The sequence below is a fragment of the Schistocerca serialis genome, chromosome 2 (genome assembly GCF_023864345.2).
Source record: "Schistocerca serialis cubense isolate TAMUIC-IGC-003099 chromosome 2, iqSchSeri2.2, whole genome shotgun sequence".
Taxonomy (NCBI): Eukaryota; Metazoa; Arthropoda; class Insecta; order Orthoptera; family Acrididae; genus Schistocerca; species Schistocerca serialis.
In genome coordinates, this window is record NC_064639.1 from 1,074,965,435 (window position 1) to 1,075,037,523 (window position 72,089).

A 72,089-nucleotide genomic window follows, 5' to 3' on the forward strand; every position below is an offset into this window, starting at 1 on the left:
CCCGCCACCACGTCAGTGCCCGTGGTTAAACGTTCCAATCAGCAACTCGAAAACCGGCGGAAAATTCCACTCTATTGCTGAAGCACTACGATTCCACCAATGGAGATTCTTGGCGCCAATTTCTGCGCCGATTTTGCTACGTCCCGGAGCTATGCCCTGAGCAAGCCAATCACAGATACGATTTTGCAGAAAACGCGGCAATTTGCCCGCCAAGACTGCTTGGGAACACAAGTCATTCCCACGCGTCGCTGGTAGCCCGCCAGAAAGTGTTTTCGCAAAGTTTCAGCGAAGTAACGGAATCTCTATCCCAGCCGCTCCTTCAGGCCCCTGCAGGCGTGTCTCCGCCGCTATTATGACAATGTCAGCGTCCGGAAAGCATTCACTCGACTCTCTCACACCCGTTGGCTTAACTCTTTCAAGATCAGCATTGCCCGCCTATCGCTGGACCACCCGGGTGACGAGAGACGCTGCATGCGAAGTCCGCATGTGGAGGAATAGCAACATTTCACCGCATGCAATTAGAGAGGAAAATCGAATTACTCAGAGTAAGATAGAAATATGAGAGGGTGCTTCTGCCACCTCTCAGAGATATAATTGATTTCGATATATTTTTCGTTAATTTCACCGTAAAAATGACGTGAAAACTCAATAATTTGCTGTATATACGTTGGCTGCCTCCATTTACAAAATCCTGTGGAGATGTCTGATGTAATGTGTGCAGTGTGACAACATATTCCTTCCACCATAGAGAGATAGAGCCCTGCAGTAACACCGCCTGCCACCAGGGGCGTCAACATGGGTTAAATTGCACATGTGCTTCCTACATGTTGCACAACATTCAACTCGATTGTGGCTTGGATACTACCTGAACTGTGTCACCGGTAAATTGTGACATGACTACAGAGTGAGTGGGACTCAGTGAGCATTTCTCAACACTTATGTGGTCAGCTGTCATCCGCTGATGTTGTGGTGACTACTGGCTGATGGTGTGCTGGACATGTGTCTTTGCTGCAGGCTGTGAGGCAGTAGTGGATGCTAAGTGGACTGAAACTTACTGTAAGTCAGCTCTGAACTTAGTTGTTTGAACTATGTTATCAGAGAGATGAGGGGTTAACAGTTTAAAGTATTGTGCCAGAGGGGAAGAGAGGGGATGGGGAATGATTTTAAACTTTGTATAAGTTTACATTCGGCAACGGCGTTGTCGCAGTGGATACACCGGTTCCTGTGAGATCACCGAAGTTAAGCGCTGTTGGGCGTGGCTGGCACTTGGATGGGCATCATACGCTGTGGCCATTTTTCAGTTTGCACTCAGCCTCGTGATGCTAATTGAGGAGCTACTCGACCGAATAGTAGCTTTGGTCAAGAATACCATCGTAACGACTGGGAGAGTGGTGTGCTGACCCCATGCCCCTCCCATACGCAACCTCCGCTGAGGATGACACGGCGGTCGGATGGTCCCGGTAGGTCACTAGTGGCCTTAAGACAGAGTGCTTTATAAGTGGACATTCACTTGGCACAGATGGTGGCTAACATCTAAGGGGGGGGGGGGGGGGGACAACCTGGTGATCATCTTGAGTTCTCTACTCAGAACAAGTTCTCTGACAACTATGACTGTAGCTCCATATGTGGCTGAGTGAACAAGAGCTTGGGGAAAACATTTCAAGTGGTTTTTCACATCGCTGAATGCAGATCAGCAGACTAGTCACTACCTATGGGGTGAAAATATCTTCGGACTTAGACTTGTCTCTTTTGTCTGACAGGCTTGGATCTGCAGTAGAAACAAACATCCTTTGTCTCAGGTGAGTGACATTAGAGGAAATCTAGGAAATCTGACAACAATGCAGTTTGTCTCAGAACCCCTGGTCAGTCATCTTAAATTCCAGCATGGCTATGCATCATCATGGGTTTTTGTATTTGCTGTGAATTTATACTGAGGAAAACAACCCAACTTCCACCGTGGCGTCATTGGCCGGGAGCCCCCTTACAGGGCAGGTCCGCCCACCTTGGTGCAGGTCTTATTACATTCGACGCCACAATGGGCGACCTGCGCGACGGATGGGGATGTAATGATGATGAAGACAACACAACAGCCGGCCGAAGTGGCCGAGCGGCTCTAGGCGCTACAGTCTGGAACAGCGCGACCGCTACAGTCGCAGGTTCGAATCCTGCCCTGGGCATGGATGTGTGTGATGTCCTTGGGTTAGTTAGGTTTAAGTAGTTCTTAGTTCTATGGGACTGATGACCTCAGCAGTTAAGTCCGATAAAGCTCAGAGCCATTTTTTGAACAACACAACACCCAATCCCTGAGCAGAGAAAATCTCCGACCCAGCTGGGAATCGAACCCAGGCCCCTAAGGATGGCGGTCCATCACGTTGACCATTCAGCTATCGGGACGGACACTTCCACAATGATATCACGCGAGTGAGAGGGCCGGGAACCCACTAGCACAATTGGATAGTTTTTGAATTTCCCGCAAAATTTTGAATTTACCATTGTTTTATACATAGAGCAATCATTCTATGATAGAGAGGTGACCTTGGGAGACAATACCATTTGTTCGAGATATGAGAATCACTGGGGGAAGGGGTTGACATGAAAAGCCACTTAAGAGATTGACGGATTAGAGGACAATAGATCTCGGTTGCAGAAAAATAGAGGGAGAAGACATGAAAAACCACTGAACAACAGAGGGGAAGTGGGAGGGGCATGGGGTGGCATCCTTTGTTTTCCCAGACACCGCACTGTGTACCTGGTTACGTGTGTCCTATTAGAATGTAAATCATAGACCTCTCCTTTATAGCCGTGACGGGCTAGACAGAATGGCGTCAGCCGACCGACGGGACGGCAGAGTCATTACTGTGGAGATGAGAGCGTTCTGGAAAGCACTTTATCGACAGCGTTCGCTCGCGCATGCTGCTGGAAACGAGGCGCCGTTAAGCATTCAGCGTGGGACGGCCGCCGCGGCGGCCAGCGCCAAGTGTTTCCGCGGAATTTAATCTGCCGGAACACGGCCGCCCGTAATTACGCCGCCGGCGCCATTTTTGCGGGCGCTCGGGCGGGGTCGCGGCCCCACCTGGGACTGTGCGTGCGTCACACAGATAAGCGTGGCACGCGCAGACGGAGCGCACGCTGGCCGAGGATAAGCGGGAACCGCCATTTCGCTTTTCATCCGTATTTTTGCGAGGGCTGTCTCAGCCAAAACCCAAACGGCCACTTCGTAGCCGTCGTTAATTCGAAATTCTGGCACTAGAAGGTGTCAGCTTTGTGCGCAATACGGGGCTACTACGAGGACGTGCGGAAAAAGTAAAGACTCCGAATTTCTAATGTTGTTCTCGGTATCGTTTGAGGTATGCCATGTCGTGCATATTACTGGTCGGCTTTCCCACTTCGCTGAAATAAGCTGCAACGCCTCTGACACTAGAGGGCTCCGAATTGTAGTGTGTAACGTTACTATCTCGGTGCTTGATAGACGCTCACAAAACTGAGAGGACGAATTCGAACAGTCCGTCCACACATGGAGCAGTCTCTCCTTTAGCACGACAACGCCAGATCACACACGAACGAACCGACAATTACAACAATCCGACGCCTTGCGTTCACTCTCTTCTAGCACCCTCCATGCAGTCCTGAATTGACCCCATCCGATTTTCATCTGTTTCTTAAACTTAAAGAACATCTTCAACGACTGCACTTAAATAGAGGGTCGGTGTGGCCGAGCGGTTCTAGGCGCTTCAGTCGAGCCCCGCGACCGCTACGGACGTAGGTTCGAATCCTGCCTCGGGCATGGATGTGTGTGATGTCCTTAGGTTAGTTGGGTTTAAGTACTTCTACACTACTGGCCATTAAAATTGCTACACCAAGAAAATATATTATACTAATGTGATTACATTTTCACGCAATTTGGGTGCATAGATCCTGAGAAATCTGTACCCAGATCAACGAGCTCTGGCCGTAATAATGGCCTTGAAACGCCTGGGCATTGAGTCAAACAGAGGTTGGATGGCGTGTACAGGTACAGCTGCCCGTGCAGCTTCAACACGATACCACAGTTCATGAAGAGTAGTGACTGGCGTATTGTGACGACCCAGTTGCTCGGCCACCATTGACCAGACGTTTTCAATTGGTGAGAGAGCTGGAGAATGTGCTGGCCAGGGCAACAGTTGAACATTTTCTGCATCTAGAAAAGCTCGTACAGGACCTGCAACATGCGGTCGTGCATTATCCTGCTGAAATGTAGGGTTTCGCAGGGATCGAATAGAGGGTAGAGATACGGGTCGTAACACATCTTAAATGTAACGTCCACTGTTCAAAGTGCCCTCAAAGCGAACAAGAGGTGACATAGACGTGTAACCAATAGCACCCCGTACCATCACGCCGGGTGATATGCCATTATGGCGATGACGAATACACTCTTCCAAAGTGCGTTCGCCGCTATGTCGCTAAACACGGATGCAACCATCGTGATGCTGTAAACAGAGCCTGGATTCATCCAAAAAATGATGTTTTGCCATTCGTGCATCCAGGTTCGTCGTTGAGCCATGGTCTCCGAGCTGATAGTCCATGCTGCTGCAATCGTCGTCGAACTGTTCGTGCAGATGGTTGTTGTCTTGCAAACGTCCACATCTGTTGACTCAGTAATCGAGACGTGGCTGCACGATACGTTACAGCCATGCGGATAAGATGCCCGTCATCTCGACTGCTGGTGATACGAGGCCGTTGGGAACCAGCACAGCGTTCCGTGTTACCCTCCTGAACCCACCGATACCATATTCTGGAAACACAGGACGCAGGAGAAAACACAGGTGGTGGAATATAATATGTGACCAAGCAATAGAAGGCAGGACCAATGCCTGGAAAAACTTCAATAGTCACAAAACATCAGAAAAATGGCAACAATTTCTAGTAAACCGCAAACAAACATCGAAAACAATTCGGTTGGAAAAAAGAAATTATGACAAACGGCGAATAGATAAAATTGAACAAGACTTTAAGAAGAACAACACAAGCAATTTTTATAAGACGTTTAAAGAAAATATTGCAGGATACCAGCCACCCAATCTTTGCTTCAAGAAACCGGATGGTTCACTAGAAACTAACACGAAGAATAACTGCCAAATCCTCGCAGACTATTTTAACAAACTTCTCAACTGCGAAAGACCTACAGACGATATTCACTACCAGACGTCTACACCAAAACCCGAAGCTAAACCACTAACCATCAACGAAATAGTAGAAATTATCGAGACGCTGAAAAACAATAGAGCCCCAGGTGAAAGTTGGTATTTTTGGAGGACTATGGAAACTAAATGATGAAAGATAACAGGAAAAATCCACCAAATCATTTTAAATATTTGGGAAACAGAACAGATCCCTTCTGAATGGAAATGCGCACTTATCCATCCCTCCACAAAAAGGGGGACAAAACTGAGCCAAATAATTACAGGGATATCTCACTCGTGCCGGTCACATATAAAATCCTATCAAAAGTTCTCATGAATAGATTAGAAGAACAAGCTGACCCACAAATAGGAGAATACCAGGCTGGTTTTCGCAAGGGACGATCATGCGTAGAACAGATCTGGAATCTGAAAATGATTCTCCAGATGAGAAACACCCGAAACACAGGGGTCACTTTTGTAGATTTTAAAAAGCCCTACGACTCAATAGACAGAGTAGCGCTCTGCAAGACGCTGGAAGAATTCAGCATTGACAGAAAGACAAGAGCAATCATTCGGCAAACATTAACTGACACAGTCTCCAAGGTTAAATTTATGGGGGATATATCTGAACCATTTGAAATCCAAACGGGAGTGCGACAAGGTGACGGACTTTCACCATTACTCCTTAACATCATTCTTTTGAAAAAATTACCAGGACATGGGAAAAAGAAGTCAAAGGAATCCATAATGACATTAGAAAAGATAATAGATTCAATGTGAAGTGTTTAGCTTTTGCAGATGACCTTGCAATCCTCACAAATAATAGAAAAGAAGCCACTAACGCCATAGAGAAGTTACACGAAATTGCACAGAGAACTGGCCTGCAAATTTCGTATGAGAAAACCCAGTACATAGAAAGAATGCCACAAGACAAATTGCCTATTGTGACAACCAATGGGAAAATCGTACAAGTACCACATTTTAAGTACCTAGGAGGAATCATCCAGCCATCAGGGATCAACCTAATGGCCAATGAGGAAAGAATAAAAAAACTACAGAAAGCATATAAACTCACGTGGAACTATTATAACAAAAAGTCCATATGCATTAACGCAAAACTGAGGCACTACAACACTGTCGTACTTCCGGAGGCACTGTATGCATCTGAAACAACACAAATAGGTGGGCAAACTAAAATCAAAGAAATAGAGAAACAAAAAAGGAGAATTCTCAGGAAAATTTTTGGCACGATACAAGAGCAAGGAATCTGGAAGAAGAGTCCAACATCAGAATTATATAAATACACAGACATGATTACGGATACAATAAGGAAAAGAAGAATGCATTTCTACGGACATATCCACAGGATGAATGAAAACAGAATTTCAAAGCGAATTCTTAAAGTCATCAACTCAGGCAGGGGAAAAATAAAATGGATAAAAGAAGTTGAAGAGGACCTCACACAAGCACACATAACAGTAAATGATGCATAAAATAGAACTGAATCCAGGAACATCATCAAAAAACATAAATTTGACACCAAAAAACACCAGAGCCCGGGATGCAAATGGACAGCTGAGCGAAAGAAACAACACAGTGAACACATGAAGAAAATTTGGGCTCAGAAAAAACATAAACAATCATCATAAAGGAATTCAAGTGCAAACTCTCTCTTTAAATGGGAATAATCGAAAATAATAATAATAACGATAATGATAAGAGTGATAACAATATTAATAATAATAATACAACCAAATGCTTAACGTAGCAAGGGCAAGGAAAATGGAGGTGGCTTTTCGACTAACAAAAAACCTGTCTAACAAGAAATCTTTTTCCATAAATGCAAAACTATGGCTGTGTAACACTGTCGTTAAACCAGAATGCCTTCACGCATCAGAATGCCTTTCGTTACATACAGCCAAACAATCAGCTGAGGTACAAAAGGAGGAAAGGAAAATAATCAGGAAAATCTTGGGACCGAAATATGAGAATGGGAAATGGCAATTGAGATGTAATAAAGAAATTTATGAAAAAATGCCAAAAACGATGAGAAAGAGAAGGGTTCCATTCTATGGACACCTAGAATGTCTAGGTGAAAACAGGATAACAAAAAGAGGATTTAACTTCTTTGACATAAACCCCAAAACATAAATGCCATAGATAAAAGAAGCTAAAGCGGACCTGAGGGAATGGAAATAATGGAAGAAGAAATTGGAGAAAGAGAAAGGTTCAGAGCAAAAGTAAAAGGTTTCAAGGGCTTCCACGAGAAAACAAAGAAAAAGACAGGTTCAATATTGACTGAAGAAAGGAGAGAAAAACATAGTGAATGAATGAAAAATTAATGAACAGAGAGAAAGTAGGAAAGAATGAGTACGTAAACTATTTCATGTGGTTCTTAGAGTACCAAACCAATTAAAATAATAATACTAATACTACTATTGCTAATAATAATTGTGTGCATGACTGGTCTGAAGAAAAGAAACAATAGTTTTTGAATTTTGTTGTTCTGTACATAATGAAGTACAGTTTAGGGGGCAAGAACGAAATAATATTTAAACATTCGCAACTCTAATTTCCCATTTTTGTATATGTGGGAGTTTTCGTGACCTTTTTTTCGGACAAATGTACAGGATTCCTAACACATGTATTAGTTAATGAATTAACTTTTGAACTGATAATGAGATATTCTTATGTTATGCCCACACAACAGTTTGCGCTTACTATACACTCCTTTGTTAAATGTTAGATTGTAATAACGCTTATTTGATTTCGTCAGTTTTGTAGTCAGCAGATATAATATGGACGGCCCTAATTCCTTTGTGGCCAACTTTTTCTGGTAATTTTCTTTTCTGTTAGCACGCAGAACAGATTCATCAGAGTTCATGTTGACACTGCATACGGAAGCCGATTCCTAAACAGTAAACAACCAACTCAAAACACAACCTGAAGCCTGCCAGAGTGGCCGAGCGGTTCTAGGCGCTTACAGTCTGGAACCGCGCGACCGCTACGGTCGCAGGTTCGAATCCTGCCTCGGGCATGGATGTGTGTGATGTCCTTAGGTTAGTTAGGTTTAAGTAGTTCTAAGTTCTAGGGGATTGTTGACCTCAGCAGTTAAGTCCCGTAGTGCTCAGAGCCATTTGAACCACAACCTGAAGTTTTAGGACATGATGAAATTCAAATAGTACAGTCTACCAATACGTTCTCTTGACTAGAACACAAATAAGGCACTGAGAACCACAAGGCCCTAAAGCATACCATCTTCGATCCCACAATAAATTGAATATAAGAGAAACCAATCAGACATCTTTTCGCGAATGTTCATGTATATAATATGGTCCTACAGCACAGCGAAATCTGAACCATCATATAATCGACAGATGTCAGGAGCATGAATAAATGCTACATTCCCACAATCGAAGGTGATGTGTTATGGTTCCCAGCCTCTCAAATTATTTACTATGTGATAAAATCCAAGACTTAGCATATTGCTCCTGCTTCAGAATCCCACAAAATAGATTTTCGGTTCAGTATAACATAAGCTGCTGTCCAATCTAATTTTACTGTATTATGAGCGAATTGGCATATCTGAGGAGTGTGCTGCCATATAGCAGGATTTATGCAAAGCGATTGGGGATAAATGTCTGCTGCAATGTGCTACCACCTGGTGGCATTGACGTTAACTTGTAGTAGAGTGATAAAGGCTAGCTGTGCACGCCGTGAACCGTGCACGTTTTCTTATCGAATCCGTATGTATGTGGCCTGCAAGACAATTACCTCACTCCAGTTGAGCATTCTCAAAAGCTTCTTAAAATGTGCCCAACTGAAGGTGTGCTCGGGACCGTGATGCCACTTTTCACAGAGTCTAGAGGAGTAACAACGTAGAAGAGCCCAGGAATTCAGTGCCGTGCCCTTCACATTACCACATCTACATTACGTTTAACGACATTCAAAGAAAAATAACCAACAAATTCGCAAGGTGTCAAAAGTTAGGACGGTGACGTGATCTTACACAACAGCCACTACTGTGTAGGAATTAATGAATGAAAACAGTCGACGCACTCTGGTTCTTTCAGTTCAGTGGAAAACAAATGATCGCTTTGGCATTGTTCAATGAATATCGTTGACTGCACTCGATTATCCCTTTCATCACTATTGTTGCCATCCTGATACTTGCGCTCTACTGAGTGCATGTTTAAGACCAGACGTTTTCTTCTTAGTAAACTTTGTGTCTGGACTAGAATGCCGAAACCCTCAGTGGTGTAGCACTGTAAGAAATCACATAACCACATAAAAATGATCTGTAAGATAAATTCAATGCAATATACAGTATCTGGAAGGCTGTTTCATATTATGGAACTAAATTAATTAAAGAAATTCAAAGAAAATTAGCGAATAATGACACGCATTTCTTGCAAAAGAAAACTTCCGGCAGCGCACGGTACATGCTTAGAAGACAAGTGATTAAGTCACAAAGCAATTTTTAGGAAAATGTATCTTTATGTACAATTTATGGATGTCCATCTTATTGCATGGACGAGAGACTTCAACTGATAATATATATGAAAAAAAGTACCGCCACAGCTGTATCATGTGAATGTTTTTATTCTATTACACACATTACATTGGAGACAACCTGGTGTCGAATAAAGACTCCTGATGAAAGGTAGCCCACGTGTGCTAGTAATAAGAATCCGACAGTAAATGCGCCACGGAAATCGAATACTCTTTTGGCAATGGTGAGGCCTGAGAATGGCCGTAATGTGCCGCCTAAACCAGTCGTGTAATAGAACAAAGACATTCTCAATATTCAGCTGTGGAAGTACTTTTAATCATATGTGTCTTACATCCTTTCTGCTCACGTCGCCTCTGCGTTTACCGAAATCGACTGCCCATTCGGTTGTTAAAACTAGTCGGATGTTCCAATTCTATGATTTCGGTGTGTACCAGGACTGGAGAAACCTTCCTGCGAACAAATAAAAACTTGAGTAAGTTTATTTTTCCTAGGTGATAGTTAAAACTTTGTAACTGTCCCTCCTGATTACGTCGTTTTGTCGTACATACTTGTGTATGCTCTGTCTGGCATTGTACCGAATAAGATGGGTATGAGTAACCTGTTCACAAACAAGTACATCGCTTGAAATCAAACTGTTGTACCTCTGCACGAATGTGTCGACTGCATCAGAAGTTAGTAGGAAGCATGAGCTCAGCGTTAAATACTGTAGCAGCATCAAAACTTGGAAGCTATCGGTTCAGTTGAACAGCAATAATTGACCTAAAGTGTTTGGCCAGGACGTTCATCGATCAGTATTGAGACCATTCAGCGTACAAGGCCACAGCAAATGATTCATTCGTTTTCAGTGTTCTGTCACATGTGCAGATATGACTTATACATGAATAGAACTGTAAACTCACCGATTTGCGTTGTATCCACAAGTTAGAGTTACGAGTGCAGTACTTTGACAAAATGGTGCCCATGGAAGTGATGTCTTTTGGTGTATAGGAATAAGCGGGTCGTTTACAACAGTGCTGTGTGCATTCAGAAGGAATTATAGAAAAGAACCGCCATATAAAAAAGGCGTTGTCCGTCAGTGTAGACAATTTAGGGGCACTGGCTGTCTCTCTAAATAGAAAAATATCGGTCGACGAAGTGCCCCAGACGCAACTGCGGACAGCTTGAGGAAAGTTTCGTACGCAGTCCAAAAACTCAACGGTCCGCGCAAGTCACAAACTTGGAACACTGCAGCAAACTGTGCAAGATTTTGCGACGGCGGTTACATTTCAAATAGTACCGTCTACAGGTCGTGCAACAATTAGAACCAGAAGGTTATAGCCGGCACCTTCAGCGTTGCATCACAATCCAGGAACCACATCAGAATAAACTCATAATCCGCTACGAATGAACGTTCTATTTATCTGAAAGATTAATCGCTACAACTTGAATATGTGGAGCACTGGAAATCCTCATTAAATTGTGGCGCATGTGCGAGATTCGCCGAGTTTAATGTTTACTGTGCAGTGTCACAGAAGAGTTTGTATTCACTGTTTTTCTTCCGCGAGAAGACTGATGGGTACGTCTTGCCTTCATATGTTGCTGTGTTTGTTTCCATAGTTCCCAGCTGATTTTGAGAATTTAGCCTTCCAACAATACAGAACCCCATCACAGGAGCGCGGGTGTTGGTCGCCACGGTTGCCAAAATTCACGCGAGCGTGGGCGCGCTGCGTGGGGGCCAGGACTTGGCCTTTCTCGGCATTGTTCGGTCCTTCCCGGAAGTACTTGGTACAGTGTGACATTTAATTTAGTATTGTAGTGTTGTCAGTTCGGCAGAATCGTGGTATCAGTGCTGATTACTCTTCGCTGTTTGTTCGTGATATAATGGATGTTCACTGGTCCAGTGGCTATTTACACAAAATGAGGCAATCCAGTGATCTATCGTCGCAAACCTTTAAAAATTAATGGGAACGACCGAAGGATGAGAATTCTCAATATATATTATGCAGTCATCTAAGCAACAGGTACTGAAAGTTTGATATGAAACGGTGTTACAATACCATGCAGAAAGAATTTGAAGATTTAGTTGACAGTGAAAGACAAAAAAGAGAAAAAAACGAACATCGATAACAGAATTCATTGTTCTGTACATCAAGACGCACTTTGTGAGAAATTTGCGGGCATGCAGCTCGTGAACAAATTAATGGTAAGAATGGTAAAATTTCTCAAGTCGCACGCATTATTTCAAAGTCAGTCGCTACAGTTTTCGATGGAACTGGACGAAGGTCATGAAAACATTGTATATAGTGTTGCGAAGTACGTTGGTTAATTCAAGGGGTACGCCTGGAACGGTTATCAATTTAACACTCGATTCTCTTTTATTTATGGAGGAAAAAGAAGTGCAGGAACGAAAATTATAAAATCCAGAATGTGTTGTGGACCTCGTATTTTAAGTAGGCTTGACTGTGCGCTGCCCACATTGAGACACTGCAAGGTGGGATACAACTTACGAGGGCAGTTCAATAAGTAATGCAACACATTTTTTTTCTTAAACAGCGGTTGTTTTATTCAGCATTCAAATACACCAGGTTATTCCCCAATCTTTTAGCCACACAACACTATTTTTCAACGTAATCTCCATTCAATGCTACGGCCTTACGCCACCTTGAAATGAGGGCCTGTATGCCTGCACGGTACCATTCCACTGGTCGATGTCGGAGCCAACGTCGTACTGCATCAATAACTTCTTCATCATCCGCGTAGTGCGTCCCACGGATTGCGTCCTTCATTGGGCCAAACATATGGAAATCCGACGGTGCGAGATCGGGGCTGTAGGGTGCATGAGGAAGAACAGTCCACTGAAGTTTTGTGAGCTCCTCTCGGGTGCAAAGACTTGTGTGAGGTCTTGCGTTGTCATGAAGAAGGAGAAGTTCGTTCTGATTTTTGTGCCTACGAACACGCTGAAGTCGTTTCTTCAATTTCTGAAGAGTAGCACAATACACTTCAGAGTTGATCGTTTGACCATGGGGAAGGACATCGAACAGAATAACCCCTTCAGCGTCCCAGAAGACTGTAACCATGACTTTACCGGCTGAGGGTATGGCTTTAAGCTTTTTCTTGGTAGGGGAGTGGGTGTGGCGCCACTCCACTGATTGCCGTTTTGTTTCAGGTTCGAAGTGATGAACCCATGTTTCATCGCCTGTAACAATCTTTGACAAGAAATTGTCACCCTCAGCCGCATGACGAGCAAGCAATTCCGCACAGATGGTTCTCCTTTGCTCTTTATGGTGTTCGGTTAGACAACGAGGGACCCAGCGGGAACAAACCTTTGAATATCCCAACTGGTGAACAATTGTGACAGCACTACCAACAGAGATGACAAGTTGAGCACTGAGTTGTTTGATGGTGATCCGTCGATCATCTCGAATGAGTGTGTTCGCACGCTCCGCCATTGCAGGAGTCACAGCTGTGCACGGCCGGCCCGCACGTGGGAGGTCAGACAGTCGTGCTTGACCTTGCGGCGATGATGACACACGCTTTGCCCAACGACTCACCGTGCTTTTGTCCACTGCCAGATCACCGTAGACATTCTGCAAGCGCCTATGAATATCCGAGATGCCCTGGTTTTCCGCCAAAAGAAACTCGATCACTGCCCGTTGTTTGCAACGCACATCCGTTACAGACGCCATTTTAACAGCTCCGTACAACGCTGCTATACGAGACGAAGCGGGAATGTTTGAAAATATTCCACAAGAAATTTCCGGTTTTTTCAACCAAAATTGGCCGAGAAAAAAATGTGTTGCATTACTTATTGAACTGCCCTCGTACTTCTGAATTGATGGGGATGCATTTAAAAAGAAAATCGTGTTGTAGGACACATTCTGACAAGCGTAGTTCAGTTCCCCACGCTCACTGTCATCTGAAGAATTCACTGTGGCCTTGAAAGAATTAGAAGGTTAGTTTCTTAAGCGTTTTGAGGACACTATTAATCTTTCATATGTTTCCGAGCTGATTTCGAGCTCGTTTGCTGTTTCAGTTAAAAGGTCTCTGAGTCCATGCAGATGTAACCGATTGACGTGAAGGAATTCCTGTTTTAGTGACAAATTCTTTTGGCTTAAAACTGACCAGGACGTCTACGTTACTTTCATAAGGTAGAGATTCTACATCTCCGCAGTGAGGTTGCAGTAGAGCTACAATATTTCGATTAAAATATTATGTGAAAGATCTTTTCCCCATTATGAAACTAGATACCGTAAACTGGGGTTACTTTGGGACAGGTTTTGTAGTTTTTCACATGCCCTTCCAAAGTGAGCGAAGATATTGATGTCTTCCCAGTCTCAATTGATTCCTTTAACCTTCCTCTATCCAAAGAGGACTATAAGACATCTGAAAAATGACTAGGTCTTTTAAGGAAGACATCTAAATTTGTCCTAATTTTACCCCGTCAAGGTGTGTTACTTTGGGACGGCTACGTTTTTGCTATATTTCAAACAGGAAAGTAGGGTTTGTCCTAATGTTACCCAAATAGATGTTGTTTCACAGCTTTTATTGTTACATAAAACTAGAAATACAGGTATAAAAAAAATTGCTGATACAATTAAAGATGAAAAATACAGATACAATGACACATTTGTAAAAACACATGCAAATCTTAATGAATCACTGTTTCAAAACCCTGTATAGTCGTCAACATAAAACATTTAAAGGACAGTCGCTTACAATTTCAGTTATTTATCCTGGATGGAGCCCCCCCCCCCCCCCCCCTCAAAATTCCCAATTACAAACTGTCCTTCATTTAAATCTTCGATTCCTAGGTGACACACCTCAGGTACCGGTATCCTGCTTCCTTCGTGGATAGCGATGGTATCGGTGAGTACATCACTGAAATCTTCTGATCCTAGGCTGTCATCTGTATCTTGGAAGGACATCACATCTTCTCCATCAGAGTCGGAGTTATCTGTCACTTCTTCTTGCCTACTTCGTCCTCTCAGTTTGGGCTGGCTTGCCTTCGATGTAGATGGTACAGATTCTTCTACCTCTTCTGCAGAGATACTTTTGCCTGGTGGAACGGTCAGTTTCTTTCGCCTTTTTGTCTGTAGGGGTTTGGTAAGCTCTTCTCTGCGCTTCTCACTTTTCTCCAAGAAAGTGTCTTCTAGAGCTGCAGTTTCTTCAACTGACGTGCCTTGTGATGGCAGTCTCTTGAGGACTTGTTCCCTGTTGGCAGGATACAATCCAGACTTACGAAAACCACTCTGCAAGTTGACGTGAGAGCCAGAGCTAAGAAGGTCGTTCCACAAATTTTTTAGAAGGCGAGGAAACTGATCCTTTTGCACCGATGTGCAGCGACTTCCAGCAAAGGATGCTTTCCAGTTGGAAAGAATCTTCTCCAGCGGACCTTCATTGGCCGAAAATAGGCCACATCGAGAGACTGCCGGAGATGAGCTGCATTTGGGGACAAAGCAATGAACTTTCTATTATGTTGTTCACAAAGATGCAGCACTTGTATATTGATATGGGAGCTTAAGCTGTCTCCAAATAGCACCTTCACGCCATTTTGGCGCCACAAAATGGGCAACAAGAGGTACATAAACCAATCTTCAAAAGTATGGCCGTCGAACCATCCAGATTTGGACCTATTGTTTGATCTTCTGGCGGTCCATTCTCGGTCCATGTCGTCCATAATTTTTTTGCCTTATAATTGAGGTACAGGGGCGCCAAGTTTCCGGCAGCTTTCCTGCAAACCATAATCGAGGTACATGCTGTAGAAGAGTTTCGAACTCTTTCAGGATACTTCGTCCCCCTTTTTGTAGTGATCTTGTCCTTGCCCGGGTCGTCTAACAAATTTGTTTCGTCATAATTCCAAATCCTGTCTGCCGAAACACCAGCAAGTTCTTCTTCTAAGTGATCGAAAAAATGGTTAATGACGTCTTCATCAATGGCAGCGCTAGTATAGGAGACGTTCTTTGCAGTTCTTTGAGATAAAGCCTGCTTGTTTCTGAGTAGGAAGCCCTGTGCCCATTCTTTAAATGGAAGATTGACTTTGAATCTCGGTTCTTGTCTTCCGATCCGCTCAAGATACGACTTTACGATGCATCTCAAGTCGAATACAGCGACTGGAAAGCCGAAATTTGACATCGCCTCCTCTTTTGAGAATACAGTCCTACGACCAACAAATCCGCTGTGCTTATGCTGACTTTTTAGGTAAAGTGTATTCTTTGGAATGCCATATTTCTGAGATGCCTTCCGAATTGACAGGGTTTTAGATGTGATGGCATAGAGAGCTTTCTTCAAAGTGTCTTCCGTATAATTCCTGTATGCTCGTGCCCCAATGGGACATTTATATGTTCCCCCATTCTGGAAACCTGAAAGAGAATTTATCATCAGGCTAACTTAGGGACATCTGCAGTGTCATAAGTGAAATGCACTACTAATGATTGGGGGGCTACTTTGGGACAGTGAGAACTGCTGTATTTTTTGTTTTTATTTTAATGTCAATGAGAATGGGTTTTGCAATATTAATTAAAATAGTAAAGCAGTTCATTTCGTGTACTGAGTCTCCTTATATGCAACTTTGGGACAGTCCCGAAGTAACACCACTAATGTATGATTTTTCACAACTTTGCGAGCCATGAAGAAGCATTCGTAAACAATCATGATTTGACTGCTCTAAAACTGTACTATGACATGAACAAAGAAATGTACGTACCTGACAACACTCTTCAAACGACAGTTTTTGTCCCACAATAGAAAGTTAGCACAACACCACAGATCGTAGAAAAAGGCGCCAAGAAAACAGCAATGCCCTGTGCCATCGGTGGCGGGGAGAAGGCCGCAAGATGGCAGCACACGCTAACGTTCCAGTCGGCCATGAAAAATACGACGGTCAGCCTCTTACGTGGCGGAGGGAAATTTAAAACTGAAAAATAGCCGTCAGTCCCAATTTTACCCCTGCAGTCCCAAAGTAACCCCAGTCACGATTACGAGGCAATCGGAGTGCGAAAATCTTTGAAACTGGCTGTCGCTGTCCGTATGCCGACAGGTTGTGCCAGATAAAAATTATATTACGTCCTCAGCGCTCCAAAAATAGTTAATTACTACTGAAAATTTGTTTTTTTTTTGTGATCTACATCGCTGGGAAATGTGAAATATAAAATCAAGTTGCATGCAGTGCGACTGCATTACCATTTAAAGTGGCACGTTAGCAGTTCCCCCTCCTCAAGCTCAGAGAGCGTGGCATGGTGGTGGGTAACGTGCATATGGCTGACCGTTATGGCACTCTTGAAAGGCTATAGCTCATACGACTATTTCTTAGCTGCCTCTGCCGTATACGGTCAGGCATTGTCGTGCAACAAAAGAAAACCAGTTGATAGCAGGCTAAAATTCATATAGTCAGCTAAAATAAGAAAAAGGTAATCGATGTATATAGCAACACTGGAGCTAGACCGTTTCATGGACAGTGAAATTATATGTCAGCTCTTATAAAAACCTACGTAGGGATATGAAATGGAATGAACACATAGGTGCAATAGTAGGTGAAGCAGAGGGAAGACTCATTCATTCGTAGGATACCTATCTGGGCAGGTGCATAGTGTCGACAGAGAGGAATATCTCTACAACACTCGTGCGACTCATCCCAGAATACTGGTGAAGTGTTCATTAGCAGGTAGGAGCAACAGGGGATATTAAACCTACACAAACAAGGGAATTATAATTTGTCGTAGGTGTTTTGACTCAGAGGAGAGCGCTGCAGAAATGTTTCAAAACCATTTTAAGACTGTCGCTATGTGTTCTGCGAAAACTTACAACGTTTCGAGAATCAGTTTCATGTGAAGAAAGTAGATATATACTACAACCTCCTACGTATCATTCAGTTACGGACGGCGAAGACAAAATTCAACTCACCATCGTTCTGGTTTTGAAACATCAAGCTGAAGCTTGTGAGTGTGTTTGAAAATACATAACTTGTTTCTTTGTGTGTTTCTTCAACAGATGAATATTTGTATGGAAACAGATACCACAAAAATAATTTTGTCAAGTTATATATTAACGTGAATGAAATTCTATAAAATATAACACTCTAGAGAATTACACTTGGATGAAAGTACCCACTCTGGGTAGCACAAAATTGCAGAAACCTATTTGGACATTAAAAGAAATAGTTGTTTGCATAATGGAGGGGATAAATAATAAAGATTGGACTAATGGCATTACGCACCGATGCCCGCACTCCATAGGCGAATGGAACAGGAAGAAACCCAAATATGTGCAAAAATAGGAAGTAGCCTCTTTGTAAAGCACTTCACAGTAGTTTCCAGTGTACAGATGCAGATCATAAATGCGTGTCAGTGGGCCGTGGAAAGTTAAGCTGGAAAAGAGAGAGAGAAATAGAGGTAGGCAGATAGACAGAGAGACAGAGAGAGACCATAAGTAAACCGGACAGTGTCCATATTCAATATAAATTTGACTAAAAATCCTAAGGTGTGTTGGTCTTACTTAAAATAAGTAAGCGATCACAGCCATCTACCCAGGCACTCAGTGGCCATACTGGCACCGAAACGGATGACAGAAAAGTCCTAAATGCTGAATTCGGTCTTCCGAAATTATTTCAGCGCGGTAGATAACAATACAGTCTCTCCTTTTAACCGTCGTACGGTCGTCGAAATGGCAGATGCTGAAATTACCAGTCGCGAAATAGAAAAGCAATTACAATCGCTACGTAATGTCTTATCTGGACGAGTAAGATATCAGTACGAAACTACAAAGATTATTCCAGAGAAGTTGCTTTCCTTCTAGCAGCTGTTTATCATTAAGTCGCTGGTGCAGGAAGGGTACCTGGAGACTGGAAAAAGCGCGGGTCATTCCCGTTTTCAAGAAACACCTTAACACAGATGTATATAATTATAGGCATGTATCGCTGATGTCAGTCTTTAATAGAACTACGGAAAATGTTTTTTGGTGACCTGATGCGGCGTTTTTGGAGAAGGAAAATATCCTAGACGACGGCGACCATGTTGATGCCGTGTTGCTTTCATTAACGCATTTGGCACCGTCCCTCACTCCCGCGAAGTGAAAAGAAATACGAGCTTATCGACTATCCGACCAAATTTTCGAATGGATTCGAGGCTTCCTTGCGGAAAGAACTGAACATATCGCACTTAATGGAACAAATTCGACAGGTGTAAAGGTAATTTCAGGAGTGCCCTAAGGAAGTGTAATAGGAACGTTACTATTTCAACATATGTAAATGATCTGGCAGAAAATGTCACAAGTTCCATAAGGCTGTTGGCAGATGATGCGGTTGTCTGTAAGAAGATTTCGGTGCCAAACGTTCCCAGGACTTGCAAGGACATGGTGGTTGATCTCAAACGTAAATAAATGTAAATACTGCGCACATGCAAAAAAAGAAAGCCACTAATGTAAAACTCTACAAGTGATGAACAATTGCTGGAAATAGTAGCTACCGCAAAATACCTAGCAGTAACCATCTGGAGCGACCGTAAGTGGAACGACTGCAGAAAACAAATAGTAAAAGCAGAAGGCAGACAGAGACGCACAGCAAGAATCTTAAGGAAATGTAACACAATCACATCCATGAGAGAAGTGACTTATAAGAAACTTATTCCACCGAAACCCGACAATGGGACACTTGGGACTACTACTGTAGAGAGAGAGAGAGAGAGAGAGAGAGAGAGAGAGAGAGAGAGAGAATATCCAATGAAGTGTGGTTCGTTTCATCATGGGATTGCTTAGCCGACGCGAGAGTGCTACAGAGATTCTCAACGACTCCACCGGTAGGTGCTGAAGGAGATGTGTCGTGCAGTCACGGGCTCAGAGTTTGTTCCAGGCAGAGTGAAACAATACACACTGAAGAGCAAAAGAAACTGGTTCACCTCCCTAACGCCATGTAGGGCCGCCGTGAGCACGCAGAAGTGCCGCAACACGAGTGGCATGGACTCGACTAATGTCTGAAGTAGTGCTGGAGGGAATAGATACCATGAATCCTGCAGGGCTGTCCATAAATCCGTAAGAGTACGAGGGGGGAGGGGATCTATTCTGAACAACACTTTGCAAGGCATCCCAGATATGTTCAATAGTGTTCATGTCTAAAGAGTTTGGTGGCCAGCGGAACTGTAAACTCAGAAGAGTTCTCCTGTGGCCACTCTATGGCAATTCTGGTCGTGTGGGGTGTCGCATTGCTCTGCTGAAATTGCCGAAGTCAGTCGGAATACACAATCGACATGAATTGCAGGTGATTAAACAGGATGCTTATGTACGTGTCACCTCTCAGAGTCGTATCTAGATGTATCAGGGGTCCTATATCACTCCAATTGCACACGGCCCACACCATTGCAGACTCTCCACCAGCTTAAACAGTCTGCTGACATGCAGGGTCCATCGATTCATGAGGTTACCTCCATACAAGTACATGTCCATCCGCTCGATACAATTTGCAGCGAGACTCGTCCCACCAGGCAACATGTTTCCAGTTATCAACAGCCCAGTGTCAGCGTTCACGGGCCAATGCGAGGCGTGATGTCATCAAGGGTACACGAATGGGCCTTCGGCTCCGAAAGCCCATACTGATAATGTTTTGTTGAACGGTTCGTACGCTGACACTTGTTGATGGCCAAGCATTGAAATCTGCAGTAGTTTGCGGAAGGTTTGCACTTCTGTCAAGTTAAACGAGTCTCTCCAGTCGCCGATGGTCTCGTTCTTGCAGGATCTTTTTCCAGCCGCAGCGATGATTTGATGTTTTACCGGATTCGTGATATTCAAGTTACAGTCAAGAAATGGTTGTACGGCAAAACCCCCACTTCATCGCTACCTCGGAGATGCTGTGTCCCATCGCTCGAGCGCCAACTATAACATCACGTTCAAACTCACTTAAATCTTGATAACGTGCCATTGTAGCAGCAGTAACCGATCTGACAACTGGGCCAGACACTTGTTGTCTTATACAGGCTGATCCTTTGATTGTGACCGGGCCAAATATCTCACGAAATAAGCGTCAAAAGAAAAAACTACAAACAACGAAACTTGTCCAGCTTGAAGGGGGAAACCAGATGGCGCTATGGTTGACCCGCTAGATGACGCTGCCATAGGTCAAACGAATATCAACTGCGTTTTTTTAAACAGGAACCGCCATTTTTATTACATATTCGTGTAGTATGTAAAGAAATTTGAATGTTTTAGTTCGACCACTTTTTTCGCTTTGTGATAGATGGCGCTGTAATAGTCACAAACATATGGCTCACAATTTTAGACGAACAGTTGGTAACAGGTAGGTTTTTTAAATTAAAACACAGAACGTAGGTACGTTTGAACATTTTATTTCGGTTGTTCCAATGTGATACATGTACCTTTGTGAACTTCTCATTTCTGAGAACGCATGCTGTTACAGCGTGATACCTGTAAATAGCACATAAATGGAATAACCGCTCAAAATGATGTCCGTCAACCTCAATCCATTTGGCAATATGTGTAACGACAGTCCTCTCAACAGCGAGTAATTCGCCTTCCGTAATGTTCGCACATGCCTGACGCATATTGTCAGGCGATGTCGGTGGATCACGATAGCAAATATCCTTCAACTTTCCCCAGAGAAAGAAATCCGGGGACGTCAGATCCGGTGAACGTGCGGGCCATGGTATGGTGCTTCGACGACCAATCCACCTGTCATGAAATATGCTATTCAATACCGCTTCAATCGCACGCGAGCTATGTGGCGGACATCCATCATGTTGGAAGTACATCGCCATTCTGTCATGCAGTGAAACATTTTGTAGTAACATCGGTAGAACATTACGTAGGAAATCAGCATACATTGCACCATTTAGATTGCCATTGATAAAATGGGGGCCAATTATCCTTCCTCCCATAATGCCGCACAATATATTAACCCGCCAAGGTCGTTGATGTTCCACTTGTCGCAGCCATCGTGGATTTTCCGTTGTCCAATAGTGCATATTATGCGGGTTTACGTTACCGCTGTTGGTGAATGATGCGTCGTCCCTAAATAGAACGCGTGCAAAAAATATGTCATCGTCCCGTAATTTCTCTTGCGCCCAGTGGCAGAACTGTATACTACGTTCAAAGTCGTCGCCATGCAATTCTTGTTGTATAGAAATATGGTACGGGTGCATTCGATGTTGATGTAGCATTCTCAACACCGACGTTTTTGAGATTCCCGATTCTCGCGCAATGTGTCTGCTACTGATGTGCGGATCAGCCGTGACAGCAGCTAAAACAGCTACTTGGGCATCATCATTTGTTGCAGGTCGTGGTTGACGTTTCACATGTGGCTGAACATTTCCTGTTTCCTTAAATAACGTAACTATCCGGCGAACGGTCCGAACACTTGGATGATGTCGTCCAGGACACCGAGCAGCATACATAGCACATCTGGTTTTCCCCTTCAAGCTAGACAAGGTTCATTGTTTGTAGTTTTTTCGTTTGACCCTTATTTCGTGAGATATTTGGCTCGGTCACTATCAATGGACCACCCTATACAGGTGTTGCCGACCGCAGCGCCGTATGCTTCCCGTTTTACATATCTCTGTATTTGAATACGCATGCCTACACAAGTTTCTTTGGCACTTTAGTGTCTTACTTCCTTCTACGTGCGTCTCGTGAAATGATTACAACGAGAAAATTTTGAGAAATCGAAGCTAATGCAGAGGTTCCCATGCGCAATTCGGGAATGGATCAAGGAAGAGGAGGGATCAGATACTGGTAACAAAAGTATATCTACATCTACATGTACACTCCGCAAGCCACCCAAGGGTGTGTGGCGGAGGGCACTTTACGTTCCACTGTCATTCTGCTCCAGTCGCGTATGGTTCGCGGGAAGAACGACTGTCGGAAAGCCTCCGTGCGCGCTCGAATCTCTCTAATTTTACATTCGTGATCTCCTCGGGAGGTATAAGTAGGGGAAGGAATATATTCCATACCTCATCCAGAAACGCATGCTCTCGAAACCTGGACAGCAAGCTACACCGCGATGCAGAGCGCCTCTCTTGCAGAGTCTGCCACTTGAGTTTGCTAAACATCTCCGTAACGCTATCACGCTTACCAAATAACCCTGCGACGAAACGCGCCGCTCTTCTTTGGATCTTTACCTCCTCCGTCAACCCGACCTGGTACGGATTCCAAACTGATGAGCAATACTCAAGTATAGGCCAAATGAGTGTTTTGTAAGCCACCTCCTCTGTTGATGGACTACATTTCTAAGGAATCTCCCAATGAATCTCAACCTGGTACCCGCGTTACCAACAATTAATTTTATATGATCATTCCACTTCAAATCGTTCCGCACGCATACTCCCAGATATTTTATTGAAGCAACTGCTGGCAGTGTTTGTTCCGCTATCATATAATCATACAATAAAGGATGTATTCGCAATACATTACATTTATCGTTACGGGTCAGTTGCCACTCCCTGCACCAAGTGCTTATCCGCTGCAGATCGTCGTGCATTTCGCTGCAGTTTTCTAATGCTACAACTTCTCTGTATACTACAGCATCATCCACGAAAAACCGCATGGAACTTCCGACACTATCTACTAGGTCATTTATATGTATTGTGAAAAGCAAAAGTCCCATAACTCTCCCCTGTAGCGCGCCAGAGGTTACTTTAACGTCTGTAGACGTCTCTCCTCTGATAACAACATGCTGTGTACCCCCGCTACACGCTGTCAGATGACTTGTGGAGCATCGATCAGACGTAGATGTAGTTACAGAGGCACATGCAGAGAGTGGCAACAAGATGAGTCAATTTTAGGAGGTGCAGAGCCTGAAGGAAAGGATATGAGTGTAAACGAGAAGGCTGCAAAGTGCTCCTGGTTGCTGACAAGCTGGAGCGGACGTGTGACCTCAGCCGAGCGAGCTCCGGCAGGCGGTTCGCCGTGATCCGCGCTGCGCCAGCTGGCTGGTGGCGCAACTCGGCAGCTGCGTGGGCGGCGCTCGGCGCGGCCTTTCGCCACAGGTGCTCCGCGGGAGCGGCTTTACGCGCCCAGCGCCTCGCCTCGCCGCATAATGCGAACACCTGTTCTGCGCTGACGCAGCGCCGGACTCCGCCAACCGGGCCGTAATCAGCTTAGAGCTACCGCACCGTGCAGAGAGCAACAGCACGCGTTCAAACGACGCACTGTAGCCGCCAGAGGGCGCAGAGCGGACACAATGGGCATCCCTCGAAGGAAAGAAGATCGTCCCAAAAAGTCTGCCGCTGAGGCGATAACACGATAGCACTAGGAAGACATGGTGCAGAACAACTAGAGGAAAAAAAAGCAAAATACTGAGGAAAATCCTGAGACCTAAAAGAGGAAGTGAGAGATGGATGCGAAACCTACAGAAGCACGAGGACATTGTCAGCATCTTTATAAAGTAACGTACTTCCTGACTTTGTAAACCACCTTGACTGTGGAATCTTTGGTGACTGGAAAATTTTACTACTGACAGAGGTACAAAAGTGGACGACAGGTAAAAAAGGTTACAGCTGCTCTGCAACTTGGAATTAGCAGCTGTGAGGACGAACCGACATTTTTGGAGTACTGTCTGTATAGAAGACGTTTCAAAACAACGCACACTCTGCTGCAGAGTAAAATAATGATTCACCTAAGAGGGTCACTCCAAAAGAAATGCACACTATTTTTGTAAAAATACAGTTTTCATTCTGCATGTGTGAAAGTTTTACAGTATTTAGATACATCCTTCCCCGGTGTTTTCAAACTTAGTTTAACCTCTTCCCGTAAGTGGCGCCGTCACAGCATGTCTTCAAGATGGCTGCTACTCTTGACGTTCGTCAGAAGCAACGTGCTGTCATAGAATTCCTGTGCTGTGAAAACGAGACAGTGGGAAACATCTACAAGAGGTTGAAAGAGGTGTATGGAGATGCTGCTGTCGATCGCAGTACAGTTAGTCGGTGGGCAAGTAGGTTACGTGATGAAAGCGGGCACGGCAATATTCAGGACTGTTCTCGCAGCGGCAAGCCTCGTACTGCACACACTCCAGACAATGTGCAGAGAGTTAACGAATTGGTGACTGCTGACAGACGCATTACAGTAAACGAATTGTTACGCTGCGTTGAGATAGGGGAAGGAAGTGTTTGCAGTATACTGAAAGTGTTGGGGTTCAAAAAGGTTTGTACCAGTTGGGTTCCCAGGATATTGACAGTGCCTGACAAAGGAACAAGAAAAAAGGTATGCAGCGAACTTTTGGAACAGTACAACAATGGTGGAGATAAATTTCTTGGAAGAACTGAGACAGGTGATGAAATATGGCTCCATCATTTTTCACCAGAGACGAAGAGGTAATCAATGGAGTGGCATCATGTAAATTCACCCAAGAAAAAAAATTTAAAACCACACCTTCTGCTGGAAAAGTTATGCCTACGGTGTTTTTCGATTCCGAAGGACTCTTGCTTGTGGACGTCATGCCAAGTGGAACCACCATAAATTCAGATGCATATGTGACGACACTGAAGAAACTTCAAGCTCGACTGAGTCGTGTTCGACCACATCGGCAAAAGTAGGATTTTTTGCTGTTGCACCACAGTGCACGGCCAAATGTCAGTCAAAAAACCGTGGAAGCGATCACAAAACTCGGATGGACAACACTGAAACACCCCCATTACAGTCCTGACCTGGCTCCATGTGACTATCATCTCTTTGGGAAACTGAAAGACTCTCTTCGTGGAACAAGGTTTGAAGATGATGACTTATTTGTGCACGCTGCCAAACAGTGGCTCCGACAGGTTTGCCCACAATTTTACCGTGCGGGTATACAGGCGCTGGTTCCAAGATGGCGTAAGGCAGTTGAGAGGGATGGAAATTACGTGGAGAAAGGAAAATATTGTTCCTAAAGGATGAATCTACACACTATGAAACTTTCAAACATGTACAATAAAAGATGGATTTAAAAAAAAATAGTGTGCATTTGTTTTGGAGTGACCCTCGTAGATTCTGTATTACGAAATTTCAGAGCAAACTTCAACACTGATAACAAAGATACATTGGATATGCGACGGTGGGTACTCGGCGTATCTCTATCATAGCTCCGTCCTTATTCCATTACGCGTAATGTGCAGGAAGAACGTTTGTCAGTAAACTTTCTTTGTTGTTGTTGTTGCTGTACTTGTTGTGGTATTCAGCCCAGAGACTGGTTTGATGCAGCTCTCCTTGTTACTCTATCCTGTGCAAGCCTCTTCATCTCGGGGTGACTAGTGCAGCCTACATCCTTGTGAATCTGCTTACTGTATTCTTCTCTTGGACTCCCTCTGCGATTTTCACCTGCAATCCCTTCCCTCCAGCACTAAATTGGTGATTCCTTAATGTCTCAGATTGTGCCCTTCCAAGCGAATCCTTCTTCTAGTCAAGCTGTGCCACAAATTCCTCTTCTCCCCGATTCTAGTCAGTACCTCCTCATTAGTTACATGATCTACCTATCCAATCTTTAGCATTCTTCTGTAGCACCACGTTTCGAAAGCTTCTACTTGCCTAAACTATTTATCGTCCGCGTTTCATTTTCATACGTGGCTACACACAATACAAATACTTTCAGAATGAACTTCCTGGCACTTAAGTCTATACTCGATGTTAACATGTTTCTCTTTTTCAGAAACGCTTTCCTTGCCAAAGCCAGTCTACATTTTATATCCTCTCTTCTTCGACCATCATCAGTTATTTTGCTTCCCAAATAGCAAAACTTATCTATTACTTTAAGTGTCACATTTCCTAATCTAATTCTTTCAGTATCAACTGATTTAATTCGACTACATTCCATTATGCTCATCTTACATCCTCCTTTCAAGACAGTTCATCCCGTTCAACTGCTCTTCCAGGTCCTTTGCAGTCGCTGACAGAATTAAAATGACGTCGGGAAACCTCAAAGTTTTTTATTTCTTCTCCATGGATTTTAATTCCTACTAAAGTTTTTTTTGTTTCCTTTACTGCTTGCTCAATACACAGATTGAATAACATCGGGGATAGGCTACAACCCTATCTCATTCCCTTATCAATCACTCCTTCCCTTTCGTGACCCTCGAGTGTTATAACTGCCATTTGGTTTCTGTGAACATTGTAAATAGCCTTTCGCTCCCTTTATTTTACTCCTGCCATCTTCAGAATTTGAAAGAGAGTGTTTCATTCAACATTGTCAAAAGCTTCCTCTAAGTCTACAAATGCTAGAAACGTAGGTTTGCCTTTCCTTAATTTATCATCTAAGATAAGTCTAAGGGTCGGTACTGCCTCGCGTGTTCCAGCATTTCTACGGAATCCAAACTGATGTTCCCCAAGGTCGCCATCTACAACTTTTTCCATTCGTCTGTAAAGAAGGTCAGTATTTTGCAACAGTGCCTTATTAAACTGATAGTTCTGTAATTTTCACACCAATCAACATCTGCTTTCTGTGGGTTTGAAATTACTATACTGCCGCAGAAGCTGAGTAGTATAGTCACCGTAGTGTAGTGGGTACCATGCTAGACTGTTGCATGGAGGGTCGTGAGTACAGAACTCACCTGAACTATGAAACTTTAATTTCTATTTTCGCTTCGAGTACGTTCTAGAAGTATCCACAATTATCAAGAATTTCTGTAATGGAATGTTCTGTAACTGTATATATGCCGTCTGTTATCTGGCCGGAGGCAGTTCGCTTCTCGCTCTTGAATGTTCAAGTGCTGAATAAACCTTCGTTAAGTGAAGTTAGTGTTCGTCATTCATCTAATTACACCTTCTTCTACGTGACAATATTCTTCTTGAAGTCTGAGGGTATTTCGTCTGTCGCATACATCTTGCACACCAAATGGAAGAGTTTTGTCACGGCTGGTTCACGCAAGGCTATCAGTAGTTCTTAGGAATGTTATCTACTCCAGGGGCGTTGTTTCGACTTAGGTCTTTCATAGCTCTACCAAATTCTTCACGCAGTATCATGTCTCCCATTTCATCTTCATCTACGTCCCCTTCCATTTCCACAATATTGGCTTCAAGTACATCGCCCTTGTATAGACCCTGTATATACTCCTTCCACCTTTCTGCTTTCCCTTCTTTGCTTAGGTCTGGTTTTCCACCTGAGCTCTTGACATTCTCTATTCTCCAGAGGTACCTATCGTACCCCCAGTGATAGTATGAAAAAAGATTCACCCAATATCGTAAGACTATGTGAAGTACGAGGGGGTGCTTAAAAGTAATGCCTCCGAATTTTTTATGTGCAAGCTCTTAAAGCTTTCCAGATAAAGAAAGTTACTAACATTCTAAATCCTTATTCTTAATGTCTTCATATCTGCGGCGCTCTGCCGCTAGAGGGATACAGACTGTAGCGTATAATACGTCGGTGTATAACATGAGTATACCGATGCGTGAGAAACAGCGTGCTGTAATCAAATTTCGAACTGGATGAGTTCGTCCACACATGAAGCACACTTTCTTTCTGCGCAACAGTACCAGACCTCACATGAGTGCTGCGACATCCGAAACAAATCGACGCCTGTGGTTCTCCGACATCTGTCATTCTCCATTCGGTCCCGACTTCGCCCCATCCGATTTTCCTCTGCTTCCGAAATTTAAAGAACACGTCTGAGGATCGCTCTGATAGTGATGAAGCGCTACAAGTAGAAGTGAGGTCGTGGCTGCGTCATCCAACAGTGACAACATCAACGAACTGGACTGTCGTTGGGAGAAATCTGTTCGTTGAAAGGGTGACTATGTTGAGAAAAAATGTGCAGAAAAGAAGAATAATGATGCAGAATGTTAATAAATGGAAATGAAATCCCATGCTTCTTGACAGAAGCGTAGGGAAACGGTGCTGGAGACCCGTACCACCGTACTAGGCAAGGTTCTAATGGAGGTGGTTTGCCGTTGCCTTCCTCCTACCGTAGTTTGGATGAATGATGATGATGAAGACGACACAACAACACCCAGTCATTTCGGGCAGGTGAAAATCCCTGATGCAGCTGGGAATCGAACCTGGGACCTCGTGCTCGGGAAGCAAGAACGCTACCGCGAGAGCACGAACATTGGACGAATCTTAGTAAAATTTGGTTTATTTAATAAATTTTACGATATTTCCATAAAATATTCGGAGGCATTACTTTTCAACACACCCTCATACACGAACACAGACAAAAGCTGGGACTGGATTTCAGCTTCCGCGTCGAAAAGAGTTTATGACTGTTGTGTGAAGTAACACCTGTGTGGCTGTGGAATGTGTCGACATTTAATTCACACTCAAACTGTCACAATCCACCATAACCTAGACCTCGGGCTCCGTTACAGTATAATCTGTATTCACAAGCAGGATTTTTGCTTTCACATTCGTCGGCTTCGCAAACTCACAAACAAGTAATCAGCTTTCAGTGTAACCTAGACACCTTATTAAGCTAAGGAATAGTCTGCCACCACAACCAGGTGTTTGCTTTCACATTCGTCGGCTTCGCCAAAGCACAGACTAGCTGCGAAAAGCCGCTTATCCCAGCCAGAGCCTCACGCTCCATAGAAGTGTCTCTGTGCAGAAGTCTCACTCCACTCTAGTGTCCCAGCTTTTCGAAACAAAGCTTATCTCTGCGCCAGCTATAAGTCGCCGGTTTACGTGGTTGCCGCGAGGGATCTTCCCGATGCAGCTGGCACGCTCGTCCGCCCGTTCATTACCCAATGTGCGTCGGTTTGCGATGACGATGACATGTCAAAATACGTCTTACGTTCTGTGTTTCAACAGGTGCAACTCATTTTCGTCCGGCATTTCTGCAGCGATGAGCTGCGTCGTCGAACGGTCAATCATACGACTCTTGCTTTTCGCCATTGGCCTCCCAGGTCGCATCGTCTCACCATAAACGATTCTGCGTGAGAGTTTGTGAAGCATTCTGTGTACCTATCCTCCAAACAACTTGGGTGAAGTAGAAAGCCGGCCGTTGTGGCCGAGCGGTTCTAGGAGCTTCAATCCGGAACCGAGCTGCTGATACAGTAGCAGGTCCGAATCCTGCCTCGGGCATGGATGTGTGGGATGTCCTTAGGTTAGTTAGGTTTAAGTAGTTCTAAGTCTAGGGGACTGATGACCTCAGAGGTTAAGTCCCATAATGCTTGGAGCCATTGTTTTTTAGTAGAAATTGTAAATATCGGTTCAGTTGTAAACTTTGCTGTTATTTTGCAATGCTGTGGTCCAGCCATTGGAAAACAAAACCACATTACAACTGAAGCGGTATTTTCAATCTCTACTTTAATCCTCAGTTGCAGATGATCCTCCGGCAGGATTGTTTGTAACTTGGATGCACTTGGACACCGCATAGCTAGCTCTGTACACTCTCGCGAAAGTATGAGACGAGTTTATCTTCTGGATGTTTATTGTGTGTCCAGTGGGACAGGGACAGAAAATTTTTGGAAGGTAATTGAAAAATTTTCAAAAATAGACATAATGTCTGATAGCATAGCCGCAATCATTGATTTTACAATGTTACTTATAATCCCCGTCTTGATTCCAAAATGTTCAGATCTGAAGATGGTTTTAGATGAACCGAAGCCGGTCATATTGAAAGGGTACAGTACCGCCCGACATTGAAAATAGGTACAACATACTTCATTATTTTTGTCAGAACAACACATATTTTTGTAAAATAACTCAATTTCAATTAATACAGCGAAGCCGGATACCAATGTGGGAAAGAATGACAATTTATTTATTTAATTGATCACATGTGCACACCCACAAAGTAAATCCCTACATCCAGTTTGGTGAGATCTGTGAAATGAAATGAATGTATGGTCGTCTGCTAACCGCAGATAGTGAATGTGAATATATGATCATCTTTGAGACGATCCTTTGGCCACCTTTGGTGGGACCAAAGAGATGAAATTTATCTGAGCTTTGAGCGACTGAAATGTGGCTGACCAATACGGTAGCAAGGTGCTCCCCCCACTTCAGCAAAGGTGCGAGAGGACCTGGAGAACGGCCATGTTTCAGCACTCTGCCGCTGGATCTTGTGCTGTTAAGACCTGTTTTAGTTGTGCTCCGTAAAGACAAAAGAGTGGAGACATGGTATGCATGTGGAATATTTAAGAGTAGTTTGAAATAATAATTTCTCTATTTCAGGAACTTTTGTGGGGAGAATTAAATGTCAGGCAGGTAATATTAATGGGATTGTAGTAATCTTCGGAAGTGACCAACGGTCACAATGAAACCACGTGTAGCAATAAGTTGAAATACTTCCGTGTGCTTAAGTTAAGCTGAATTACTAGCGTGTGTACAACAAGTTGAAATATTTAAGAAATAGCGTGTGTACCATAAGTTGAAATATTTAAGAAATGGCGTGTGCAGGACTTGAAATTAGAGACGAGTACTTCCACGTGGTGAGTACTGTGTGAGTCTCAATCTGTGTATGAGACAAAGGATAAAGAGAAGTACTCGTCCATGGTATCAGTTGAGGACTCACGTGTGTGATGAATATGTTCTTAATATTACTTTGCGTGATATGATTCCGTGTGACGCTAGATTCAAACTCTGAGAGAGGAGCAAGGTGAGTCGGACGTCTATCCAGCAACGCCACTTGGCTTGCATGGCACAGGAAGACGTGCATATATCTCCAGAGTTCATAGTAGGAAAGTAGAATCACGAAGTGGGGCCGTGTCGTGTGAAACTGGGATAAATATTAATTGAAGTGGGAAAGCTAAAAGTGATAGTGTTGTGACTATTTATTGTATTGTATTCCATGTTGTAGTGTGGTGTATTTCATGTAATTTGGGTATGTGTGGTTTGCATGGGAGAGTAGCAAGGTACTTTCAAAAGATTAGTGGGTTATGCCTGTTCCTTCGGTACCGCTCCGTCTGGAGGAAAGTTTCGTGATGATGATTGTGAGAGTCGAAGTGTGAGGTATAATAAAAGATCCACCATCCTATCCAGAAAGTGCACTGTAGCGTTAAATAATTACGAGACCATAAGGTAGAGAATCACTAATGTAAAGCCATCCCCACTGGGCGGAATTTCTCAAGTGTTATTGTTGTAGGATATAGAATTTGTGTGTTTAGGTTACAGAATTTATCGAATAAATAAGTTAGTGAAAAGAAAAAGATTGGTGGACTTTTCCTTCGAATTGTATGTTGTCATGATGTCCCGAATTTATAATGTGTGCACCATTCATATTCAGTGCGGTGGACAAGTGTTGATAAAAGCCGTTAAATAAAAAGGAAAGGAAATGTGGTATTGCCAGTGTGTAGTGAACAGTCAGAGTTCTGTAAATTACTGATAGTCAGGAGCGTGTTTCCGTTGCGTATTATTCATACAGGAGGATAATTTGTAACTAAATTGTGAGTACTAGAGTTCATGTTACTCGATAAATAAGAATGAATCCACTCGCTTGGCAGACCACTCATCTTGCAGGCCTGACTGCTTGATGCCACACTATGAGCAAGGCAAGTGGGTGCCTCTCAATATGAATAAACATTTTACAATCAAGACGGATTATAAGTAACATTGCAAATGAAAACATTAATTTTAAAGATAATTCTAAAAGTACTCCAAGGTTGTACGTGCGAGAGATATACCCATGTGAAATCGGATGGTTCTTTTGAAAATAAAAACTTTGCAGTAGTGTGCGTAAGTTAAAATTTACTCCAACTTCTTCTCTTCATTCATATAGACGATACATTCTGCTGAAATCTGATGAAGCCTTCTGAAACATTTTATACAGGGTGTGTAACTCAAAACGTTTTCTTTCATACTTTTTCATAAGTGTTCAATATTCGCCTCCCTTGAGATATGTCAATGCAGTATTGAAATTTTTCCCACACTGCAGCGACCATGTCTAGAGTTACAGTTTCCACAGCTGCTGTTATGCGATCTCTCAGTTCATTCATTGTTGTTGGTAACGGAGGCACAGAAACAGGCACTTTTATAATCCCCCCAAAAGAAATAATCACATACAGTCAGGTCCGGTGACTCCAGATGCCAGTGTGACGGTGCCTCATCCAGTTGGTAAATGAAGTCTGCAACTGTGGGAAAAGAAAGTTCTCAAGCACATCGAGATGTGTACTTCCCGTAACAGTGTTCTCGGTAAAGAAAATTGGACCATACACCTTTCCCGTGAAACTGCACAAAGCTCATTAAATTTTGGAGAGTCTCTCTCACGCTGGACAACTTTATGTGACTGTTTCGTACCCCATAGTCTCACGTTATGACGGTCCACTTTTCCTTTAAATGGAATGCTGCCTCGTCACTAAACACTAAAGTTGGAAGAAAACTGTCATCCTCCATCTTGGCAAGAATGAAATTACAGAACTCCACACGTTGTTGTTTGTCAACTTCATGAAGAGTTGGCAGTAGCTGGGTTTCATGTGTAAACGTCGACGCAACACACGCCAGACGGACATCAGGGGCAAGTTGAGCTGCACGGCGAACGGATTTCTGCGGGCTCCTTGTGAAACTATGGCGGATGCGTTCGAGGTCTGCTCAGACACTCGGGGACGCAAAACCTCAGTTCAGATTTTGGAGCGTTTGCCGAGTTCGTGCAGTTGATCGGCCACGAGCAGATAGAAGCTGTCGATTTCAGCCGAGAGGCCCTGTGAGTATGTTACCGACAATTCCTGTCTACACACTGATAATGAGATGATCCTGATGCCTCATATCCATAAGTGCTCGAGGATATGCGTCTGCCCACATGCGCATATTGTGGTTATTTACAACCCAATTTCTCATGATTCCTGCGTACACCACCAAATAGTGCACAGTACTCATCACAATTATAAACGACCGTATCTCAACAACTACTGATTCGCGGACGTACGTTTTGATACCGGTACCTCGACCTGGAGAAAGTCTTTGACTTTCGTTACCTAGCAATGGTCTCTTACTGTCTCGGTAGGTGGTGCCCTTGCGGCGACTCCGGCGGCCCATAAGACTGTCAGGGAAGGAGTAAATGTGGATTGTCGCCTGATATTGCTAGCCTTAGAGGATAACCTACTGTTCACAAGACCTTGTGCAAACGTGACGTCATTTTGACATCACACACTGTACCGAAGACGAAATGACTGTCTATCGACTTTCTCCTTGATTTGGTTCACAACAAGCGAGACGGACATGACGTTCAAGACGCTAACAGTCACTGGAGGTGAAGAGAACTGGATGTTACGCTTTTTCTTTACTCCAGGTTATGTTACCCTTGAAATTTCATCATTTATAAATGGGTTAAGTTCTGCTTTCATTTGGATTGGGCTGTGTATAAGGGAGAGACTAAAGTGTTGGCAAGGTTTAACTCCTAAAGCTACTGAAACAATGGTGCAAACTATTTTTTCTAATATGCCATCATCGACCCCGAAAATGAGGCGTTTATTGATTTTTATTACAAAAAAAGAAAGAAAAACACTTAAATCCAGTAATGTTGTAAGTAGCAGTCATGTATAATTGTTCAAAGGGGACGTTTCATATGGCGACCCTGCCAGGATACCTCACTGGAATCTTCTGATTTTTTTCTTGTAGTTTGTGTAATTAGTGTAGGTTTTGTTTATTGCTAGCACATAATTATAGAGAGAATTTCCTTTTTAGTTGTAGTTTTTCATTGTTGTACAGTAAAACAGTTGTGGCATGCATGTAGATTTGCAGCAACTATTTCGCAGCTGCGCTTGCAATTAACGAGATATTATTTTCAGTGCTATGTTAATGTGTTCTCTTATTTTTGCTCTTCAAATTGTGCTTTTCTTTGTTATCGTGTGAAATATTGTGACAATAATGGCGTGTGAAAAACGTAATACTAGCCTCCAAAGTAAACTGAGAAATGACAGTGAAGACGATAGCAGTGTGTTAGTGCCACCGAGTAATGAATTAACTAATGTTCAAAGTAGTAATTCGGTAATTGTTCATAGGGAATTGAAGCAGGCGGCAAATAATGGTGTAAGCAGTGAAACAATTAGTGAACAGGGAAGCATTATCGATCGATCGGTCGGCAACAGCTCGCCTCAGGATTCTGAAATGACAGGACACAATATTGAAAATACTGTAGACTCAGGTTTTGGGTTCTCACCGTTTTCTCAAATGAGTCAAGATACATTTTCCGCTTGTCAAAATGTGAATATTGCCAGTGCAAATTCACTGCCAAAAAGCACTGAAGAACATGTTTCAGACACCAGTGCATTGTTATTACAGTTAATGCAACAAATGGGACAAAGGCTACAAAAGTTAGACACAATGGAACAAAATCTTCAAAAGTTAGACACAACGCTTGAACAAAATCAGAAACAAATGGGACAAAATCTTCAAAAGTCGGGCACAATGGAACAAAATCTTCACACCATGCTTGAACAAACACGTGAAGATTTAACTACTGAGTTACATAAAATCGAATCGAAATGTCAAAAAGTCTGTAACGAAGTAAAAACACAAATTTGTGAACATTTCCAACCTATTTTTTTGCGTCATGAAAATGCATTACAGAATCATGAAGCAGCCATAAAGGAACTGCAAACTATTGTTCATGAAAATCACGACATCTTACAAGCTAAAATTGACTCAGCTGCATCTACCGATATGGTTATGCAGCTTGCAAAAACTCAGGAAAACTTAAAAGACACAGTAGATACGATTTCAACACAAATGGACACTCTGAAACTTGGTTCGGAAAAACACACAGAGGAAATAATTTCACTAATGGATAAAGTAGCCGAACTTTCAGATCAGTTCACTAACTTATCTACAAAGGTAGATGATGATCTGAATGACACAAGACCTGTAGCCTTCAAGGACACTGAAGAGTATGAACAAATTAGAAAAATCAAACAAAATCAAAATCAAATCAATATACAGTATAAAATAGAAATCCGGGAAGTACAAGATCAGTTGGCACAAGTAATACAAGAATTACATATTTCAGAGGACACTCGTGCTCCAACACGGGAAGAGGAACTTAGAAATACGGAACAGCCACAAAATAATAACACAGCGCATTTCGGAAATTATGAAAGAAATTGGCAAGGTGAACCGAATTTTGAAATGGAACCGCCGAAACGACGTAACAGTGACCGATATGCGACTCGCCGACATGATGATTTTGACTGTAAGCTGTTCATTACTACACGTAAATTTAAAACATTTAAGAATTCTGGGAACGACATTCATCCACAAGCGTGGCTCCATCAATTCTCTCATTGTTTTCCTCCCAACTGGTCATTAGAGCACAGATTAGAATTTATGTGTGGATATTTAGGGAATGAACCAGCTGTAAGAATGCGATCGGTCATTCACGATCGTTACGGTGAAGGAGAATTTTACCATGCCTTCCTCTCAGCATATTGGTATCAAGCTACACAAGACCGAGTAAAACATAGCATCATAATGATGAAACATTTCGAACAATCTGAATTTTCCAGTATTGTGAAATATTTTGAAGACATGTTGCACAAGAATCAGTACCTGTCAAACCCATACAGCACCTCAGAACTCATCCGCATTTGCTTAATGAAATTGCCTGAACATTTAAGACATATTATTTTGGCAGGGCGGTGCAAAGACGACATTGAACCTTTTCAGGGACTCTTACAAGAATTAGAAATTGACACTGACTATCGCAGAACGCGAAAACAAGAACACAACAATAACAGGTCACATTCGTCGCAATTCCGCGATGAAAGAAATAATAACTGGACACGACGAGGCTATTATCACTACACAAATCGTGACCAAAACAGACACCACCCGTATGACAACCACTGGCGGAGTAATAGTTACAGAGAAAGTTCGCATTTCTGTAGTCATGAATATGACAGAGACAATCATAGAAACAGACAATATGGTAACCAAAATAATTATTATCAAGGGAGACAGAATAACTTTAGACACAACGGTCCACCATGCAGTTACGATTCCGGGAGAAATTCTCCACCACATGACCGACAAACAAGAAACTATGTAAACTACCGACAAAACGACAGACCTGAATTCCATCAGAACTGGCGAGCTTCAAACAGGGCAGGGCCTTCTCGACAAGGTGAATTTGTAGAAGTTAGGTCTCCTAATCCCAATAACGATGCGCGCCAACAAAGGAACAGACGATGACTCGCACCGCAGGCAGCCGCATGCGCCAGCTGGCTCAGCGAAAAGTAACATAGACGCTAACCTTGAGAAAAATTTTAGCATTCCTTACCGACGTATACAACATGATAATTGCATTGAAGTTGAAATTCTGCATACTAGGAAGAGTAAAGGTTTACACCACATTTCAAATGTAAAACCGTTTATTGAAAGATAATCAGCTTTTTAACTTTGTCTTTGCCATAAAATTTTTCACTTCACGCTACTAGTATGCTTTGTCAGACATAGAAACTGTTAACATGCAACAATGTTTGAAGTTAAATATCCAATCAAGAACCAAGAGAACTTACTTAAACAGAAATTACGAATGCATTGTTATAGTGAACAGACGACACAATGTTGTTATTTGTACATTCTTGCTTGTTAGTTGCACAATCACATAACGACTATAAGGCTCACATACTTAGAACATACACCGGCACTGCTAATGAGATTTTCATGCAACATTTTGGTTTACTTGAAAAGACATTCTTTATTTGAAGTACTTTCTGTGAGATTAAAGATGACTTAGTATTTGGTTTCTTAGACAGCTACATGATTCTATCACAACGCTACTAATGTGTGACACATTTTACATTGTTGCATTTGTGCTGTATCTCCTTTGTATCTGCACAGTTTTTCTGAATTCTTCTGGAAAGTAAAACATGTTTAATAGTAACTTTGTGGTATAGCTACAATAAGACTGCCTTTTTTTTGTTTTGTAGCACAACAATACATTACAGTGTAGTACTTTCTTGATCACGGTACTGTACGTAATAATTACGATATCTATATGCAAAGCATTTCACTTTTGTTTGTCATGAGGTAAGTACATAGGCTTCTGCAGAACTTGCTTTCGGAGGACAATGACTACGACACTTCCACAGAGATTATTTTACAGCACCTGAGGGTATAATTACATTAATCCTCAGGCAGGTACACGCTTACTTTGTGTACCACATGTTTGGCAAGCACAAGGAGCCCTAGCTAATATGGTAATGGCTTATACAACTTTACACATTGGTACCATATTTCTCCAACACAAAATACACAGCTACCTGATCATTTAACTGAGAGAGACAAACATTTATTTTATTATATCAGTGACAGATGTTTACGTAATTACACCGTTGGATAACTTCACACTTACAAAATTGTATTTTGTCTGTACTTTGTGAACTGTTCATATTTTTTCGGAACCATTGTGATACTATGAGAGCTTTGAATGATGTATTTGGTATGGGGTCATGATTTTTCAAGTACGTTGGAGGTAGATGACACTTTTGAAATGAGCAGAGAATTTTTTTTATTTTTTGACATTATTGCAGAAAGCTACGCCTTTTTTGAAATTTGGCTGAGATTTTATGATGTTATGATGACGATGTGTATTACGCTGTTGTGGTATGTTTATGATCAATAAGCTGATGCTACATGAGGAATTTGATTATGCTACGTATTTATTATGATGAAATATTGAAGAAGTGTCGACGAATATGTATATGTGTAATAAGGTAAGGAATAATGAGTAGTGGTTAGGGACTCTGACTTGTGAAAAAGTATGTTGGAAACCAAGAATCGTACTTAAAGAGTTATGAAATGTGTCTAAATGCATGAATGTATCACAAAGCTGACGAATATTTTTTGGACACTGTTGTATTTATAGAATTTTGTTTCTACAGATTTGCAATGCAAATTCTCGAACCGTGAAATTTTTATATGAGACTGTCATAGTAGTGCAAACTGGTGTCGTAAATATTTTGGTAAGAAAGCCAAGTGACCTTGACATAATGCGTCTTGAGTGGCCAGCTGTGTCAGATGCCTGGAGAAAAAGCCATTAGTGTGTGCCTATTCAGAGGCACAGGTAAAAAAAAAGAGGGAGGCCATTATCCTCGTTATTGACATTCCTTTGTAGAAAGCATCGTAAATACGACACCCTCAAACTTGAAAACATGATTACACTGTAGAGTTCTTAATTTATGATATTTACTGAAATGAAATGATGAGAAACATTTCATGTCTACTGTCTTGCTAGTTGAAGAATTGTTTACTGCATTATGAAATGCCATATGGCTAGTGAATGACGTTTCACGCCTTGCTTTGCCTATTTTGTTTAATATCTAGTTCCTAGCTGCACTGCAGCATTGGTTAAAATAAAATTTTATAGATGTACTAATATAAATATTTTATGCCTACAGATTCAGCAAAAAATAACTTTATGATGGATGTACTCCAAAAAGATGAGGGAGCACAAAAAGACATTTCCACTTCACAGCAATTGCATACATAATTTTTGTCAGTGACTTGGTAACTTGTCTGCTAGAGCAAGTTACTGTGATGCATCACTCTAGTGTTAAGATGTGACGTAGGTATTAAACATGGCCATTTTTACTGTAATATTTTTTCTGCTTGAGCTTTGTCATGATTAGATATAAGTTATTGCATTTGCTGCTGCTGTTTGCCAGTCATAGTGCTTCTGAATTTCACTTTGTATTACTCTGTTAAGCCAGTTTTACTACTGATTTATTTTTCTTGTTGCTGCACATTGGCTCATAATAGTTGTAATGTTGCATTTTCTCTGTTAATTTAGATTTACAGCTGCTCGGTTTGGCAATTTACATTTTTTTATCATTGCTGTTTGTGTTAATTGTTTTGTGCTGCTGCATTGCCTCATTCCTTAGTTTAGCATCTGAGCTCAGTAGATTTAAGTCAGCTTAAGATGGGGTAGGCTATATGAGAGAACGAGTTGTGATGAATTGGAAGAAATGCATTGAGAAGCTATAAGAAAATGGTTTGGCCAAAAAAGTATTTTGAAAGAGGATATGAGCAAAAAAGTAGGGTTTAGGGACAACAGGTTTACGTAGGATTTTCTTGGAAATAAATGATGAGGTAAGATAATGGAAAATAAATAATGAGGTAAGAAATATGTGAACATATAAATACAGAAAGCATGCTTGGATAGGATTTTTTTGGTGGAAACAAATGTTGAAATAAGACAAAAGATCTATGGAATGAAGTTTTAGGTTGGACTGCAGTACCAAATGTTACACTGAAAACAAACCCTGCCCTTTCCTCTTGTGTTATTCTGCTATGTGTTTGTGTACTCTTGCATATTTGTGTTTTTCCTGTCTTTATGTGTTTATCTGATGAGAGTTACAGTGTAGAATTTTTCTGATAATATGTTATTTACTTTGAAAAGATGTTTAGACATTATCTGTTCTGTTTTAATGCTCATGTGTGAAGTTGATGGTTCAAAAGTTATTCTGACCTTTTATGTATTTACTTATGTCATAATTCCTGTAACAATGATGTATATGTTTATTTCTATTCTTTTGTAAAGCCCCTATTACTACAAATGTTATCTGTATTGTTATGTTCTTTAATGATGTATTCTGTATCTTTGTAATTGTATTCTTATGTTATAAAATTGTAATGGACACCAGTTCATCAGATTAAGTAACATGTAAGTTACATTTCACTGCACACAATTCTGTTGGTCATAGTATATGGACAATATGTGAGAAGTAGGGACTGATAGTGTTTGAACATCTGTTAATAATTCAGCAAGGGACTGGATAACAGCATTGCTGGTTCTAAGAATATTCCAAAAGGTTTCTCTGCAAGACTCTTCAATGGTGATTGTGCACCTGCACAGTTACAGCAGATGGCTGCTGGCCATCTCTACAAGGACTACAGCGGGTTTGCATCTTTGATGACCCACTAATACCATTCTTTCTACAAGGACTGCAGTGGGTCTGCACCTCTGGTGGCCCACCAATACCACAATCTCTACCAGGACTACAGTGGGTCTTCACCTCTGGTGGCCCACCAATACCGTAATCTCTACCAGGACTACAGTGGGTCTACTCTGTGATGACCTACCTACCAATATTCTTCAAAACTTCGATTGACTCTGCGGTGGGTTTGCTCTGTTGTGGCCCATTACCTGTCTGCATGTCAAGAGTCAGCACTGTCTTTCCGTTGGAAGGACTACACTACTTCTTCAAGACTGCATGGAAATCCACTACTTCCGTGTGCATTTTCTTCTACTGCTCAGACTTTGACAAAAACACTGCTATTTTACTGTGATGAACGATCAGGACTGTCTTTATGGACTGTGATAAAATTTTAGCTTTTGACCAACATTGTATCAATAAGTGTGTGCATTTGATTTCTTTGTTATTACAATTATGAAAAATTTTATCAAATCATTATTGGCCACTGCCCAAAACAATTTGTAAAATTTTTTGTGGGGAGCATGGGGGCTATGTAAGTAGGCTGTTTAGGTTTTTGTATTGGTAACGCCACCTCTGTATGAAAATCACTGGCTGTGCTGTGTACAGTCTGTGGCTGTTTGGCATTGTTGTAATACTCGCCATTGTAGTGTTGGGGAGCTGGATGTTAAGAGCGCGTAGCGTTGCGCAGTTGGAGGTGAGCCGCCAGCAGTGGTGGATGTGGGGAGAGAAATGGCGGAGTTTTGAAATACGTAAGACTGGATGTCATGAACTGCTATGTATATTATGATTTTTCAACACTATTAAGGTAAATACATTGTTTGTTCTCTATTAAAATCTTTCATTTGCTAACTATGCCTATCAGTAGTTAGTGCCTTCCGTAGTTTGAATCTTTTATTTAGCTGGCATTAGTGGCGCTCGCTGTATTGCAGTAGTTCGAGTAGCGAAGATTTTGTGAGGTAAGTGATTTGTGAAAGGTATAGGTTAATGTTAGTCAGGGCCAGTCTTTTGTAGGGATTTTTGAAAGTCAGATTGCGTTGCGCTAAAAATATTGTGTGTCAGTTTAAGCACAGTCATGTATAATTGTTCAAAGGGGACGTTTCAATGCATACACTGAACAGTGTTCATTAAGGTATCTCAACACAATAAGCTCATTTGTAGAAACTATGATAACTAGTTTCAGGGACTGGTCTGTAATCAGAATGGCTGGGTAGAAGAATTAAAGCGGTAGCTCCTTTAACTTATCTGCAATGAATAAATGCTGTTTCAAAACACCAACACATTGATGATCTGGCAATTTTGTAATAAAATGACAGAAGGCTTAATATTGGTGGTTAAAGATGTACTTCAATTGAAGGTATTTCTTTGGAAATGAAGTGTCCTAAAAGAACTTGCTCAGAAATTGTGTTTTATACACTTTATAGGCAGCTGAGACAAACCTACTTTTTAATTCTGTTTCAGATGCGTTAGTCTTCTCTATGATTTTAATGCTGTGTGGTAGGTTGCTTTACCAAATGACCAGTGAGTGAATATTTATCCTGATTTGCGTGTTTCATTCTTGACAGTGACAACACACGTGAGAGAGAGAGAGAGAGAGACAGGCTATGCCCTCTGTACACGACATCGAATATTAAATAACGAACACACTTCTGTTAGCTTACTAACCAAATCCCAGAACCTTTCAGAAACGCGAAGGCGAAAAAAAACCACTATCCGCGTTCGAACCACATTTTTAACTACCCTAGAGTCTATAACTCAACGCTTATCATCAGTACACCACTATAAACCAACGGAGTTGTCCCTTTTATACTGTAACTTGCCTCATGAAGGCTATAACAACCAACAGTTTAAGGATACAAAATGGTAACAAGAATGACGTTTTTTTATAGCTCTTCAATGTACCATTGTTTTGTAACGCCATTCTTTCTTAACAGTCAAGTTATAATTGTACAAAATTATGAAAACCAGTGCTGTGTTTCCCAATCACCCAGCATCGAATGTTAACGAAAGACGACAGCAGTTCCTGCGGTCTTCGATAAGTGCGTGTGGCGTCAAAATGACGCCATGCCTGCACAAAGTCTTGTGAACTGTGGGCTACCTATCCGTGGAGGTCCACTCGCCGCATTTGGTTTGCGTACGTTTTACTTTAAGAAGCGTGGCTACGCCTAGTGGAGAATCGCCGCTTTCCTGTGCCTGTGCATTAACGGGCTATACTCCGGAGTTCGGCAACGCCGATTTCCTGCTGCCTTGATTGGACGACGTGGCCACCTACTCGTACACCGTCCTCAATTCTCCGAGGCCTGACGCAAGAATAACAGTGAACACCATTCCTGGTGTGCGGTAAAGTGCCCGCCACAGTTCGTGAAAATCCCCTTGCTTTGCTACTGAATTTTATTTGATGTTCTTGTCATAAACTGATTCAGGTTGTACTGCTGGCCGTTGATTTGGCCCAGGTTGCTTCCACTACTCTGCACAAGTTTTACCAGGACGCTTTTACACATCCTCCATACATTCACAACCTCCCCCTCACCCCCTCACCCCCCCCCCCCACTGTGATTTCAATATTTTTGGAGCTCTGAAGAAATATGTTTGTCGCCGCTGATTTGCTTCGTATGAAGAGGTGCTTGCCCGGATACAATCGCGTTTCTATAGGCAATCACAAACAATTTTACATGGGGGTATTGGTTTAGTTTTAGTTTAGTTTATGTCATGTTCCGTAGATCATTTTTCCGATTATTTTATCGACATGACGTGAAACAAGTCAGATTACAAGATATATATAGACACATGAATAGTGCTAATATTAATATTACTGGAATTTTTAGTTCTGCAAATGCAACTACATTTAGAGGTACAATTTTTTTTCACCATTTTTGAAACAGAAACACGTCCATTGAGTAGAAGGAGTTGTCCAAAAGAAATGATTTTAATCTAGATTTAAAACTTGATCTGCTACCTGCCAGACACTTTATGTTGTTGGGCAAATGATCAAGGATTTTTGTTGCTGAATAATTTACTCCTTTCTGAGCAACTGACAGCTTCAATAACGGATAGGAAAGGTCATTTTTCCCTCTAGTGCTGTACGTATGAACATCACTGTTCTTCGCGAATTGAGATGGATTATTTGTAACGAATTTCAGTAGCGAATATATGTACTCTGATAGTGCAGTTAAAATACCTAACTCCTTGAAAAGGTGCCTACATGACGTCCTTGGGTGAACACCACTAATTATTCTTACTGCTCTCTTTTGTGCAACCAATACGTTATGTCTAAGTGGTGACTTACCCCAGAAAACTATTCCAAATGCAAAGTACGTTAAGAGGCTGATCTGTTTATTACCAAGAATAGCGATTATACGAAGAGCGAAAGAAGCTGAACTCAGTTGTTTGAGAAGCTCAGTAATATGCTTCTTACAGTTCAAGTTGTCATCAATGTCAACACCCAAAAATTTGGAGAAATTTACCCTGTTAACTGAGCTCTGTCCATATTCTACATCAATTGTCGGTATGGCTCTATTCGGCGTACAGAACTGGATATAGTGAGTTGGCCGTCTTGCCTCACAGTGGGTTACATGTATTAACAGTTATGGCGATTATTTTTGAAAGAATAAAGAGTTTACTTGCTTATTTTTGCCTCTGCCTCTTATTATTTCTTTACTTAAGCAATTCCTACTTTGTTAAGCCCAAGTACTTGTCGGTGAAGCGGACTCAGTTGTCTGCCCTCACTTCCGCGTCACGGTGTGGGACCCAAGTGCTGTTTGCCATTAATACGTTATGTAAATTTAATGCATTTTGTGTGTGTGTGTGTTTTAGAAATTGTGCTGAACAGAGAAACCGCTCAGGTTGTGGACTGAGGTAATGCCGGTTAGCGTGCGTTGGTTAATGGTTAACTCACGGGTTTCGGCCCCTACATTTGCTTTGGATTTGTCCTTGGTTGCTTTTATGAAAAATTATTCAAGCTCGTTAATTTGCTCATGCTCACTTCCTTATTTTAATGTCTGCACAGGAGTTTCTGTTTCTTGCATATTCTGTTGTCTTATTTTTTTTTAATTATTAAAATGTCTGTAAGAGGTGGTCTTCGTCATATCGATTTCAATTAGCGAAAACTATTGTGACACCCAGTAAGTGCCTCTGAGGCTACTTTCTGATATTATAGTCCAAATTCTTTGTTTGTTCTTGAAATTCTATGTACTATTTGGAGTAAGTGTTAAATAAATTTGTTTAAATCATTTTCTTAATGTTCGGCACCTTACCATTCCCAAATCCTGGATCCTTACTATTTCAAGAACTATGAGAAAATTTCCACTTGTCTTAATCAATTCTACCTCTTGTAGAAATATTTGACACGCTGTATCCATTCGTTGACAGTTTCGCGGAGCTTGGACGCTGTCCACCAGATTTACAAATATCGTGAACAGTTACTTTTACGTTATTATGATGAATTGTTATGGCTAGGACGACGATTCGATTTCTTTCCGCTAGTAAGTGCCGTTATCTTCTCAAAATTTAATTGCTTCCTATAACTTTGGGCCCGTAGTACTCAGTCCGTTACACTACGTGGTCGATGCTCAATACATTCAGCAAATTCCAATAGCATGCGCTACGAAAGAGGCGTTGTGCATCATGGAGAGCTTTACCGTTGAAAGTCTGAGGGCGCAACTTCCAGGAAGAGTCTCGTGGAATGATCACAAGAGGAACTGAGGAATGACAACTCATACGGTGTTTTACCGACAATCATTCATCCAACGCGCTGTCAGCGAATGGGTAAGCGAAAGGCGGAAATGAAAATTATACTGCATTACTGTCCACCACATGCTGTCAGGTGGCATGAATATAGATAAGAAACGGAAGTAATGTTAAATATTTCTCAAGGAATTGTGATCGGAGCACCAATTTTCTCCAAATACATGAACCCCAAGTACATAAACACGGACAGCCGCAGTCTCATGTTGTTCGCTGACTTTGCTACCTCCAGTCGATACCTAACGTTTCTGGGTGACTGAAAAAGAAAAGCATTGCCACGTTACAGATGATAACTCTTTTAACTGTTATGTAAGACGGCACTGCATCACGTGCCTGTACCTGATGATAGCGTAACAGCCGAAAAAAGGTTAGTGTAACAAGTAATAAATATTGTTGAATATTACCCCAGTGTTATATGTGTTTCATTCAAAATGCATAAATAATACCAACAGTTCAATAGCAATAGGTTACATAACTAGTTGCAAACTTGTAGAGTTTCTCATAACGTTTGAAAACTTAGTTTTAACAAGCCCAAGAAGGTTCATTGCACTTGTAGACAGTTGCAGCAAAAATCGCCTATCTTGCATCAGGATAACAGTCTTGATGCCTTATACGCCTCTTTCTGTAGGTAAACTACTGTCCTTTCGATGATGCGAACATTGTCGGTGGGGCAGTTCGTTTCGAAAACGCCCACTCAGTAATGGCAATCTGCTTTCTGTATGATGCTTCCAACTTCAGCTCTAGGGCAACCATTTATCGTGTTGAGCAGAAGAACGTGGTAATACCGTAAATGTAATTCAGAAATGCTATATATCTTACGTGATGATTTTTGGGGACTGCGGTGATATCAGACATGATCACCTCTCCTATTTCATCAAGGCATTGACACAACGTAATCAAGAACCGCAGTTTCCACGTAGCATACAGAGTATTCAAAAACATTCCTTTTTCTTTTGTTAAGTTTGCACTTCATTGCTACTTACCAAGAAGGCTTACTTTCAGATTTAGATTATTTGTTTCATGTTGGCCTAATAATGAATTTGGTAGGACTTCCCCTTCACTGCCAAACACCTGCACCAGCTTTAAAAGATCTACATACTGATATTTTGTGGGAATTGTGTAATGGACTCAGTACATAAAGAGTTTTTTTTCTGCTGGGCTATGAACAAGGTTTAATTTATGTTAGTGCCGTAAATGACCACAGATTTATCTACGCTTCTGACGTTTTAATGAACTTCAAAGCGCTTAAAGAGCGTGTAATGATTTTAATGGACTATGTTACTTTCTGTGCGCCATCGTTACGATTTACTGGTAGAATAACGATGTAGCGCGGTGACTGGCTGGCGTGCCAGCTATTTTGCTCCGTCGTTAGCATGCCATTATCGCACCTAGATCGACTTTTTTATTCTCTTGTTCGAATATGATAGGTCTATCAGCTTTGTAGAAAAGAAAGCTTGAATTCCGAGATTAACAAAAAATTGTTCGCATAAAACGCTTAAGGCGGTTTCCAGCTGCACCAGTACCCTCAGTGACGGCAAACATTTAATCTTGGAAACACGGTTGCAGATATGAAAATTTCCATATTTTCCCACCCTGACTCATTGAATGTACAATGAAGCGGTAATGAATCGGAAAACAATTTAGATGGTTCAAATGTCTCTAAGCACTATGGGACTTAACATCTGAGGTCATCAGTTCCCTAGACTTAGAACTACTTAAACCTCACTAACCTGAGGATATCACACACGTCCATGCCCGAGGCAGGATTCGAAACTGCGACCGTGGCAGCAGCTAGGTTCCGGACTGAAGCGTGTAGAACCGCTCGGTCACAGCGGCCGGCAACAATTTAGAATGAACATAAACAGTCACAATCGCACGAAACTTCTTTTTTTTCAGGTTACCGGTTCTGGTCTGTTTTCGGCCATCTTCAGACCCCGAGCAGTTAGCGGTCGTGGGGTCGTAGCGCCAATTCCATTCACGGCCATCGTCTACCATCTTGGTATGACGTCTGAAGATGGTCTGCAACAGACCGAAATCGGCAATCTCAAAAAAAAAAAAGTTTCTTACGGTTGTGATTGTTTATGTTCATCCTCAAGTAATAAAAAACCGATGTTTTCCAAGAGAAATATTCTCAAAAATAACCGAAAAAATTTAATGGTCTAGAATGAAATTTTCGCGACGCGACAGAGATATCGCGAAGTTGGAAAGTAAAAGTATCGCGAAATCCTATACATGTGGTGAATCTTCTTTCAAAAATGTCCAAAAGAAAAGACACGATTTTGATCCTGTAACTGCTATGAATTATGACATAAAGGAATGAAAGACATTCACTGGCAACGGATATTCATTTATATCAATGGAGCAAGTTGAAAATTTCTGCCGGTCTAGAATCTGACCAGGGTCTGCTCCTTTCAAGGCAGACGCATTTACTACTGCACCGTCCTAAATTTTCGGCTTATACCACATACTACAAGTATAGTGCCCCTGCTCATTAAGCTCACTAATTATGGCAACTAGCAGATACATGTAAGAGTTTTAGTAGCACACCCGGGTTCAAATCCCAGCCCCGTACATATTTTCAACTTTCCCCATTGATATAAATCGATGACCACTGGCAGCTAATGTCTTTAATGCCGTTCTGTGTTTATTATCAAATCCATTTATTTTAAATGTGGAATGTAACCGTGCAAACTTTACTTGAGCTGATCGATTTACAGGAAAGGATTCCTTTAGCTCCGAAGATGTGGACTTGTTCAAATCACTGAGACAGGTTTCCAAACTTAAAGGATTTTACCAAAATAGGGGTGGCGATATTGCAACTGTGTGTGTCAGTGCGGGAACAGAATTTTTCGAAGATGTAGCGTAGGAAGTGCGATCTCCATTTGCTGTGATGGAAAACGATTTACCTGCAGTTCCACCTGTAAGTAGGCTGTTTAGGTTTTTATGTTGGTAACGCCACGTAGCGCTCTGTATGAAAATCACTGACTGTGCTGTGTGCAGTCTGTGGCTGGTTTGCATTGTTGGAATATTTGCTATTGTAGTGTTGCGCAGTTGGCTGTTAACAGCGCGTAGCGTTGCGCAGTTGGAGGTGAGCCGCCAGCAGTGGTGGATCTGGGGAGAGAAATGGCGGAGTTTTGAGAGCGGATGTTCTGGACGTGTGTCCATCAGAGACAGTAAATTTGTAAGACTGGATGTCATGAACTGACATATATATTATGATTTTTGAACACTATTACGGTAAATAAATTGTTTGTTCTCTATCAAAATCTTTCATTTGCTAAGTATGCATATCTGTAGTTAGTACCTTCAGTAATTAGAATCTTTTATTTAGCTGGCACTATTGACGCTCACTGTATTGCAGTAGTTCGAGTAACGAAGATTTTTGTGAGGTAAGTGATTCATGAAAGGTGTAGGTTTTAGTCTGTCAGGACCATTCTTTTGTAGTGATTATTGAAAGTCAGATTGCGTTGCGCTAAAAATATTGAGTGTCAGTTTAGCGTTGATCAGAATAAGTAAAGAGAGAAATGTCTGAGTACGTTCAGTTTTCCTCATCTGTTTGAAAATCAAATAACGCAAGAGGTTTACGAGCATTATCATTCACAAATTTTTCTAAGCGGACGTTTCATACCTTTCACGCTACACTCGGTTAGTAAGCACCATTATTTACACCCACATTTGCTCTCAGGTTTTATCCAAGTGCTTTGTGTTTACATTTGACGCGATATTTCGTTAGACAGTCAACACAGATGTAGGCAGCGGTGACAGTTGGGGGGAGGGGGGTTCCGGGGTTCAGAGGAGGCAAATCCCTTCTGCCCGGTCCATAAGGTAGCTCGACTAACACAAACGCCAAAATTTTGAGTTTTCCAGAGCTTATTTAACAAGAAACGTGTCCTTTCTTTGTTGTGTTGTATGATTTTCCCATGTGTATTTCAGATCCTTAGAATGGCTACCGGCTCGCTGCTTAGCCGTGAACTCTGAAGCCGACATGCAAACGGAAAAGTTAACCACGGAGGATCTAGAGAAAGACGCCTGGAAGGTGCAGATCCTGAAAAACAGACACTTCGAGTATGTTTTGCAGTGAGTTCAGTATCACCCAACAGCGTTCAGTCGAACTATTATGATGTTCACGGAGACGTTTTGGTCATATGGTTTCGACATGAGTACTCTGTGGGTTGAAATCTGATTTCATCCTATTCCTTCCCTTCATTTCTTTCTTGAGTCATCCACAGTTGCAATCTTTAGAACCAATCTTACAGTAACTATCATATAAGGTTCAGTGAGCAAGGATCTTTAAGCCGGTAGAATGAAAGGATCGGTACCCCGACGCCGTGGCCAAGAAACTTTTCTTGAAGCGAACTAGTAACTACCGTTTCTTCTAGTGCTGTTCAGTGGTACTGTTCATACCTCACATCCGTACAAGCGTAATTAATGCTCGAAGCAATAAGGTCAAAACGGTGAATTTAGCATCGGTTGTCTTACGAGCATCAGTACTGGGTCCATTGCTATTCTCAGTTCATGTTAACGTGTGTTAACTGTTCTCTGGCACTGCAAGTGTCACCTGTATGTTGGAAAACGTCAGTCATATCCAAGTGCAAGTTCAACATACTTGTGCACAGCCTTCCAGTATGTTAATGCTTAGTTACTTGCCTTCCTCCACTGGGCCCCGAAACCAAAGAAGTCTTAGACTCCCACGAAGCATATATCACCCCTCATTTCACAGAATACATCTATAATCTTGAATGATGCAGAAATAGCCTTTCCTTCCTTTGGAAACAACTTGGGGATAATTATGGACTGTTCCATATACCGAACTAAACACACAACAGCGGTCTTTGAGAAGGTAGTGTCACTTATCGCCGTTTGAAGAGTATATGTCCATTGACTTGAAACACCTGGAAATAATTTTTCTTATTCTGTAATCAGACTTAATTTGGTAAACGTCAGCTTAAAAACTATGTTAATCGATGCATCCGACCGGGTTGGCCGAGCGGGTCTAGGCGCTACAGTCTGGTACCGCGCGACCGCTACGGTCGCAGGTTTGAATCCTGCCTCGGACATGGATGTGTGTGATGTCCTTAGGTTAGTTAGGTTTAAGTAGTTCTAAGTTCTAGGGGACTGATGACCTCAGAAGTTAAGACCCATAGTGCTCACAGTCATTTGAACCATTTTTGAATTCACAGCAAAAATATTCTAAATTATTATGTGTATAACTGGTTCATGTTTAGGGACGGTAAGATTGTATGAAATGTAAAAACTGGACGGAAATTCTGCAACGAAGAGAATTAGGCGGGAGCGTAAAGAGTGATTTGGCAAGAAGTAGCGCGATAAGTCTTTGTGGCAGTGTAGTCGGCGCCCAGCAGCCAACAAGCTAACATCCAAAGTGCTCAGTGAAGCAAGGATTGCAGCAAAAGTGGAAGAAATGTGCCTCGGATTTGGATTATCATTTGTTGTTATTTCATGGCCTTTATTGGTTTGCTCAAAAACGGTTAGTTCCGATGCCTAGAAAGTATCTCACAGAACATTTTACATCAAGAGACGTAACTGCATAATATGGTTTTTCCTGATGCAACAAAAGAGTGCAGTGCAACCATCTTCAGTGAAAGTAGGCATTATTTTATAATTACTTGCATGGACCAGAGGTTGGTCAAAGTGACAAATAATAAGTGCTCCAGTTTCTACTTAGTCATGTGCACACTGATTTACCTTCAGTCATTTATCTGGAGAGATTTCTCGTACTGTTGCTGAAATATTCTGAGTGGTTTTTTTTTTTCAGGATAAAATTCAGTAATCAGCAGCATATAAATTTTATTTATTTATTATTTACCGGTTCCGACAAATTAATCTGTCGTCTTCAGAAGCCTATAAAATTAGGGATATTATAAATCTTTAGACCTTGATTATACATTTCTGTGAAGTATAAAAGCTTGCTTAGTATTCGTTAAGCACATGTCAATATCTTCTTCATAGAAGCATAATGCCATAGTATGTACAGAAATATATTGTGAGTGATTATTTTAAACATGGATTGACAATTTACAGTAACTGAATCACATCTGTGTATCGGTTATGCTAGCAATAAGTAACGTATATAAAGGCGCATATAAAAATATAACAAAAATGTATAAAGAACTTATATATAATATATTTCAAAATATCAATACATGAAAGGAATGGGCTACTTTTCACATTTTGAAAGAGACTATATGCAACCCAATAAGTGTCCTATTTTTAATAGAAGTTGATTCAACAAATCTTTTGAATTTAAGTGAGAATGTTTATACATTTCAAATTCTTCAAAAGGTTTGTTTTGTAGCCCTTGCCACTTATATGCAAAACTTCCATGTTAAACGGGGATGGAGCAGTAGATGTGTGTCTCTCTGTTTTGAGATGTACTGCAAAATTTAACATATGATTTATCGCCACCTTTGCTGAGCAAGTGCTCAAGAAAGAGCGTCTTAGATGCCCTCCCTGTCTGTTCTGCACAAAAATTCGGGCATGTATTACATTGTATGTTACATATTCCACATTTGATAAATTTGTCAGTTGAAGGTTTCTCACTATGTATAAAGAGCAACTTGCTGGCGCTATTGCTAATAACACATTGATGTCATATTTCTTATATAAACTGGCTATATGATATGAAGTGCTACCTAGAAATATTCTTTTTGGTTTTATTACTATAATGCTTTTGTATGAGGTTTGCTCTGTATTTGACAACTATGTACTTTAAGCTATTAGGTTCTGTTGCAATAGCAGAAGAGGTACCTCAGTGATATGGTCGATCACAGCATGGAAGAATGCCTTTTTGTGCTTAAAAGGGTGACAATATGAGCCAAGAATGATGTTATCTGTTTGGTAGGTTTCCTGTAAATATCAAAGTTAAATTTACCGTCTACTAAACACAGTTTAATTCCATATTATGTTGATTTTTTATTTCATACATAAATTTAATTTTAGGATAAAACTAGGTCAGTGAATCATTAAGTGTCGGCCGGATTAGCCGAGCGGTTCTAGGCGCTTCAGTCTGGAACCGCGCGACCGCTTCGGTCGCAGGTTCGAATCCTGCCTCGGGCATGGATGTGTGTGATGTCCTTAGGTTACTTAGGTTTAACTAGTTCTAAATTCTAGGGGACTGATGACCTCAGTTGTTAAGTCCCATAGTGCTCAGAGACATTTTGAATCACTGAGTGGTTTGATGTCCTCCACATCTTCTTGTAATACAATGATGGTATCATCAACATATTGTCAGTAGAAAGAAATGTTATTCGCTAGAGTACGGTGGGAATCAAAAAAGTTTATTTTAAAATTATTAATGAAGACTTCAGCTAGAAATACAGCATGGTGTTCCCCATAGCAAGGCCTTCACCTTGTTCATGTAGCTAACCACTGAAACTGAAATAGTTGTACTTTAGAATGACTCTCAAAAATCTTATAATCATAAAATATGATATGTAAATTTCTGAACATACCACAGCATTATATTTCTATAAAAAAGAGTTTGACATCTACTAAACCAGTACTAAGGAAGTTTCTGTAATTTACTTTTTATACTTCACATAATTGCATAGGCAAGTAGATTTTTATCCCTAATTCTGTAGGCTTTTAAAGATGGCGAACTGATTTGTTGAGACTGGTAAAGCATAATAAAACTGATTTACAACTGATGACTGAATTTCATTCTGAAAACTAATACTACACTTGCTAAAAAATATAACCATGAAAAAATAATTCTGAGTGTTTCCAAACATAATGAGCTACAGAATGAAAAGTGTTTAAAGTTTTGCTAATTTTAGTGGAATACTAGTTTTATTAGTTGATTAACTAGTCTTTTCTGAGAAGTGCTCCACATCGCTGTCTAAGTGATTAAGTTGAAGTACTGTAAAAGAATAAGTATTTAAAAGTGCTTACTGAAGTGATTACATTCAGCTGTACTTAAAAACGTTGCGCAGTACGTAAAATTTGTATGGTAGAACAGTGTTTACAGAGCCCAATTATTGGCCATAACAGTTCAAATGCCTACAAATTATTTACATTACTGGTTTTTAATAGCGTTTTTGCTTGTGTTTTCTTCTGGGTGTGTATTATTACTATGTCTTGTTAGAAACGTTAGCCTGAAACCCAGTTAGTACACAGAACGATTTATTTGCCCCTGGTGTCGAGTCTGTGGTCTCTCAAGTCTACAATGAAAGAGTATGTAAAATTCAGTAATTATTCTAGAAAAATAAGTGGTCTCGAAAATATAACTGGTAATAATTGAATATAACCATAAAAGATTTATGGCCCCCATGCATCAGTCATGTTCTGTTTAATGCAAAGACTCAAGTGCAACCCTTGAAAACATAAATTGTTCACGTTAATTAATAATAACAACTTGGTAACTATTTTAACACTACTGTCCTTCAGTAATAATGTATTAGAGCTGTCTCGTGTCCAAATTATCTGTATTTTCCATATGCTGAGTGGTTCATTGTAATGAACATTAGCCTTCATACTCCAAAGCAGGCAGTGTACGTTAGTACGTCGCAGTTTGTTACCAATACATTTAAACCTTTTTCTGGTTTGCTCATGTTTTCTTAAATATACCGGGGCGTGTTGTTGCTTTCGTGTTTGATTTACCAAGCAGATTTCTAAGTCCAGTAAAGTTTTATAAAGCAGCGAGTTTACTTTGCTTGCAGTATATTTACTTGGAATTATGTTGGCAGCCATCTTTGACTTGCGTGACCATTCCTTATCTTTTTAATTATAATAGTCAGTTCGATTTCCGGTAGAATACCTGTTATTAGGTGTCAGTATCTCTCCATGCACCACCAAAATATAACAAAGTTGAGCTTAAAAAGAAATTCGTAAAATCACTAGTGTTGTAAAATTTGAAATTTTCCAGGCGGATCAACTGTTCAAAAAGATTTTGGGCGTGCAGCCAGTCGTCGTAAACTTCATTGCACGATATTTGGGCTGGACAACCGCCAGCCATCTTCAGGTGAGCCGAACAAGGACTGACGAAGACGTTCTCCGCCCCAGCTTATATAGTGGGCTGATAGTACTGCCACGCATGCGTTGCAATTGCGGAGACAGAAAGGCCACACCGACCAGCGGCAGCGCCCTCGCTGGTGGAACTGCAGTACTCAGCGACCGTCGGTATTGTCGCTGGCCGCAGCTATTGAAGTCTTCTGGCGTCTTCGTCTCGAGCAAATTTCGGAGATGACGGGATTCCATGCTTTATTCAATTGGTAACCACTGTCACGGTTCATTAGATTTCCAGCAATGTGTATTTCAACTGATTCTTTGATAATGGAGTCCCAAAAAGTTGTTTCAGTGGCCAAAATCGAAGTTTTGTCGTACTCCATCGAATGTCCGTTAGAAATACAATGTTCCGCAACTGCAGACTTACTGGCTTGGAGTAGGCGAGTGCAACGTTGATGTTATGTACAACGCACTTCCACTATACGCGTTGTCAGTCCTATATAGGCCATACCACACTGACACGGTATTTTATAAATTCCCGCCTTCCGCAGTAACAAATCATCCTTCACGGATCCCAGCAAATCCAAAATCTTAGAAGGCGGACGAAAAACCACTTTCACATTAAAACGATTAAGAATCCTTGCTATCTTGAAGGAGATATTTCCGACAAAGGGAAGAAAAGCTAGCGACTTGGCTGGTGCGTCCTCCTCTTTATCCACTTCCCGGTTCCTGGCTCTAGTTGAGAAGGCCCTGTTAATTTGCCGGGTCGAGTACCCATTGTCTCTGAACACCGTCCTCAAATGTGCCAGTTCCTTAGGCAAATTCTCTGCATCCCACACTGTGTGTGCCCTGTGTACAAGGGTTTTAAGTACACTCATGGTTCAAAATGGTTCAAATGGCTCTGAGCACTATGGGACTTAACTGCTGTGGTCATCAGTCCCCTAGAACTTAGAACTACTTAAACCTAACTAACCTAAGGACATCACACACATCCATGCCCGAGGCAGGATTCGAACCTGCGACCGTAGCGGTCACGCGGTTCCAGACTGTAGCGCCTAGAACCGCACGGCACACTCATGGTCTGGGACGGGTGATGGCAACTTGAAGAATGCAAATACAAATCAATGTGAGTGGGCTTGCAATAGACAGAATGTCCCACAGTGCCGTCACTCTTCCGTTTAACCAAAACATCCAGGAATGGAAGGCAGCCATCTTTCTCTAGTTCCATAGTAAATCGAATATTCTCATGGATGGAGTTAAGATGATGAAAAAACTCCATTAACTTTTCTTCTCCGTGGAGCCACACTATGAAAATGTCAAAATCTCCAAAAAAGGTTTACAGACCGCTGATTCAAGTGCTCTCGCCTAAAAATCCTCCATAAAAGGGTTAGCCACCAAAGGAGACAGAGAGTTGCCCATGGCGACACCGTCAGACTGTTCAAAATATTCCTGGTTAAACATAAAATACGTTGAGGAAAGAATATGTCGAATCAAAGCAGTAATGTCCGATTCAAACTGTTGACCAATTAGAATCAAGGCACCCGCAAGAGGTACTTTTGTGAAAAGGGAAACTACATCAAAACTCACTAGAAGATCCGAACTACTTAAGTGGAGAGCTCCCAGTCTGTTAATAAAATCAGCAGAATTCCGTATATGGTGTGAACATTTGCAACAAATGGTATCAACAAAGAAGCTAGATGTTTAGCTAAATCATATGTGGGTGCGTCAATACACTCCTGGAAATTGAAATAAGAACACCGTGAATTCATTGTCCCAGGAAGGGGAAACTTTATTGACACATTCCTGGGGTCAGATACATCACATGATCACACTGACAGAACCACAGGCACATAGACACAGGCAACACAGCATGCACAATGTCGGCACTAGTACAGTGTATATCCACCTTTCGCAGCAATGCAGGCTGCTATTCTCCCATGGAGACGATCGTAGAGATGCTGGATGTAGTCCTGTGGAACGGCTTGCCATGCCATTTCCACCTGGCGCCTCAGTTGGACCAGCGTTCGTGCTGGACGTGCAGACCGCGTGAGACGACGCTTCATCCAGTCCCAAACATGCTCAATGGGGGACAGATCCGGAGATCTTGCTGGCCAGGGTAGTTGACTTACACCTTCTAGAGCACGTTGGGTGGCACGGGATACATGCGGACGTGCGTTGTCCTGTTGGAACAGCAAGTTTCCTTGCCGGTCTAGGAATGGTAGAACGATGGGTTCGTGACGGTTTGGATGTACCGTGCACTATTCAGTGTCCCCTCGACGATCACCAGTGGTGTACGGCCAGTGAAGGAGATCGCTCCCCACACCATGATGCCGGGTGTTGGCCCTGTGTGCCTCGGTCGTATGCAGTCCTGATTGTGGCGCTCACCTGCACGGCGCCAAACACGCATACGACCATCATTGGCACCAAGGCAGAAGCGACTCTCATCGCTGAAGACGACACGTCTCCATTCGTCCCTCCATTCACGCCTGTCGCGACACCACTGGAGGCGGGCTGCACGATGTTGGGGCGTGAGCGGAAGACGGCCTAACGGTGTGCGGGACCGTAGCCCAGCATCATGGAGACGGTTGCGAATGGTCCTCGCCGATACCCCAGGAGCAACAGTGTCCCTAATTTGCTGGGAAGTGGTGGTGCGGTCCCCTACGGCACTGCGTAGGATCCTACGGTCTTGGCGTGCATCCGTGCGTCGCTGCGGTCCGGTCCCAGGTCCACGGGCACGTGCACCTTCCGTCGACCACTGGCGACAACATCAATGTACTGTGGAGACCTCACGCCCCACGTGTTGAGCAATTCGGCGGTACGTCCACCCGGCCTCCCGCATGCCCACTATACGCCCTCGCTCAAAGTCCATCAACTGCACATACGGTTCACGTCCACGCTGTAGCGGCATGCTACCAGTGTTAAAGACTGCGATGGAGCTCCGTATGCCACGGCAAACTGGCTGACACTGACGGCGGCGGTGTACAAATGCTGCGCAGCTAGCGCCATTCGACGGCCAACACGGCGGTTCCTGGTGTGTCCGCTGTGCCGTGCGTGTGATCATTGCTTGTACAGCCCTCTCGCAGTGTCCGGAGCAAGTATGGTGGGTCTGACACACCGGTGTCAATGTGTTCTTTTTTCCATTTCCAGGAGTGTATTACTCACTATAGGCCGTAAAGGCAGACCTTCTTTATGCACTTTAGGAAGACCATACATTATCGGTGGTACCCTGCCATGTGGTTTTAACCGCTTGATGGTCTCTGGAGCTATCGAGGAAGAGTTCAAAAGTGCACACGTCTTCCGTTACACACGTGCTGTTGGATCTGGATCAATTCTCCGATACATAGTATCACTAAGTAGCCTATACATCTTCTCCAAATACAACCCACGAGGTAACAAAAGGGTAGAGTTACCTTTATCAGCCTTAAGCACCACTATTTCCGGATCTTCTCGAAGGTTCCGTAGTGCAGCCCTTTCTTCAGCGGTTCTGTTACTGCGTTGAGGAGGAGCTTTCAGAAGAACCCGACCAGTTTCCCTTCTTATTTCTTCAGCTGCGTCCATAGGAAGGCTGCGTACAACCTTGTTCAACGCCACTTACGATGCTTATAAGAGGTACTGCACTTGGTGTAGGTGCAAGGCCAGCGACAGTACCGACGGCAGCTGAGTACTGCAGTTCCACCAGCGAGGGCGCTGCCGCTGGGCAGTGTGGCCCTTCTGTCTCCGCAATTGCAACGCATGCGTGGCAGTACTATCAGCGCACTATATAAGCTGGAGCGGAGGACATCTTCGATCTTGGCAGGTCCCCGGACTCGCACACGCTCAGTGGACATTCGCGCGCCGGAGATCACCGCCATCAGTGTATCGTGAGTGCCGTCATGTTTAGTGTTCAGTTTCGCCGTCACGCTCCATTGTTCACCAGTGCCATCGTCTCCTCAGTGTTTGTGCGTCGGGTCTACAGTTCGTAGTGTGGCTTGTCATCACGTGTGTACGGCTTCTTGTGCTTTTATGTTCTTGTGTCTCCTGTTTTTTCCCGCCGTTTTTCTAAGTGATGTCTCTTCTTTGTTTATCTCCATGTACTCTCTTCGGCTGAAGAGCGGCGTATTGTGCTGCTGCCAGCCTACCTGGTTGTTCAGGTGTCAAAATAACAATAAAGTAAAAAAAAAAGACGTCTTCGTCAGTCCTCGTTCGGCTCACCTGCAGATGGCTAGCAGTTGTCCAGCCGAAATATCGTGCAATGAAGTTTACGATGACCCGGTGCAAGCCCGAAATCTTTTTGAACATCACTAGTGTTATCAATTCTTCTGGTAATACTGTTCTTCAAGGATGCTTCCAATAAATAAGCGCAGAGACCATCATACCATCTGTCTGCTCTGTTTGCTTAATCATTGTACTTCCTCTTATTCATCTTCAACTCTACTGTCCGAGTAGCACATCAGAAACAATAGTTCTCATCAAAGGAACATCCTCTCTATGCCACCATATAAGTCGGTCATCTTCTCAAAATCATTTTCTGTTGTTGGAACAATCTTCCTCATACTCGTAGAGAATTCCATTCCTTCTCAATTTCGAAAGACAAATAATGGAAAACTTCTTCCATATACTTGTCAGCAGCTTTCTCTGCTTATCCCCCTTCCCAAAGTCCCGTTATCTTTTCCTCCCTTTTGACTACAGTGGCCTCCATCGAAACGGTCTGCTCTTTCTTAACAGTTACTGAAACTATCATTTCAGTCTTCTCCTCCAGCGTTATTACCTACACTTCCACTGATATGAAACATGACATCAAAGAGCTAAAGTAATTAATATTTCCGTTTATAGTTTTCTGTTTTAGTGGAAGCAGAGGTCTTGGTTATAAAATATTAAATTTAAGCTGAACTACATGAGATCTCTAGTCACATGTTTCGTTTCGACAGCAGGTTCTCATCTTTGGACTAAAGAATCTCTGTCCTACTGTACGTCCAGCGCTCTTTATATTCTGCAATAGGAGCACTGTGTTTACATCTTGGCATTACAACCTTTATAGTGTGGTACGAATGGGACAGTGTTCAAATGGTTTAAATCATACCCAACTGGAAGAGTGCAGAAAGTTGAAGTAACCAGTTCACATAATATGCAAAAAACTGGTGATTCCTCAAACTGGGGAACAATCAAGAATGGGGTGCCGCAAGGTTCGGTCTTGGGTCCTCTGCTATTCTTAATATATATTAATGACTTGCCATTCTATATTCACGACGATTCAAAGCTAGTTCTTTTTGCCGATGATACAAGTATAGCTATCACACCCAACAGACAAGAATTAACTGGTGAAATTAAGTATAGACTTGATCAGAAATCGGTAGCTAAGGTAGAATATTCAAAATTTCTAGAGCTTTATATAGAAAAGAATGTATAAGGACACAGACATATAGACAGCCACACATACACACACACACACACACACACACACACACACACACACATAGACAGAGAGAGAGACAACTTTATACCTTGCTCAAAAGTATCCGAATACTCTGAAGTATTTGGTACAGTATTGAAAAGTATTTCCACTAAACATTACGTTAAACGTGAAACTTGAAGTATTTCCAAGTACTTTACAGGGTGCTCGGGAGTGTCTCAAAACCCTGAACTTTTTCGCACTACATTCAAAAGCATTTATCCAAAAAATTACAGAAACGATGTAACTTTCAGTGTTTCAAAATACTTCAGATTTTGCTCAAGAATATATGAACGCTCTGAATGTTTTTTGTGCCATATTCAAAAGCATTCTGCCAAAAAATTATGCAAAGGGTGTAGTTTGCAGTATTTCGGAGTACTTTACAGAGTGCTTCGGAAGTATCCAAATGCTCTGAATTTTTTGCATCACATTTAAAATTACCTATTTGATCCTCTGCTGCCTTCACTACTTCATCCCTCAGAGCTACTCATTCTTCTTCTACTGTACTTCTTTCCCCCACTGCTGTCAATTGTTCCCTTATGCTCTCCCTGAAACTCTGTACAACTCTGGTTTAGTCAGCTTATCCAGGTCCCATCTCCATAAATTCCCACCTTTTTGCAGTTTCTTCAGTTTTAATCTGCAGTTCATAACCAATAGATTGTGGTCAGAGTTCATATCTGCCCCTGGAAATGTCTTACAATTTAAAACCTTGTTCCTAAATCTCTGTCTTACCATTATATAATCTATCTGATACCTTTTAGTATCTCCGGTATTCTTCCATGTATACAACCTTCTTTAATGATTCTTGAACCAAGTGTTAGCTATGATTGAGTTATGCTCTGTGCAAAACTCTACCAGACGGCTTCCTCTTCCATTTCTTAGCCCCAATCCACATTCACCTACTATGTTTCCTTCTCTCCCTTTTCCTACACTCGAATTCCAGTCACTCATGACTATTAAATTTTCGTCTCCCTTCTCTATCTGAATAATTTCTTTTATCTCATCATACATTTCATCAATTTCTTCATCATCTACAGAGCTAGTTGGCATATAAACTTGTACTACTGTAGTAGGCGTGGGCTTCGTGTCTATCTTGGCCACAATAATGCGTTCACTATGCTGTTTGTAGTAGCTCACCCGCACGCCTATTTTTTATTCATTATTAAACCTACTCCTGCATTACCTCTATTTGATTTTGTGTTTATAACCCTGTATTCACCTGACCAAAAGTCTTGTTCCTCCTGCCACCGAACTTCACTAATACCCACTATATCTAACTTTAACCTATCCATTGCCCTTTTTAAATTTTCTAACCTACCTGCTCGATTAAGGGATCTGACATTCCACGCTCCGATCCGTAGAACGCCAGTTTTCTTTCTCCTGATAACAACGTCCTCTTGAGTAGTCCCCGCCCGGAAATCCGAATGGGGGACTATTTTACCTCCGGAATATTTTACCCAAGAGGACGCCATCAACGTTTAACCACACAGTAAAGCTGCATGTCCTCGGAAAAAATTACGGCTGTAGTTTCCCCTTGCTTTCGGCCGTTCGCAGTACCAGCACAGCAAGGCCGTTTTGGTTATTGTTACAAGGCCAGATCAGTCAATCATCCAGACTGTTGGCCCTGCGACTACTGAAAAGGCTGCTGCCCCTCTTCAGGAACCATACGTTTGTCTGGCCTCTCAACAGATACCCCTCGGTTGTGGTTGTACCTACGGTAGGGCCATCTGTATCGCTGAGGCACGCAAGCCTCCCCACCAACGGCAAGGTCCATGGTTCTTGGGGGGGGGGGTTATTATTATTATTATTATTATTATTATTATTTTTATATTACTATTAGTACTTCCGTAAGTGTGATGCAATTGTTTCTTTATTCTATAATCTCATTGTTTCTGTTTGTTCTGTGAAACTACAAATGCACGAGCTGCTTCATCACGAGTCATGTCTGTTCTGTCACACATGTCCGACAGAATTCCAACACCTATCTATATAAATGTACTCTACTGGTTTGCTACTTTCAACTAAGGTAGCGAAAGCAGACTGCCGAAAGAACATTTCTACAAACTCCGAAAAGTCTTTTTACATGTCAGGTAAATGTTGTCCCATATAACACTTTCACAAATGATACATTAAAAGAACTGAAGAAGATTGCTTATTTTATATGCCGTCCTTTGCTTGCGACACATCTGTGTAATTGCGAAGTTAAATATTGTATGTTTTCTTTTGTAATAAAACTCATTAATACGACTATTTGATTATTTGCCTAGCGAACCGAGACCACAGTAAAAGTAACGGCTAACATTTGTGTGCCCCCTGCTGCCGTTGGATAAGCAGCTGCAGCAGCAAGTCGTATACCCCTAGCTTACTTATTTGTTACATAGTTTAATTCTTAATTTCTTTGCGTGTTTTTGGGTACTTGCATTGTTTAATTCATAAATTTCGGGCGTATTATAGTATTTGAGAGTTGTAGCATCGCGCTTTAGTGTTCACTTCGTAGATTCTTACTTAAATTGCGTGTGAGTTTCGTATAGGAGGTGTAATTTCGAGTTTTAGTTACTGTAATCGTAAATTCAGGCAGATTGTAGCGCAGTTGTTAGGCATTTGTACAGGTTAGTTAATACATTCTTTGCGTGTTTCCCTTGCGTTATCTAGGCACTGACTCGTGTTTCAGTAGCTGTTGTTCAACATCGAATAGAATGGACAGGGTCTGTGGTTGCTGTGTCCGGATGAGGGCTGAGTTGGCATCCCTTAACTCACAGCTGCAAGCGGCGCTGACTTCGGTCGCGCAGCTTGAGATTGTTGCCAATGGGCACCACTGTGGGGAGCCGGACTTGGGTATCACGGGGATGTCAACCTCGTCCCGTCTGTCCCCAGATCGGTCTGCCACTGTGGTTGCCCCGGTTGCTGCCAGCAGTGGGGCTGAGCCCTCGCCTGTGGTTGATTGGGAGGTCGTTCCAAGGCGTGGCAGGCAGCGATTGACGTCCCCGGAGGCTGATCAGAAAGCCTCCCCGGTGTGTCTGACAAACAGGTTTCAGGCACTGTCTCTGGCTGAGCCAGATGCAGCTGCCTGCCCTGTTTCAGAGGATGATCCTCAGTCTTCAAGGTCCGGGCAATCACAGAGGCTGGGCTTATTGGTAGTTGGGAGCTCCAATGTTAGGCGCGTAATGGGGCCTCTTAGGGATATGGCGGCTAAGGAGGGGAAGAAATCCAGTGTGCGCTCCGTGTGCATTTCGGGTGGAGCCATTTCTGATGTGGAAAGGGTCCTTCCGGATGCCATGAAGAGCACAGGGTGCAGCCAGCTGCAGGTGGTGGCACATGTCGGCACTAATGACGTGTGTCGCTTTGGATCTGAGGAAATTCTCTCTGGATTCCAGCGGCTATCTGATTTGGTGAGGCTGCCGGTCTTGCTTACGAGATGAAGGCAGAGCTCACCATCTGCAGCATCGTTGACAGAACCGACTGCGGACCTTTGGTGCAGAGCCGGGTGGAGGGTCTGAATCAGAGGCTCAGACGGTTTTGCGACCATGTTGGCTGCAGATTCTTTGACTTGCGCCATAGGGTGGTGGGGTTTCGGGTTCCGCTGAATAGGTCAGGAGTTCACTACACTCAGCTGGCGGCTACACGGGTAGCGGAGGCTGTGTGGCGTGGACTGGGCTGTTTTTTAGGTTAGAAGGCTTCGGGAAAGTACGGGGTGGGCTGCAATCTCAAAGGGTGCATGGCAAATGCAGGACGTGATTGAATCAAGGAACAGTCGGAATTGTAGTTGTAAATTGTTGTAGTTGTGCTGGGAAAGTCCCTGAGCTTCAAGCGCTAACAGAAAGCACAGAAGCTGAAATCGTTATAGGTACAGAAAGCTGGCTAAAGCCTGAAATAAGTCCTGCAGAAATTTTTACGAAGTCTCAGACGGTGTTCAGGAAAGATAGATTAGGCAGAATTGGTGGTGGAGTGTTTGTCAGTAGTGGTTTATCTTGTAGTGAAGTCGAAGTAGATACTCCGTTCGAATTGATATGGGTAGAGGTTATGAGGTTATACTTAACAGCCGAACTAAGTTACTAATTGGCTCCTTCTACCGACCCCCAGACTCCGATGGTATAGTTGCGGAACAGTTCAGAGAAAATTTGAGTCTCGTAACACATAAATACCCCACTCATACGGTTATAGTTGGTGGGGACTTCAACCCTCCCTCGATATGTTGGCAAAAATACTTGTTCAAAACCGGTGGTAGGCAGAAAACATCTTCCGAGATTGTCCTAAATGCTTTCTCCGGAATTTATTTCGAGCAGTTAGTCCACGAACCCACGCAAATTGTAAATGGTTGCGAAAACACACTTGACCTCTTAGCCACAAACAATCCAGAGCTGATAGAGAGCATCATGACTGATACAGGGATTAGTGATCACAAGGTCGTTGTAGCTAGGCTCAATACCGTTTCTTCCAAATCCACCAGAAACAAACGCAAAATAATTTTATTTAAAAAAGCGGATAAAGTGTCACTAGAAGCCTTCCTAAGAGACAATCTCCATTCCTTCCGAACTGACTATGCAAATGTAGACGAGATGTGGCTCAAATTCAAAGATATAGTAGCAACAGCAATTGAGAGATTCATACCTCATAAATTGGTAAGAGATGGAACTGATCCCCCATGGTACACAAAACAGGTCCGAACGCTGTTGCAGAGGCAACGGAAAAAGCATGCGAAGTTCAGAAGAACGCGAAATCCCGAAGATTGGCTAAAATATACAGAGGCGCGAAATTTGGCACGGACTTCAATGCGAGATGTCTTTAATAGGTTCCACAACGAAACATTGTCTCGAAATTTGGTAGAAAATCCGAAGAAATTCTGGTCGTATGTAAAGTACACAAGCGGCAAGACGCAGTCAATACCTTCGCTGCGCAGTGACGATGGTACTGTTACCGACGACTGTGCCGCTAAAGCGGAGTTATTGAGCGCAGTTTTCCGAAATTCCTTCACCAGGGAAGATGAATGGAATATTCCAGAATTTGAAACACGAACAGCTGCTAGCATGAGTTTCTTAGAAGTAGATACCTTAGGGGTTGCGAAGCAACTGAAATCGCTTGATACGGGCAAGTCTTCAGGTCCAGATTGTATACCGATTAGGTTGCTTTCAGATTACGCTGATACAATAGCTCCCTACTTAGCACTCATACACAACCGCTCGCTCACCGATAGATCTGTACCTACAGATTGGAAAATTGCGCAGGTCGCACCAATGTTTAAGGAGGGTAGTAGGAGTAATCCATCTAACTACAGACCTATATCATTGACGTCGGTTTGCAGTAGGGTTTTGGAGCATATACTGTATTCAAACATTATGAATCACCTCGAAGGGAACGGTCTATTGATACGTAATCAGCATGGTTTCAGAAAACATCGTTCTTGTGCAACGCAGTTAGCTCTTTATTCGCATGAAGTAATGCCCGTTATCGACAGGGGATCTCAAGTTGATTCCGTATTTCTAGATTTCCGGAAGGCTTTTGACACCGTTCTTCACAAGCGACTTCTAATCAAGCTGCGGGCCTATGGGGTATCGTCTCAGTTGTGCGACTGGATTCGTGATTTCCTGTCAGGAAGGTCGCAGTTCGTAGTAACAGGTGGCAAATCATCGTGTAAAACTGAAGTGATATCAGGTGTTCCCTAGGGAAGCGTCCTGGGACCTCTGCTGTTCCTGATCTACGTAAATGACCTGGGTGACAATCTGAGCAGTTCTCTTAGGTTGTTCGCAGATGATGCTGTAATATACCGTCTAGTAAGGTCATCCGAAGACCAGTATCAGTTGCAAAGCGATTTAGAAAAGATTATTGTATGGTGTGGCAGGTGGCAGTTGACGCTAAATAACGAAAAGTGTGAGGTGATCCATATGATTTCCAAAAGAAATCCGTTGGAATTCGATTACTCGATAAATAGTACAATTCTCAAGGCTGTCAATTCAACTAAGTACCTGGGTGTTAATGTTACGAACAACTTCAGTTGGAAAGACCACATAGATAATATTGTGGGGAAGGCGAGCCAAAGGTTGCGTTTCATTGGCAGGACACTTAGAAGATGCAACAAGTCCACTAAAGAGACAGCTTACACTACACTCGTTCGTCCTCTGTTAGAATATTGCTGCGCGGTGTGGGATCCTTACCATGTGGGATTGACGGAGGATATCGAAAGGGTGCAAAAAAGGGCAGCTCGTTTTGTATTATCACGTAGTAGGGGAGAGAGTGTGGCAGATATGATACGCCAATTGGGACGTTTTTCGTCGCGGCGAGATCTACTTACGAAATTTCAGTCACCAACTTTCTCTTCCGAATGCGAAAATATTTTGTTGAGCCCAACCTACATAGGTAGGAATGATCATAAAAATAAAATAAGAGAAATCAGAGCTCGAACGGAAAGGTTTAGGTGTTCGTTTTTCCCGCGTGCTTTTCGGGAGTGGAATGGTAGAGAGATAGTATGATTGTGGTTCGACGAACCCTCTGCCAAGCACTTAAATGTGAGTTGCAGAGTAGTCATGTAGATGTAGATACGCATTCCGAATTGTCGATACACACACCTGCTACAAAACATTCATTACTCGTTACTTCCGTTACTGGACGTCATTGCGTGCAAATGATTTTTTAAATTTGTTGTGTACCTTCTTCCGACAATGTGACTGATGACCAGAATCACATTTTTCTTTATATCCTGACTCCTCTCTGAAAAAAAATAAAAAATACGCGGCTATCTTCCTTTCCGCTCCACGTTGACAGCACGTCACAGTGATAAAATGCAGTAAATTATGGTTACTGAAAAGCGTCTGAATAGTAGAACAAGTAGTTTTAAAATAGAACTAATCTATCCATTCAGCTAAGACCATAACTTAATTTCACTGTCGATCAGAAAACTTCGTAAGAAACGCAGGTTAGTAGAACTATTTGATGTAGGAGACGTCTGTTGTTCGTTCACGGCGTTTAAATTCACACATCGAAACTTGTCCAGTAGTAAGCGATGGAGGCTTAGAGTTGGGCGCTAACTACGTTCAAAAAGGAAAAGATGACGAGTCACAAGATTCGTTCGACACTCCGTGACACTACTGATTAGGCTCACGGAGAAAAATAAATGGGAGGAATTCGATAACTAGTGGATCGGTACAACTCCATGTGGTCAGCACCCTTGGTTAAGGAAGTGTTTTCGTCATTCAGAGTTCAGTGGCGTTAACGAATTGGAGGAGTTGAAAACAATTTAGGGGGTCAGAGCCGGGCTGACTTGGATGCGAAGTAGAAAACACGTGAGTAACGAAATGTTTGAGGCAGTACTGAAACGGTACTATGAGTCTTGTGGAAACTCCGTTACTCCGTAACGGATATACAAACGTCAAAAAAAAAAAAAAAAAGTTTTGCAACACCTCGGTTCCGAGAGTTCCGGGACCCGTGTGCAGAAAATTGGAATACAGATCAACATAATATTAACTTCCGCCCTTTTTATTGCTTATGAAAACCACACATTGCATGTTGTACCACCATACAGCGAGACTTTCAGAGGTGGTGGTCGAGGTTGTTATACACACCGGTATCTCAAATACCCAGTCGCACGTCCTCTCGCATTGATGCATGGCTGTAATCGTTGTAGCATACTATCCATTTGTTCATCAAGGAACTGTGGTTCAGATTGTCCCGCTCCTGAACGGTGATTCGGCGTAGATCCCTCAGAATGGTTGGTGGGTCATGTCGTCTATAAACAGCTCTTTTCAATCTATCTCAGGCATGTATAGGGTTCATGTCTGGAGAACATGCTGGCCACTCTGGGTGAGCGATGTCGCTATCCTGAAGGAAGTTCAAATGGTTCAAACGGCTCTGAGCACTATGGGACTTAACATCTGTGGTCGTCAGTCCCCTAGAACTTAGAACTACTTAAACCTAACTAACCTAAGGACATCACACACATCCATGCCCGAGGCAGGATTTGAACCTGCGACCGTAGCAGAGCGCGGTTCCGGACTGAGCGCCTAGAACCGCTAGACCACCGCGGCCGGCCCTGAAGGAAGTTAGTCACATAATGTGCACGATGGGGGCACGAATTGTCGTCCACGAAGGCGAATGCCTCATCATTATCCTGCCGATATGGTTGCACTATTGGTTGCAGGAAGGCATTCACGTATCGTACAGCCCTTGTGGTGCCTTCCATGACCACCAGCGGCGTACGTCAGCCCCATATAACGCCGTCCCAAAACAGCAGGGAACCTCCATCTTGCTGCACTCGCTGGCAGTGTGTCTAAGGCGTTTAGGCTGACCGGGTTGCTTCCAAACATGTCTCCGACGATTGTCTGGATGAAGGCATATGCGACACTCATCGGTGAAGAGAACGTGATGCCAATCCTGAGCGGTCCATTCGGCATGTTGTTGGGCCCATTTGTACCGCGCTTCATGGTGTCGTACAATGATAGACCTCGCCATGGACGTCGGGAATGAAGCTGTGCATAATGCAGCTTATTGCGCACAGTTTGAGTCGTAACACGACGTCCTGTGGCTGCACGAACAGCATTATTCAACATGGTGACGTTGCTGTCAAAGTTTCTCCGACCCGTAATCCGTAGGTAGCGGTCATCCACTGCAGTAGTAGCCCTTTGGCGGCCTGAGCGAGGCATGTCATCGACAGTTCCTGTTGTAAGTAGGCTGTTTAGGTTTTTATGTTAGTAACGCCACGTAGCGCTCTGTATGAAAATCACTGATTGTGCTGTGTGCAGTCTGTAGCTGGTTGGCATTGTTGGAATATTTGCTTGTATAGCGTTGGGTAGTTGGATGTGAACAGCACGTAGCGTTGGGCAGTTGAAGGTGAGCCGCCAGCAGTGGTGGATGTGGGGTGAGAGATGCCAGAGTTTTGAGAGCGGACGATCTGGACATGTGTCCGTCAGAAAAACGAAATTTGTAAAAGTGGATGTCATGAACTGATATATATATTATGACTTCTGAACACTATTACGGCAAATACATTGTTTGTTCTCTACCAAAATCTTTCATTTGCTAACTATGCCTATCAGTAGATAGTGCCTTCAGTAATTAGAACCTTTATTTAGCTGGCGGTATTGGCGTTCGCTGTGTAGTGTAACGACGTATAGATTTGTTTAAATGATTTTCATTTGACATATGACCATGTGCAGACTTCGTCACCTACGTCAGTTACAACACACTTCAAAATTATTTAAACTCTTTTTAAAATTTGTCTCTGAATGGTTCTTGAACGAAACTGCAATTAAAACATCATCATTTGATTCGTATGCGCAGAATTACGTCACTCAGTCCTATTGGTTTGCGCAAACTTTTTCTCAATTTAGATGTCGTTTTGTTTCTTCTCAGAAGTTATATTAATGCAAGTTATCTAATTTAATAAATATTAGAACCACATTGCATAAACTTTCAAGACTCAAACTCGCGATGAACGTTGTCAAAATTAATGATCTTGTCAAATAGATTATTAATTCATTCACATAATTCTTCATAAATAAATTCTCGGAACACGTATAGCAGTATACACTACTTTATTATCTTCATACATATAGACGTGAACCTGAGCCTTGACAGGATAGGACTGAACACTTACACATGATTAAACTTTCTATGACGTCATTGTTGTACAAAACATTAAAAAATCACAATTTTTCAATTTTTAGAAGCACGACGCAACAACTCGGTTTCAGGATCTTCTGTTGCTCTTTGGCTGTCGACCCGCGACGTATAGTGGCCAGCAATTTTCTCTCTGGTCCCGGCAACGAAGATGCTGTCTTCGTTCGTTGCGCCGCCCTCTCCGTACATGAAACATAAAAAATAAATACAAACTTTAGACAATTCACAACCATTACAAAAATTACAAAAAATACATAAACAAAAACTAAATTAAACCTATATTCACCTGCAAATTGGGCTGACACTGGTGGAGGGGTGACGCTTCAATTTCACGTCCCACTACTGTAATGCAGGAGTTCGAGCAACGAAGATTTTGGTGAGGTAAGTGATTCATGAAAGGTAAAGGTTACTGTCAGTCAGGGCCATTCTTTTGTAGGGACTACCGAAAGTCAGATTGCGTTGCGCTAAAATATTGCGTGTCAGTTTAGTGATGATCAGAATAAGTAACGAGAAAACTGTCTGAGTACGTCGAGTTTTGCTCAGCTGCTTGTAAATCAAATAACGTAAGAGGTTTATCAGCACAGTCATTCATAATTTTTCTAAGGGGGCGTTTCACTGTCTCTCTGTGTCTCCTCTATGTCTGAACAACATCGCTTTGGTTCACTCCGAGACGCCTGGACACTTCCCTTGTTGAGAGCCCTTCCTTGCAGAAAGTAACAATGCAGACACGATCGAACTGCGGTTTTGGCCGTCTAGGCACGGTTGAACTACAGGCAACACGAGTCGTGTACCTCCTTCCTGGTGGAATGACTGGATCTAATCGGCTGTCGGACCCCCTCCGTCTAATAGGCGCTCCTCATGCATGGTTGTTTACATCTTTGAGCGGGCTCAGTGACATCTGTGAACAGTCAAAGGGACTGTGCCTGTGATACAATATCAAGAGTCAACGTCTATCTTCAGGAGTTGTGCGAACCGGGGTGATGCAGAACTTTTTTTAATGTGTGTATATGTACGATGTGGAATAGCGCTATCAACATTAGCCATGTTTTCGCTTAGAAAATGTATCGTGTTTGTTGACTTAACAGACGCGTATCACATCATTTATCGCCAATATCATTCACTCAAAATGCAGAAAACTGAACTAAACGGAAATGTAGCATTGCGAAAATGAACGTCGCAGTAATGTCTACCTTTCGTTCGTAAAACTTCTCTTTTCGCGAACAGCAGAGAGAAGAGCCACAGTGGGGCTGCACGAGGAGGAGTTTGGGCGCTACTGGACTAGGGAGAACCGCGGGACGGACCGAGCAGTAAGCGGCGCGCAGCAGCGCGCCTGTTGGGTTCGGACCACGGCGTCCCACGGGATGGCCGAAAGGACGGCGGTGCGTATTGATTGTTGGCTGCTGGGACGAAACGGTTGCTCCCTGTGGGATTCCCCAGGGCGGCATCCGGCGACGTGACCTGCGTGCGCAATTTACATGCGGACAGCGCAGCTCGGCGCGCGTACCGACTGGCCATCGACCGTGGAGGGAGCCCCTGCCTCCAGAGCGCGGCGTGCACGTGGACACCTTGGAGCTCTCCAACGTACGTGTACGACGGCACGGTAAGCATTCCTCGGCATGGCGTTGAGAAGAACTAATTCAGCTTTTGCTATGATGGAGTAAGTTGAGCGTTACAGGGCGTGTCATGTCGGAAGACAGTTCTGTGCACTGATTGGTTTAAATGGCTCTGAGCACTATGGGACTTAACATCTATGGTCATCAGTCCCCTAGAACTTAGAACTACTTAAACCTAACCAACCTAAGGACAGCACACAACACCCAGCCATCACGAGGCAGAGAAAATCCCTGACCCCGCCGGGAATCGAACCCGGGAACCCGGGCGTGGGAAGCGAAAACGCTACCGCATGACCACGAGATGCGGACATCTGTGCACTGAGAGAGAGCGGCGTTGTGTAGGAGCCGAGGTGGCTAACCACAACTGCGCGTGTCATAATTTGAGCATAAAAAGAAAAATTTCATGTTGCTAAGCCTTCCAAAGAGTAAGTCAATAAAATTGCATTCACAATGTAGTATGGCAGCGTCGCACTCTGAAGGAAAGAACATTTATTGCCGCTCAACGCTGATGACTAACTAATTTCAAAAATACGCCGCAATAAAGAATACATATAGCCCAACCCAAAGTCTCCTAAAACCTAACCTAACGCCAAGAATAAAACAATAAATTCACCGAGATAAAGGCCACTGTCAAGAACTTGTAACAAGGAGATTTTGGAGCGTCCAGAGGAGAGAAAATCTTTCCAAAATCGGATTTTCACTCTTAAGCGGAGTGTGCGCTGATATGAAACTTCCTGGCAGATTAAAACTGTGTGCCAGACCGACACTCGAAAATCCTTTGCCTTTCGCGGGCAAGTGCTCTATCAACTGAGCTACCCAAGCACGATTCATGCCCCGTCCTCACTGCTTTACTTCTGCCAGTACCTCGCCTCCTACCTTCCAAACTTTACAGGAGCTCTCCTGCGAACCTTGCAGAACTAGCACTCCTGAAAGAAAGGATATTGCGGAGACATGGCTTAGCCACAGCCTGGGGGATGTTTCCAGAATGAGATTTGTAAGTAGGCTGTTTATGTTTTCTCTATGTAAGTAGGCTGTTTATGTTTTCTTATTGGCAACGTTACGTAGCGCTCAATATGAAAATCACTGGCTGTGCTGTGTGCAGTCTGTGGCTGCTTTGCATTGTTGTAATACTCGCCATTGTAGTGTTAGGCAGCTGGCTGTGAACAGCGCGTAGCGTTGCGCAGTTGGAGGTGAGCCGCCAGCAGTGGTGGATGTGGGGAGAGAGATGGCGGAGTTTTGTAATTTGTCATGAACTGATATATATATTATGACTTGTGATGATATTAAGGTAAATACATTATTTGCTCTCTATTAATATCTTTCAT